The 60045-nt window shown below is 43.5% G+C and overlaps 1 protein-coding gene across 2 annotated transcripts; it reads right to left on the reverse strand.

Moving 5' to 3' along the window:
• Positions 1 to 2330: 2330 nt before the first annotated feature.
• Positions 2331 to 24134, reverse strand: Lman1 (lectin, mannose binding 1). 2 transcript variants are annotated; one of them, XM_021214390.2, is made up of 14 exons: positions 23879 to 24134; positions 19984 to 20138; positions 19792 to 19899; positions 19079 to 19140; positions 18161 to 18260; positions 16158 to 16281; positions 14946 to 15004; positions 14436 to 14568; positions 12865 to 13058; positions 12691 to 12761; positions 8659 to 8809; positions 5706 to 5827; positions 5387 to 5449; positions 2331 to 4287 (listed from the first exon to the last, which is right to left on the reverse strand). In XM_021214390.2, exons 1-13 carry the CDS (start codon positions 24114 to 24116, stop codon positions 5413 to 5415), a joined length of 1554 nt encoding a protein of 517 aa, XP_021070049.1. In that variant the 5' UTR covers positions 24117 to 24134; the 3' UTR covers positions 2331 to 4287; positions 5387 to 5412. The 2 variants fall into 2 exon arrangements, with proteins under 2 accessions (XP_021070049.1, XP_029402938.1); XM_029547078.1 differs by having other exon boundaries at positions 2331 to 5449.
• Positions 24135 to 60045: the final 35911 nt, after the last annotated feature.

The following is a 60045-nucleotide window of genomic DNA, read 5'->3' on the forward strand; positions in this document are numbered from 1 at the left end:
TTGCCTCTGAGGTTCCTGCTCCAGTTCCTAGATTTTCTCATTTCCAGTTTCCCCTGTTTTAGTTTTCTTCACTGATTCTATTTCTACTTCCAGATCTTGAACTTTTTCTTCTTCTCCATCCACCACTTGTATTTTCATAGGTTTTTTTTTTTAAAGGGGTTCATTCATTTCCTCTGTTAAGGACCTCTATTATATTCACATTAGTTACTTTAAGCTCTTGGTCTTATGATCCAACTATGTTGTAATTATCTGAACCTCTTGTAATAGGGTTGCTGTGCTCTCATTGAGACTTACTGTTCCATTATTGTGTCTCTATGCCTGTGTGTAGGAATCTGTGTTTGGAATGAGTGTAACTCTAGGTGCTGATACCTGGTTTTGTTTTTGTTGGGTGGGTGTTTTGTTCGTTAGTCCCTGTTGCCCTCTTTGGTTCTTAGGACATTGTGGTGGCTCTATGTTGCCTGTAGGGGGTGCTTCTGGAGGGCTGGGTAAAATGTGTTTCTAGGTATTGGAAGCTGATATTTAGGTATGGGGATGGGTTAGGAGTGGTGGTGATCTTGAGGAGGGGGGAATGTAAGGAGTTCCATCAGGTTCTGCTTAGTCCCCTAGGAAGAGGGGCAGAACGGGAGGAGAGGCTACAACAGGTAGTCAGTCCACTATGGAGCTGGGTGAGACTGGGGGATTGGTATGGAGGACCGGAGGGAGCGTAAAGATCTGAAGCCTGCTTCCCTGCTCTGCTGGCCTACTTGCTTCTGTGGCAGGCCTAGGGAGAGGTGAAGATCTACAGTTAGCCTACCTGCTTTCCTGGCTGAGTGGTCTCAGGGTTCCAAGGGAATAACCGGTTAAAGTTGGGGACTGGGATGAAGTGATGGGGAGGGGGGAGACTGTGTGAGCCATTGGAGATGGGGCAGGAGGCAGCAGGTGGTCTGCTATAGAGCTGGGGGTGAGAGTGGGAGATTGGATCTAGAGAGTTAGTCTACCTGCTGCCCTGGCTATTGTGTGAGTTGTTTTGTTTTGTTATTGTTGTTTGTTTTTAAATCAAGTCCAATCTTGATTTAATGGCTCACCTTTAGAAATGCCTATTAGTTGTGACTTAATCAGTTTGAAAACAATTTTGGCATGTGACTTGAGGTCTTTACTAGAGTGGCAATCATCCCATTAATGGGACAGTATTTTAGAAAGATATCACATCCAAGTAGCGTAAATCCAGTTGGGTCTTTCACGCTCGAACCTGTGCCTGTGATTGAGGCTCATTTGTGGTGTACTCTCTTCTTTGAGGAAAGTGTGGCTATCAGGTTGTACTGGCTCAATGTTTCCATCCTTTCCCTCCACCTCCTCAACACCAGAATTAGAATAAACTCCCACTGTTGGTGACTAATGAGATTTTTTGGACTACTAATTAGGTTGCTACTAATTAGAAATGAGTGAACATCCCAGCCAAGCATACCAACCCAGACGCCAGCGTTTGACTGTTTATGTACTTTGTGTACAGCTGGGGGACTGACCCAAGCGTCCCACACACGCTGGACCAGGGTTTAACCTGTGCTCTATGGTCCTAGCCTTCAGCATTTGGTAATTAAAGGGCGAAAACACCAATACACGGCTTTAACTAATACGTTCTTTTCATCACTGGCCATGGCAAACGTTTATCCCGTTGCTACTTCTACTGTCCTCTGTGTCCTCTGACCTCCTTAGCTCTCCACGAGTTGAGGCCACAGATGGCGGGCCACCTAGGGGAGGTGTGATGGTCAGTTGTAGCTGAACTTGACAGAATAATAACCTGAAGAGAATGTTTCAATGAGGGTTGTTCAGTTTGACCTTTGAGTATTCTGTAGGAGACTGTTTTCATTGTGTTCACGGAGGTGGGAAAGCCCATCTATTGTGGGTAGCACCATTTCCTGACTTTCTTTTTTAAAAGAAAAAAAAAACAAACCATTTATTTATTTATTATATGTAACTACTCTGTAGCTGTCTTCAGACACCCCAGAAGAGGGCATCAGATCTCATGACGGATGGTTGTGAGCCACCATGTGGTTGCTGGGATTTGAACTCAGGACCTTTGGAAGAGCGGTCAGTGCTCTTAACCGCTGAGCCATCTCTCCAGTCCATGTGCAGGGCAGGTGTGAGCACAAGTGAGCAGTCATACACTCATCTTCTCTTTCCTCTTGACTGGATGTGACTAGCTGCTTGAGTCCCTGCCTTGGCTTCCCCTGTAAGACAGGCTCTGACTGGGAATTACAAGTCGGATGAACAGAGTTCCTCTCTCACAGCTGCTTTGTGAGCAACTGGAAACGGGACAGCAGGATACAGACATCAATGGAGGAAAAAGCCAATCTACTAAAATATTTCTTTTATTTCAATAAAGTCATTGACAGTTCTTGAATTCCAGCTAGCATCAAGTAACAATCAGAAAAGGAAAACAAAACCAAACAAAACCTTGACAAAATGTTATATAATTAAAATTGACAGTGAATAGAAAACCCTTTTAAACTTTAACATCATAAGAGAAATATATTAAAACGGGCAGCATACAGGTTGTAAGAGCTGATCCCACCCTGATCTCCCAAAGTTCCCAATGACTAATGTGTTCACTGCCTTCCTCCAACCAGCATGTGGGTGCTGCAGAGTCAGCATCGGTAACCACAGTGGTCCGTCCTTTACAAGACTGATTCTCCGAGAGCAGCAGGTGAGCAACCCTTATTCAAGTCTTTCCCATTTTCCTCACACTAGCGACGTGTGCGACATCTGAGATAAGCAGTGGTGACCGTCAGGAAGACAAGGGCTCTGGCAGGCGAGCTTCACGATGGGCATGGTTATGCTTTGCCATGAGCCAAAGATGATTCTACAGGTTTCAGAGTCATCGCCCGAGAGCCAAGAGGTCAGCTGACAACCGAGACTTAGTTTGTAGTTGCTAGTGAATGAAGAGTTAGTGAGCAAACACTGAGAGTACCGAAGAACCAGCACAGACGCCAGTCTCAGTGACAGTGAAAATGTGCGTGGCTCGGCTGAGCCTACAATAAACACCCAGCAAACCTTTCCCCTACCCCCATTTTAGTGCTTGTCAACAGTCAGTGTGCCATGTCTGTGGTGTCTGTGGAATGGACACTCTGAAGCCCACCTGAGTTGTGACGTGGATGGACTGGAATGGGGCCTTGGAATCTATATTCTTAATAAGCATTCCATGAACTGAATGGCTGGCCCATGGGCCATACTCTGAAAAACACTGATGTGCCTTCAATACATGCTAAAACTCTGGTTATTGTTTGTGACTTCACGGTGAAGTTTAAATGAAAAAAAAGTAATTAAGTAATTCTAGCATAAGCAGCATATTAAACAAGCCTGTCCGCAATGTCACATAATTGAGATTTCTTTTAAAAGTGGCATCATAAATAAAGACTTAAAAGTTTTAAAATAAATTTTGTCTTAATCCAAGGCACCTGTAAAATACTTGCTGGTGTGAGAAGTTGAGTTATTCCAATCACACAAGACACTACAGACATGAAGGAGTTCTGGCAGTGATTATTTCCCACAGAGCAGGGTTTTGCTCAGAAGTGAGCTATTTAGATTTAATGATTTCGAGAAAAACAAATAAAGACAGATAGACTATGTGAACTACCTTGCTGAGTGATTTTTTTAAAAGAAATTTAGAAGTAAAAGGACTCCTGCTCCTGCTCCAGTAGACTGACTGAAATAACATCAGGAATGACCAGTGTACGTCCCCTTGGACTTGAACCTGAAAATGTACACTGCCCAGATTTGGGATTCCTTTAGCATTAAGGCCCACGTGACTGTGGACTTTGTAACAGTGGCTTTCATAGCCTTTATCTCAGGAAGATTTCCCAAGACTCACAGTCTACAATCTGACACGTGAGTGGAAGGTTTTAAAATCCCAGTGAGCTCTAGAAGATGACACTCCATGAGAGCATGCGTGTCAAATGCTAGCTCCACAGAGGAGGAAACAGGAGCACTGTGTGCTGCAGGGAGTTTTGTGGAGTCACTGTGAGTGCACTGTGGCACTTCTAGGATAAATGCCAGCAGAAAAAGCAAGGAGAGACCGCACACACGGTGCAAGCTAGGTAGTGCCACAGTGAAAGTGTTCTTCATAAAGTCTTCTATAGATTTCAGGTTGTCAGACCAAAATGCAAATGACATTTGAGAGGAAACTTACAAAGGCTTACAACAATTTGGAAGGACATACACTAAACAGTGTTGTTCTGGATCCCATAGCAAACGAGCCCATTACTTTAGTAAGAGGTAAATTGTCTTGAAGCCAGCGAAAGTCTAGCCCAGCTGTGAAAAGAAAAGTGAAATCTGCACTTTAAAATGCCACAGATGGTTTCTCAAATCCCCACGAGTGACTCTGGGCTAACAGCGACTCTTCCCAGCCCAGTGTTTCCTGGTTAAGTCACTAATGGATGTTTCACAACATCATTATTTTTAGTGTTTAAAGGACAAACAGTTAAGTATTTACTTTACAAATTTGCTTTCAAATAGCTCAAAGCTGCTTCCACTACAGTCCCCTCTGTTTAAGAGTTTGCAAGTCATAAACTTGGGTTACACAGATTAAATGTAAACCAGAGTGTACTGGTAAGCCCTGTAAATTAAAATAGCCGCAGAACATGCATGTGTAAGCTAAACTACATGTTCAACAAAATGGGAGAAATTTCACAAATTAAAGTATAAAAATTATTTCTATACTATCATTGACATTATTGGAACATTTTCAGGACAGTGCCCATCAGGAATGAATACACTACCAGGAAAATAGCCACTAAAAGTCATCATCACAGGAATGGTCTCACCGAAATGATGGAGGCAAAAAAGTAGTTATTGGTTTTCTGCCAAAATCTCCTTTACAATACACACTGAGCACAAGGGAAAAGCATTTCACTAACTGCTCTGACTTCTGGCACCTAGGTTAAAGCTCTCAGACAGTCACTGATGCCAGAGGAGCTGTGCTGAGGCCAAACCATTGTTAAATCCACTCTCATATTAGGGAATTCTCACTTCTAAAAATGACTTCGGTTACATGAATAGGGTGCTCTTGTTTAGACCTCATATTCTGGGGGAAAATGACAAGTTTATTTACATAAATAAAGAACCCTCCAATAACAGACACAGAGGGTGTCACCCACAGCCAGTGGCTGCCCCAACTGTCTTTAGGTCTTGACTTGTCATTACTCTGTTCAGAGGCTGCACTCTGCCTACCAGACACACTGACATTTAAAGACATGTAGTACTATGAACAAAATGTGGTTGTCTTTAACATTTATTTTTACTGAAAAGTGAGTGTTTTCAAGAGTTATTTTATACAAAATTTAATAACTTAGACTATGAAGCAATTTAAATACTAAATTCCCTCAAAAAGACAACATTTGCACATACATACATGATGTACACATAGGAAAATGAAGGTCAAAAGAATTTTTTGGCAGCTGCTTCTTGCTGAGTCCTAAAAAAGAAAAAGAAACAAAACCCCCAAACTGACAGATGCTCTATACACTTGGGAAAGAAATGGGATTGTTAAAACTAGCACCCCCGCCCTTCCCCCACCCCCACGGCAAACACACTCTAAACATGCACACCCAACAGACTAGCTTGCCTGGTAGTGAATAGTCTACGTTAGTGAAAGCTACATTAAGGTCCTATTAACCCCACAAAGTGTATCATCTAAAACCACGTTGAGTCAAGTGTTATCAGCGCCTTACCTGTACATGATATAGCCAATGAACAACACTGTCTGCACCACTACAAATATCACAAAATGGATGGTAGACAGACATGACGGGAATGGTGGTAGATCTGGGCATTTTGGTTTTTCATTAGATGGCTGTAAGGCAAAAGACCTGTATTATAATTAGTCAATAATGGTCTGGAAAGATGTAAATGTCAATTTTATAGAAGTCACAGACCGTTAAATAAACAAGTATTCTTTTTTACTCATTCCCCTACATATTTTCTACCTATTTAACTTCTATTATCTTTTAAAAATTCTTCTGCTTTCACAGAGCAGCTGGCATAAGGCTGCTCTTCCTTGTCACCATTAAGTCATCAGCATGGAGGTGCTGCTTCCAACTTCACTACAGTGATGACTTCAGTGCCCTCCATGGCTCTAGAGAGCTGGGCTCTCACAGGCGCCCACTGTCCCAGACGCTTCAGTTCACAATTTCTGTACTGGTATGGACTGCAGCCCAATAATGCTCCAGTTCATACAATATGTTACATGGTACTTACCAACAAACTACTTGTACTGGATAGCTTTGTGTCAACTTGACACAGCTGGAGTTATCACAGAGAAAGGAGCTTTAGTTGAGAAAATGCCTACATGAGATCCAGCTGTAAGTTATTTTCTCAATTAGTGATCAAGGGGGGAGGGCTCCTTATGGGTGATGCCATCTCTGGGCTGAAAGTCTTGGGTTCTATAAGAGAGCAGGCTGAGCAAGCCAGGAGAGGCAAGCCAGTAAAGAACATCCCTCCATGGCTTCTGCATCAGCTCCTGCTTTCTGACCTGCTTGAGTTCCAGTCCTGNATCCTTTGGTGATCAACAGCAGTNTGGAAATGTAAGCNNAATAAACCCTTTCCTCCCCAACTTGCTTCTTGGTCATGATGTTNTNCAGGAATAGAAACCCTGACTAAGACACTACTTAAGACAGAATTTTGTTTCCTAGCACACACTTTGCAATCTCACAACACTAAACCTGACCGACTTTGGAAAACTATCTATCTATCTTCTGAGCTCCGTAAGATAGAATATTTTAAGGAGCTAATTACATATCAGGGACAAAGATGACTTGAGATAGTTGTTCTCAATCTAGCTGCATCTATGAGGCAGAGTTTTGGAGACATGCTCACCCACAGTACCAAGCGGGCCATTGCAACAAAGAGGGAAAAAAATATCTTCAAACAGAACTAAAATATAATGATTTTGATGAAAATCAAGGATCAATAATAAAAGTATTAAGCAAGATTTGCAAAAATGATTCAAGGCATATACACAGTTAAGGCAGTGTCAAAATATAGTAGAAACAAGATTGGAAATTGAAGACTAAGGTGTTTTCCCTTACTAATGACCTTGAGAAAGTTGTGTTAATGCCATTTATTGCTGATATCAATATAAAATATTTTAAGGGGTTGATCTTCTGTTTCTTCTAAGCTTTACTAGGACCAACCATATGTATTTGCACAAGGCCACTGAGGGAGAAGAGTAGCCTTAATTAACAATCTTAATTAACTCTATCTAATCTCATAAAACCTAACAGAAGTGAAACAGTAACAAAACAGCCAGAAAATTCCAGATCAGATTGTTGAGAGAAAATGTACCAAAGAAATACACTTTTTAAAAACAGACTAACAAGAATTAAGGAGATCAAGTCAGGTAAAATCCCAGCACCAGTGGGGTAGGGCTAATGAAATCCTACCCCGGATAAGTGCCTACTGGGAGTGGGAGTCATTTCTCCTTGGGGCTGTGGCCCCTGATAGGCTGCCAATGCTCTGGTGGGTGGCCCTCACGCACACACAGGCAGCAGTACGTGGACTCCGTGGGTTTACTGAGTTCCTGAAATGAGGAGGGCAAAGGTGGGAGCTACAGGAAGGGTGGAATCTGGGAAGAGGTCCAATCCCAAGACCTTCCATTCAGATCTCCTCCTCCTAAGGCCTTCTTTCCTCAGGCCATCAACCAACAACTTAGCTTCTCTCTCCCTGGAAACCCACTAACCACACCCACCATGCTCAGGTGACTGAGAAGGCAATCTTCCAGCTCTTCCTCCAGAGAGCCTCAGCTTTCTTCCCTCGGGCCATCTTCTCAGCCCCAGCTCTTCTAGCCCAACCCATTCTTACAAGTCAACTCAAAACACCCGAGAAACAAGTCTACCCAGGACACCCACAGCTGCCAAGGACCCAGAAGCATGCTTTACCGGACACTCCTCAGAGCCGGAGGGGGGGTGGCGGGGGGCAACAGAAGCCAAGGACCAGTTGGGGCTCCATCTCCCCAGATGTTTGGTGATCCTATTTAGATCACCTTTGTATTGGTGAATATTTTAGGAAGTGTCTACTGTATTGGGTTTCCAAGCAGCTCCTCATGTGGCCTTTAGCTGTAGCTGTCCCTCATTTTTCCTCTCTCAACTCTTTTCCTCTCCCCTCTCCATCTGATTCTACTGTTCCAGTCTCTTCCCTTACCCTTCCATAGCTGTCTATTTCCTTTTCCTAATATGGTCCAGCCCCTTCCCCTTACTTCCTTACTCTATAACCTCTGTGATCCTATGGATCACAGGAACTTAGCAGGCAACATGCACAGTTCTTGTTACCAAATGAGCACCTTGGAGGAGTTTCAGCAGGGAAAACCATAATCAGTATATAGTGCACTGAAAAAAAAATCTATTTTCAATAAAAAGAAAGGAAAAAAACCCACACCTTATATTCACATATAAATTGCCAAGCAAGTTTTAAAAACATGGATTATAGAGGATATTAAAATGAGAATACAAATATTTTCATTTCCTGGTAATGCGAATACTCACGCATACAAGCCCTCACTGCTAGCTTTGGCTCAACAGGCAATGATGAGACAGACAGACTTCTACCTTCTACCTAGAAACCCAGAGCCAAGGCTTGCAGAACCATGAGGCAGGTAGGAATGAGACCATGACACAGGGAACCAGTTACCATGCTACGCTGTGCGAGGCTGTCGATATCTCTCTTCACAACGTGCAGGTGCTCCTTGATGTCCATGAAGTGCTGAGTTGTCTCGTAGACACCGGCAGAGCCCGGGTGCTGGATGCCACTCACCAGCCGCACAGTCTCACTCATGGAGTTCCTATAACACAAAATTCCTTTCGAGTCACAAGGGTTTGGTTTTTTTGTTTCCAGTTACACATTTCAAATGGTTACATTTTTCTAAGTTCAACACATTAGATCATTAAAAAAAAAAGGTTTTGATTGCTGACCCACATGACTGAGTGGTGGACTAGGATTTGATGTTAGGTGCCACCACCTGCCATAGCATGCCCATGACCACACCACAGCCCAGGAAAGATCACATTCAGAATCTGCAGTACAGTTCTTAATACATCCTTATCACGTCAAATCATGGCAAAATAAAAACTTGCGGGAGGCTGCTGGGAAGGATGGAGGGACAAAGGGACAGAGGGAGCTCCTGGGTCCTGCATTCGGCTCATTGGCCAGCTTTCTTTATGACTGCTTCTCTTTGTTGTAACAAACCAAGACCAGGAACACCACAGCTTTCTGAGTTCTCTGACAACCAGATAATCTGTTGGTCTCAGGGACTCCTGACACAAGTGAACTCTGACTCTACTTCCCTGTGCTCCATCAGATGGCCCTTGGGTACAAGCCCAGCATAGAAACAGGAAGCCAACCAACGAAGCAGCACTAATGTCTGAAGGAATGTGTGAGTCTCTGACCAATGCGACACCTTTACACACTGACTTTAGGACACATGCTCTGTATAACGGATGACTCCACTGTTCAGATTTAAAGCAGAGCAGCCATTAAGACTCATCAGTGGATGAGTGACCACATAGCAAGAAGAAACTCCAACCACGGAGGAACTGTAACAAATTTATTTGTAGAAAAGGATGAACACGCCTAAAAATAATCAAGGGGCTTTAGCTAGTGGCACTTCCAAAACTTGCCTGGCAAGTCATCGTGTGATTATCACTGACAACATGAAATGCCTCAAGTCTGGTAATTTCCCAAGGTAGATAAAACACTGAGTCTCTACCATCTTTCTGACTTTATTTCCTCCTTTTCCTTCATCTCTCTTGGTCCTTTCCCTGAAAATATCCTTCAACTGTAAGCCTGTCTGTATAATGCCCTTTCTAGACACGACCCCTGCCACAGATAAGACCCTTCTAGTCCCCCTATCTGTGGACTAGAGTAAAGGCCAAGTCAAATGACACCCCTCCTCAATATCTGACTCTCCTGCAATCCTTTCCTGCCAAAACCACCTCTAACAGCAGACTTGCCCACTCGTATTGACATGTGGGTCAGTGTGGCTTGACTTTCTATCAGCAATAGTGGATCTATTTAGATGAATCCATCAAGATTTTACTCTTACTTCCTCTGTGTGTGTGTGTGTNTGTGTGTGTGTGTGTGTGTGTGTGTATAACAAAAGTGTATGTTAAATATAAAAGTTTCATCTGACTTGAATGCACAACAACACTGACCACAAAATACCTGGGGTTTTCTCAGTCAGAAACCAATTGCAATTTATCTTAATGGCATGGCCATCTAAGTTTTCCCCTTAAAACATCAATTAAGGATTATAATTTAATATATCTAAAACATGTACAACCTTCTCATAAGCGCACATTTACCATTATTACATCTTGGAAGCACAGACCTGCTTATGAAATACATTTTTAGTATACAAGGACTGGTCTCAATAGATTCCTAGGCACTCACTCACTTGCCTACAGTTACAGGGCACATGGTATGAGCTGGGCAGTTTCTAGGAAAACCTGTGAAAGCAGAATCAGCCCTGCCCTGCTGTTCAATGGTCTGGCGGGGCAGCAATGCCCTGGAGGCACAACCAGGCCTACTAAGGAAGAGGCACTGAGCTCAGCAGAGCGGGTACCCAGTGTCTGGGGACGATCCGAAATGGCAGAATTGTCTTTGGTTTAAGGAGCAGATGACAGGAGAGGAGGCTAGATGGAACCCTTGGCAGAAACATCTGTTAAGGGACAATGGGAGGAAAAGCGAAAAAGGACGGAAACAGAAACCAAGGGCGAGAGAGGTGTGTGTGCTCAAGTAATCAAAGTGTTGTGGACCGACAGTGTCAGGAGAGGTGTGAAGTGCTACAGCAGACGGCTGAACTGTATGCTGCTAGAAATCTTCCAGGATTTCCAGAGAATTTGGAAAAACCCATAAAGATAACTGTCATTCCCAGGAACAGCAGGTAATTCCTTGTCATACTGTTCTAAAGTTTAAACCCGGGCTCAGTTTTGATTAACTTGCCACATGCGTAACAGGTATCTGCCACTGCTAGCTGGGAAATGTGCAGGGGTGGCTACTATCTGAGGGAAGTGCCTTCATTCATAATGCAGCCCAAAGCCTGAACTTCCCAGCCACCACCTGAACTTTAGCTTGTGCTAGTACTACTGGGAAGTGAAAGAGGCCAAGGACATACCCAGGATACGGTCCTTCCAAAAGAAAGACAGTGTAAGAAAATACCCTTGCAAAGAAAGAAACAAGCCAACCAACCCAATAAAAACGGAGCAGCAGCCTGCGCCTGCTTTCAATGATAGAAAAGGTCAGAGATAGAGGCAGAGGCTAGGAAGAGCAGGAGCCCCGCCAGATCCCGGCTTTAACGCCCTAACACTGAACAGATTGGGGGGGGGGGAGAATGAGGTAGCAGGTCTAAAAGAGGGTTAATATGTGTCTGCATGTGCACGAGGCGTGCGCGCGTGCGTGCGTGTGCGTGTGTGTGTGTGTGTGTGTGTGTGTGTGTTACAGCTCCCCGGGAGTGGAAGGCCCACCCAGGTCATTTGTTTAGTTGATTATACAGTATGCATGTTAATTTGCTGGTTTTCATAATTCTATTGTGGTTATGCAAAAATACCAACATTAAAAGATGGGTGAAAGACATACAAAAATATTAATATAGCATTTTAATAGCTTCTGAAGTTTAAAATCATATGAAAGTAAGGAGCTTGAGAGACGGCTCAGTGGTTAAGAGCACTAGCCGCTTTTCCAGAGGACCTGAGTTTCATTTTTAGCACCCACATGCTAGGTTACAGCCACCTCTAACTGCAGTTCAATGGGATCTACACCCTCTTCTGGCCTCTGAGGGTATTATATGCATATGATGTAGACATACATATTAGCCCAAACCACACATATACATAAATATATCTTTTAAAACATTGTGTCAAAATAAAAAATACTATAGTATACAATCCAGTCAACTTCTTTAAAAAAAATCTATTCACTTGATTTAAATAGAGCAATTATTCACTTGGGAATTGTGAACTAACAACAGAAAACGTTTCTTACATAACAAGGAGGAGAATACCAATCCCCAGTTGTCAGCTGAGCCCTCTCAGCCTCCTGCTCTGTTTAACCTGGTCCTGTGCAGTTGTTCAGTCCTTATACACTCACCTTGACTTTCTCCTCGGTCCAGGGTTGTGCTGGGTAGGAACGCTAAAGCATTAGCTTATGAAAACACACACGTTGTTCTCTCTGTCACAGACATTGGGAATGGTGGCTGATGTCAGTCAACCTCATTAGAAAGTTACCATTCAACAATCCAAAGACTGGTATTGTCTTCCCATCCCAACTTTCTGGCTGATCTGACTTAGGGCAGGAGATGGAATCTCAGACAGTCTTGAGCAAGCGTGCCTGTTTTCCAGTCCTGCCACAGCAAACATCTTTCTGTCCCCAGGGTTTCTCATGGAGTTAGGACATGTCATTCCACATTCTTTCCATAATTTCCAGAGAGCCACTCCTGGTCTCAATCACTAAAGCAAATCTCTTGGCTAAAGCAATTTTTTTTTTCTTTTTTCAACTTATGATGATTTTTAGAATTTAGATGTTTGCAATTTGCATATATTATCTGTTTACTCCTAACCTGACCCTCAGATGTGCAGCTCACCCTGCTGAGCGGCACCTAACCCGGGAGAGGCACACGTTTCATTAGGACGAGGGTAAAGGACTGAAGCAGGACTGCTGGGTACTTACTTCACCTCAGTCACTTGTCTCAGAATCTCCTGCTGGCTCTTCACGACGGTATCCAGTTCCTGTTGAGAGACCTGGAGGGAAACAGGTGAGCAGGCAGCTTAGCATCTGCTGGCCGCACAGAGCACACCACTGTTCTGACTCTCCTCTGGCTGGAACAACCGTGTCTGCGCTTACCTGCCCAGGCTGTCCTGGGGTCCCTGCTCCTCTCCTGGAAATCTCCTCTGTCAGGGAAGAGACGTATCTCCTCTGTTCATCAAGAATCATATCCAGCTGCCGGTTAAGCTGCTTGATCTCCAGATGAATACGATTCTGTCCTTCAAATACTTGTCTCAGCTCCCGATCACCTATGGTCTCGAAGATGTCATCCGCTAAAAGGTAACCACAAGTTAACTACAATTCTCTACACATCTGTAACTCTGAAATACTATAACATGCCAAGTGTTGACAAACACCCAAACCAGAACATGACCAACACAGGGCTATAAACTTATCTTAACTTTTTCACTTAAAATAATTTTTATACATACTACATAATCTTACTAGAGAGCACTAATGTGAAGCAACAGAAATCAAAACAGGGACAGGCTATGTGGGAAGTATGCTTATGGTGCCAGAGAACTTTCTGAGGTGGAAAAAAAATATTCTGATGTGGAGATGCTTAAGAGAGTACACACAACTGTCCACAAGTGCCAAGTGTGCTCCCTATACACTTTCCACAGGCAGCTGCAAGGTATGGGCACAAATGACGACGTTTATCATACCACCATCCACTGTGAGAACTGCACTTTACAATGTTCAAATGCTAGACACAGGCTTCATCGAGTACAGTCTCTATCATTCGAGCGGATGGGGAATAAACCAGAGATAAAACCAGCAGATACTAAGCACCGACAACTTAACATCAGATAAGGTCTCAATTTCTTGGGCTGAGACTAGCATTTTAATTTTTTCTACCATTAAAGTCCATGATTTTCAGTAGTAGGGGAAGAAGCAGGTACCACTTCACTTTAAGCTCACAATAGTTTTGATAGTCCTAGACCCCAAGGTCCAAGGACATGTAGAGGGGACAAAAGGACTGCAGGAGCAGTAATATGGGAAGGAGTATCATGAACTATTGCCACCCAGACCCAGGACAGCTGCTGCAATCATGACTAATAAGAGCTGTCCAACACTGGGCCTTCAGCATCTCATCATGACAGTCCCACGAGGCCCTACTCATTCCTGAGAAGCCTGGCGTGGTGCTGGGAAAGGGTGCCACTTTCTTCAATGGTGTGGCCGCCATTGGACTAGCAGGAGAGAAGGGGGTCAGAGGGAAAGAAGATAACACAGGGTGATGGGGTAAGATAATTCCAACATAGCCATAAATCTATCAGAACTCTGTAATAAAAGCAGGTATGTAACACTGAAAGGAGGCCACGGTCTGGATGCTTTTATGTAGCACTTACCCACAAGGGCAGCGCTGTCTGTGGCTTTTCACTTGTTTAGTTTAGAGAACACAGCAGTGAATCCAGCAATGCCATTCTCACCAAACTGCAACACGGTGGCTCGTGTGCACCTATGCCGCTGCCTGCCGTGTTCTTCATTCACGCCACACGAGCCACATTAGCAGACCCTGAAGGACCCAAGCTTTGCCTTTCCACTGTTCCCATCCATTACTGAGTGTGCTGGTCTGAGAGCAGAGGTGAGGCAGGCAGTGCAGACCCCGGGGTCCTCCAGAGAGCGAGAGACAACCCCAGCCACCTTACCTGGCTGCCCCTGGAGGTCAGGGTGGCCCTTCTGGAATTCCTCCTTCTTCTTGTCTAATTCTTGCTGGAAGTGCTCAAACTCCTCTTGATACTTTTCCTTTTCTTTTTCTGAAATGTCTTTTTCTGCTGTAGGCTTTTTCAGAGAAAGAACAGGTCAAAAGTGAGGGGATTGGTGAGACAGCTTGTCGCCTGTCCTCACACTCACTAGTTCGACACTAGCTTCAAGATCGTCTCTTTGTTAACTACAGACAGTTCACTCTTAGTTTTAATTCTACCCAAAATCATAGTTACCACTGAATGAGCATTTACTCTAAGCATCTGTCTCACTTAGCACTATACACAAAGAGATGGCCACTAAACAGACATCGGTTTTGCCAAGGACGAAGTAAGACCAAATGGCAGTGAAGTGAAACAAGACCCAGACTGAGGTCGGTCTTCTCAGAATCCACAGCTGGAGTAACACCACTGAGAACTGAAAATTAACTGTTAGGAAAAAAAGTGTATACTCACTGGCTCTTTTCCAGGCTCAGTTAGTTGGAAAGTCAGGAAAGAAAGAACGTCGTGGTCATCTACAAATTTAAAAACAGTTTTAAGAGGTGCTGTGACTTGTTTCACAGTTGGAACTGACTTGTCGGGTATTTATATTTATTACTTATGGAAGACTGACATCAGAACTCCAAACCTTTCACCCTAAGTCAGCGCAGCAGATGTGTTCAGTGGGAGATAACGGTGTCTAAAGGCTCTTTCTACACGTTCCCAGTCTCCTGCATGATAATGTCATGGTCAAATCACTCAAAACCCTGCCCACCTATTTCCAAAACCTCTCCTTCAGTAAGCACCAGCTCTGGCCTCTCACACTTGCTTTTCTCAACTGGACAGCAATAATACTTCTATTTTCCCTAAACCATTTAAGTCAATTCAGTATCAAGTTGTTCCAGCTAATGGCAGGAACTGAGGAGACTGGGCCTCACAGCAGTGAGCAGCTGTGCCAATCCTGGCTGGTCCCATGCACAGTGCAGTGAATTATTTCAAGTGTGAGGCATCGTTCTATGCCTGCCTGTCCTGGGGAGATACGGAGAGGCGTCCAGGTAAGCAGAACACGATGCACTGCAGACTGAGTGAACTCAGGAGAGGCCATGTGCTCAACTGTCAGGAGCACAAATCCAGACCGGGCTTTCTGGGGTTGACTGTGTGACCCTGAGAAACAGCCTTCGTCTGGACTTGGCAAACAGCTGAAAAAAAAAATTGGCTATACATCTTCTTCCTCCTTGCTTGGTTTGTACATAACAATCTACAGTTTTGGAAGAATTTAAAACGGTAATGTGCCATACGAGTACAAAGCAGTATTGGTGTGGAAGAACTTCATTTATCAACATATGTGGAAAATAGTAATTATTTTCATTTAAAGTTTGGCCCCAGATAATACTTCCTTGGGTTTTCAAATTCATTTCTATATGACACAGGAGCTTTCAAGTGTCCTAAAACATTTGGGAATTAACTTCTTATGTTTTCAACTTTAAATATGTCACTACACAATGCACCTAAATGGTGTGATTAGCATTCTTCTATGCAGCTCCAACTGCCAAGACTGTAGAACGGGAAATGGGAAGGCCCCAAAGACATTTTAAGAGTGAAACAGAATTGCTTCTACATTCCCTAAACAATTTACTAACAGTATGTTTCATTCACAAGCTTTCAATACAAAACGATGGCAAGATTTACCTGCAAGTCCTCCTGTTGCAGCAGATATCCCAAAATGCCCTTGTGTGGGGATAACCATATTTTCCACTTTGGCACAGAATTCATAATCATTTTTATCTGGTGTAAAGCCATTATTGATCATGACCTAGGAAGACATACTGAAGTTGCATATTCTTACAACAGACATTTAAAAGTACATTTCAGTGTTCTGTGATTAGTAAATCCACTCTTGCCTCCTTCTGCTGTCATGACTCTCTGTATATAGACTGTGTGTGTGTGTGTGTATATGTGTGAGCGTGCGTGTATGTGAGCTTGCGTGTATGTGTGAGCGTGTGTGTATGTGAGCTTGTGTGTGTGTGAGTGTATGGAGCCCTGAGGTCCACATGGGGTGTCTTCCTCAATCACTTCACATCTTAGTTACTGAGGCAGGGTTGCTCAGTGATTCTCCAGACTAGCCAGCCATCTTGCCCTGTCTTGTGAGTGCTGGAATTCCAGGTGGCCACATTTTCTCAGCTTCTTCATAGGTTCTGGGATTCTGAGCTCTGGCTCTTAAGCCTGCATGGCGAGTTCTTTTTATCTGCTGAGCCACCTCCTCAGCCATCTAATGGGTAATTTAAAATAAACTCACTCACTAGCCATTATTACACAGTAAGATAGTTCACTTTATTTTTTTAAACTCCATTATGTGTTAAAGGCTCAAAAAGAGAAAATGTTGACACTCTTTCTACAGTAAAGTAAGTTCTCATCTTGCAAAGCCTTAGGAGCCATGATGACTCTGAATCGATCACCCAGCAGAAATACAATTGCTCTAGACGATCCAAGGTTAGCAAATGTGACAGTGTAGCTCGTCTCTCCTCTGCCTTTGGCATCAATCACCTCAAGTCAGCAGTAAATGGATCCCTGCAGACATCAGGGTTCAAACCACGGTTTTGTCCAAATTACTTAAACTCTCCCACATTCAATTTCTCCATGTTGCAAATGGAGAGCTGTATCTCTGAGCTGTCTGAAAGCTGCATTTAAAGCACGAAGCCCCAGGTGTGACACTTCCAGGGCCAAAGAGCCTACCTAAATCCTCCCAGCTTTTGTTCCCATCACATTATTGTGAGACTTAACAAGTCACTTGTTCAAACTCTAAATGCTATCATTTCACTTCCGGATAAAAGTGCTAACTCTCTTACAAGTTACTCACAGGACTGGCTCCTGCCGGCCTTTCCACCCCACTTCAGAAATGCCCATCTTCACGCTATAGCCAACTACTTGCTTTCACAAACATTCAGCTTCTTCAAGGCCCTGTTGGCTTTCTGTGCCTGGAGCACATACGCATTTCCTATTCCTGCTTTGAGATGTACCTCAACTAAGAACCCCTTCCAGACCTTCCCCAGGGTCATTTCTCAGGGTCCAGGTTCCAAGCTGATGATGCCTTCCTGCTGTGCCTGCCATACCATGTGTCACATGACATGATGATGCTATGAGTTCCCTCTATGGTCTACAAGCTATTCAGGAACAATAGTCCGTGTCTTACTCATGTTTGTATCCTGAAGACTTGATTGTGCACTTAGCTATCTTCAGACTGGGTGCTTAAGCTTCCTCTAACCAATCAGAAACTAACTGGCAAAGAAGCATACAGATGATCACATATACCAGATACACTTACTTCTGCTCTCTTAGAGAAGCGGTTCTTAACCTGTGGGTCATGACCCCTTTGGGGGGGTCAAATGACCCTTTACCAGGGTCACATGTCAGATATACTGCATATCAGGTATTCACATTAAGATTCATAACAGTAGCAAAATTACTATTATGAAGTAGCAATGAAATAATTTTATGTGTTGGGGTCACCACAACATGAGGAACTGTATTAAAGGGTCGCAACATTAGGAAGGTTGAGAACCACTGCCTTAGGGCAATGCATACAAATGTGTGGAAATCCACATTTAAGTACATTACCTTCTGTCAAGAATTGGAAAAAAAAAAAAAAAAAAAGGTAGTATCAGAACCCTGCTTATTTGATTACTGTCACTTACTGTCAGTGTTTTCTGGTAATAGGTAATCTTTGCCCGAACAGGATAGGGTTTATTACGAAAGTCCCTCTGACAACTCGCTAAAGCTTGAGTGGCACCATCACTGTAGATTCAAAAACACCAAGTTACGATGAGGCTTATGACAGTCCTTGTCAGTTAGAAGACAAAGGCTTTCCTGTCAGAACTCTGGGCAACACTGGAAAGGAAGGCCAACATCACACACGCTGAAGGGAGGGGGAATGTGCTATGGGATATGCTACGTATGGGACCAAGACGGCATCCACATCACTCTGGGGCGGGGGGGGGGGGGAGGCTTTATGTTTTTGTATTTTGTGCTGTTAGGAACTGAATGTACTGTCGCATACACGCTAGGCAAGTGCTCTACTACTCGGCTACATTCCCAGCCCCTTGAGGAGGGTTTAAAGATACAAGTTTATAAACTCCTTCCAAGCCAGCTGAAGTAGACTCTGAAGGACTGGCCTAGGCATTTCTATTTTAAACCACTCCACGGGGTTTATAAAGAACTGCCAGCATGGTAGTCTCCATGGTAGGAAGAGCAAAGCCAGGCGTGGAGAAGCAATGTGCTTACTTACACTCGCCGCCTGGGGACTCTGCAGCTCACTGGCTGCCTTAAAGTGACACTCACATTGAAAAATGGTGGCTCAGACTGGCTACTTGTTAACTTGGTGAAAGCTAAATTTATTTTTCAAATATAACTTTCAATTAACATGGAAAGTGTGGCTCACAGAAAGAACTTCAAAACAAGAGAGAACGTATGCCTTTTTGCCTATTGACAATACAACAGCTAATGAAAAGGAGTAAGCTGATTTCGTCTGAAGAGTGTTGAGATTTGAAGCAATGTATTTCACAAGGATTGCAAAAAGAAGTTGAAATAAGAAACATTGCAGAAATCACACTTACTTTTGATGGTCATAATTGATTTGTCCATTGTTGCCTATAACTACTATAGCAGGATTATTTTTCTAGAAATAAAGAAAAATACTTAATGTTAAGATTCTAGGGCTCTTACATTTTAAAAATATTTTGGCCTAAGCTTTCAAGGAGTTATTAAAAGTTCTTTAAAATGCTAACAGTAAGCTCTGGAAATCAATAAACAACCAAGTGAAGGGAAGATCATCAATCTTAAAGCCTTCGAGCCACGAGTTAGTATTTTCAGTGTGTAAGTCTGTTTGTTTTTAACTATTTTTAAGACATCATCAGGAAAACTGCCCTGATCAGAAAGTTGTTAGCACAGGAACAGATCCAAGCATGAGAGATGCAGCCAAGCCTGTGAGTGCTGCCACGGCTTCCTAAACACAGCTGCTTTTCCTGCCCACATCCAAAGACGCACACTGACTTTTCATAGTTACTAAGCACATGCAGGGCGTAAATCACTGACAGGTTCTCACCAGCTAGGTCTCCACCATGGCTGTAAATCAGTGTGCAAAAGGTCATGCCTACAAAGCTTCTAGTAATTAGTCTCTGCTACCAAGACCAATTACCATGCTCAGATTAGCAGTCAAGTTCTTTACTATTAAATTTAAGGTGTCAAGTTAAGCCACCACCTTACAGCCTAATGGTGTTAGAAATACATTAACATGGAAAATGGCTAACAGTTTTAGCAATAAGTATACCTTTCCATCATTGTCAAAAGAATCAAAGAATATCCCAACGCCATTCCACGTATCAGCTGATCCAAACACAGGGCCGTCCAAGCCTTGATTTTCTGTATACCAAATTGCCTGAGAAAACGTTAAGAGGGACAACAGTTAGGAGCCAGTGGGGCCTGGCAGCTATGCTCGTTTGAGTGACAGAAATGATCATACTAAGCCATCGGCTCCAATTCGACCTCTTCCGGTCACTCGGAACGTCACTTCCACTTCCCAGTTCTCGAAGGCTGCTTTTGCTTTGGTCCACACGGAACCTCTCTGGCTTTTTAATGACGGTGCTATTCGGATCTGATCCGCACTTGGAATAGCATCTGTGGCAGGAATCAGAAAAGAAAAGCTTTAAGCTGTAAGGACGCAGAACTCAACAGGTTACCTTTGAATGGCTACACACAGCTACAGAGATCAAATTTTATCTTCAGATTTTACATCCATTGTGTTAGAAATAACTTCACGCTGACAGCTATGACTCTGAAATTGTATCTTTTGAAAAGAGAAATACATCTGGAAGCCTACATCCACAATTAAATGTCAAGGACAGAGGTTAAGACTTAAAATTTTTATATTGTGGTTTCTTATTCTGTGTTCTTATGGATTTTGTTTCTGTGTGCTATTTTTTTTCTGTGTTTTTAAAAACACTTATTTGTTTGTTTTGCCTGTTTGTTTTCTGAAGGGACAGAAGTTTGTTTTGTAAAGAGAAAAAAAGCATAGAGTTGGATGGATGAGGAGGTGGGAGGACCTGGAAGGAGACGGGGAAGGGAAGTGATAATCAGAATATATTGTATACATCTTCAATAAAAAAGGCAAACTGCATTTGATTTTCATAATCTCTTTTTAATAAAATTACCCCTCAATATTAAAAGTCCAGTAGTAAAAGTCTACAATGCATTTTACCAGTTACAAATGTTAGAGGAAGCATTATGACAAGAACCCATCACTAGGGATCAAGTTCAGCTGCTCCTGGTTCTGCTGTGACTTTGAACAAATCATGTCCTTACTCCACGGGTTCATCAAACGTTCATGTGTGAAATGAAAGGGTCAGGCCTGATGACTTCTTTAAACACTCCAAAATCACATGCAAAATATCCTGTATATAAACATTTTCCCTGAATAAGGCCAACTACATTTTAATTTAATAAGCAGTCCTTTAACTACAGTGGACTCTCAGAGAAAACAAGTGAAACTCAAGAGTAGCTGGCTCGATTCCCAGTTCAGCCACATATGACGACTGTTGGACCTTAGGCAGGCCATTGAGTATAACTGTTTATATAGGCATAGCATGAGGATAATGCTGGTTCAGTTTCTTTTTTTTTTTTTTTTTATATCAGAGAAACTGTTTTCTTTCTTTTTTTTTATTATTATTTTCTTTATTTACATTTCAAATGCTATGCTGGTTCAGTTTCAAACTGTCACAGTAAAGCAAGACACACATTATTTTTTTTCCTGGTTTTCCAGTGTATGTAAAAGTTACATTTATACTATATTACATACTGAGTGTGTAACATTATCATATCTGAAATAACAATGTACAGGCTTTAATTTCAAAATATATTCAGGAATTGGCACATGGATCAACAGTATAACACTTGTCTTATCACTCACAGGCCCTGTGTTCGACTCCCAAACCTCAGAGACAAAACCCAAAACCAACAATACCACTGACTGAAACTGCTAAAGATTGACTGGACAAGCAGTACGGATAGACTTCTGAACAAACTTTCAGTCTGTTAAAAACACCTCAAATATATTCTCTGCAAAATTTGATAAACTGAGACACAATAAAACAAAGTATACTTATAAATCCTCCGATGGTCCCACCATTGACTAATTATTAAGGTAACTAAAAGGCCTAAATTTTAACAATTCGAACATACTCTCAGAGTGCAACCATTCTGACATATATGTTAGGAGAGGAAACACTTTATAGGCAGAAAGGAAAGCTGAGATCCTCTAGTGTGCTCACAGGTTCAAACACTCAAGGGTTGTAGGGAGAGCACTGTGGGAAAAGCCCTGGACACAGAACTGGAAGATCAGAGTCCACTGTCCCAGACCCTTCATCTGTCTGTACGGTCACTTGTTCCATCTATACAGTTTTGTTCTGTTTGTTTGTTTGTTTTTTAACCTTTCTGAAACCAAGGCTATGTGCTGACACTTTAAGAGGACATAAGATTTACAAAAGAGATCTATGTGATCCTAATTAGGGCTGAATGCAATGGACTGTGTTTAAACTAAATCCTAAGTGTCTCCGTTTTTTTGTTTCAAATGATGGGTCGCAAGAATAAATGAAAATGGACAAAAGAGAACAAGAGCATTAATAGAACAGTAAGATTAAAGATTACAGCAACCATGAAAGCAAGGGAGTCCCATGCCATTCATACCAGTGAGTCTAAAGTGAGTCTAACCATACACTCACACTAGAGTACATAGGGTACCCTATGCTCATCTTTAGCCCAGACTGAAGTTAAATTCAGCCAAGGATGACCTTGAACGTCTGATCTTCTTGCCTTCACCTCCCAGTGAAATCAGTACTGTGATTACAAGTGTGAACCATTACACCTGGTGCTAGGGATTGAACCCAGGGCTTGGTTCATGCTGGAGCTGCAACTCTAGCCTTTATTCTGACCTCTGTCATGGTAGTCTAGATTCGTTGCTTGTGGCTCTGTAAATGAGACTGAAGATAACTGATCTCGGTAGCTGATTAATGTTCTGAATTTGCTGATGTGTGAGTGGGAAAGAGAGAAGAGCAGACAGGCGATGGGCAGGTGCACAAGGGAAGAGTTGCCAACACGTTCACCATCGTTTCCAAAAGAAAAACAGAAAGGGAAGGTCTGAAAGCCCGTGTTTGGCATCATGTTCATCATCTTTGTGTAAGCAGAGGAAGGCTTTCTTGATAGCACTCTAAGCCCAGAAGGCTTATAATAAACCAACCACACTAACAGCATAATTGCATTCTGCTTCAACTACATAATGACTCCATCATTAAGTTCAATGAAATTTACACCTGATAATTGCACATTAATTTGAGGAAAATGGCCCTTCCTGGAAGTGTGCTTTAGCCATTACTTTCTAGAAATGAAGCATTTTGTTTCAGTCATGGGGCAATGTCAAATGATAAAGGAAAGCCTTCTAGAAATGCACCCTCAGTTACACACAAAAACAAGAGGTATTTACTATTTGCTTTAATGGATGTATCTGACAGCCCCTGAAGATTATCAAGAGCTACTGATAATCTTTGCTCAGCAGTGACACATCAGCACTTAAAAGTGCAGCTACATCTTCTTCTCACTAGGGCAGGGCTCTGCCATGGTTCTGTCATCTGTGTCAGAGTAAATAAAACTTGAAGCAGAAATGATCTCATTTTTTTTCTCTAAGTCTTAAAAGAAAGGATATGAGTCTATCCTTAGCCCACGTTCATAAACAATCAATACAAAAGACGTATCTCGCGACCTAACTATATAAAGACGCTAATATAAAGTTTACAGTGTAAAGATCAAAGACACTGCCACTGAGAGGCAATTCTATGGGGTAATCCCAACATTTAAAGAACGACATCCAAAGACCTTAAAAATCACTCTTAACATTCTATGCTATCTTGGGGCATTCGGGAAGCTAGGTACAAACCTGACCATTGCTAACTCCCTAAAACAAGCAACCAGGAGGCTGTTGGAACTGGTCTCAAATTGCTATGGCCACGGAAAGCGTACCCATGAGACGTGGCATTAGGGTGTAAGGTAACATGACACGCAGAAGCTGGTTTGAGTGCAAGGACTTGCAGAAAGTAACAAAACACCTCGGAATCAGACAGAAAGTACTGATGAGATTAAAGAAGGGAAGACTGGAAGTGGGTGGACAAGCTGCGTGGGAAGACTCGGGGACACGCGGGGAACCTGCCGATTAGGGGGACCGGGAGTTGGGGCTGCCTGGGGAGTCCTGCCCCAGTGCATGTGGCATGCAGGGCTGGAGCTGACCCTCGGCACTGCAGAGCACTGGGGAGACAGATCGAGGAGACGGAAGGCAAGGAGGGAACCCGCCCCTCGCCCCAGCCCCGGCTTACTCCCCGCGTGGGCCCAAAAGGGCACGGTCCCATCGCTCTGCACCAGATGCGGCCCCTTAAAGCTGTATTTGTACTCGAAACGGCGGTGTGGCAACTCGGCCTGGGTGCCCGCGGCGCCGGGAGCCGTGGCGTCGCCTCCCGTGCCGTCGCTCCCGATGAATTGGCTGAAAGACAGCAGCAGGGCGCAGAAGAACGACCGCGCTCCAGCCTGGGGACCCCTCCGCCTGGACACCGCCATCTTGGATTCTAGGACGCAGAGGCCGGCGGGAGAGGGAGGGGCTCTGGAGTCGCGGATGGCCAACAGGGCGCTCGCTGATTGGTGGAGCCCGAGAGACCCGCGGGCCAGGGATGAGCCCCGCCCCTGGCCTCCTCGATACTGGGGGCCACTAGGACTGTGAGCATCTGTGGGCGGGGCTACAGAAGGGGTGGAGCAAGACTGGGAGGCGGATCTGACCTAAGAGCTCACAACAGCAGCAGCCTGGGGTCGGGGGCAGGGACAGGGGACCGAGGCGGGGACAGGGGCGGGGACGGGGTCAAGGACGCAGACTCGGTATTGCAGAGGTGTGGTGTGTCCAGCTCTGTAGTGCCTTTGGGGGAAGGTGATTCCCACTTTTTCCTACTACCAAGTATTTCAAGTCCCAGAGTGACTTAGAAAATCTTGGAATCCCTAAGACTTGTGGAGCCAGCCCATAATAAACTAATGAATAAAGGCATCTACTATTCAGTGGCTAGCTTTTGTTTTGTGAACTTTCCAGAAATGATCACGAATACTAACAGTCTCAGCCCACCGAGAGCATCTCAAAAGAACCCTAGGACCTTTAGGTGGTCGAATTAAGAGGTTTATGCCAAATCAACTTTACTTCTCAAAAAGGAATTTCGAAGGCTGTCTAGACACTTGAAACCAATGCACTGTGCACACAAATAAAACTCGGTAGTTTTGTTGCAAGCTTATATGCTATGGACAGAGTCGATGAATGAGTTGCATTTTACTTTATTTTTATTATTTTGTGTGTATGTGATGTGTGTGTGTGTGTGTGTGTGTGTATTCATCACTTGCTACAGAACACATGTGGAGGTCAGAGGACAACTTTATGGGATAGGTTCTCTCCTTCCATAATTATGTGTACTCTGTTCTTGTGGTTAAACCCAGGTCCACAAATTTTCATAACACCTGTATTGTTAGCATATTCATGGTCGCCCAGTTTTGTTTAACGATGACTAAAATAAACTTGAAAAAAACCACAAAATTATTTGTTTCATTTTTCACACAATTCTAGTTTGTTTGAGTTGTCAGTCACACACTGTCCATAGGGCTGTGTGATTGCTTTTATTTTTTCCGCCTCCCAGTTTCTCATCTCCAGACTCCCTAGCCATTACTAGTAAATAAATCTCTTTCTAGAGCACAAGTCAAACCTTCACACTGAACGTAGCCACATATAAGGTTTCCTCCTCATTTCGGTTGAAGTACAGTTCTTATCTACTGGAGAAATATGCTCTTTAGTCCTCTCTGAGGCATGACAGTAACAAACATCTACAGCTGTGCATCCTTGGACTGTGGAGGTCATCACCCCGGGTGCTCTGGGATCTTAATTCCACATTTTCTCCCTCTTCTAATCTCTAGAAACCATAGCTCATATTTGCACAGTAGCCTTCAATTATTAAGCAAACAGAAAGGTAATAAAAGCTGACAAAGACTGAGTCCTTACAGTGTGACAGAAGCTCACCAAGCCTTTGATATCTAAAATGCTGTTAGCACTGTCATTTTAGAATGAAGAAATGAAGGTGCAAAGCAATAAAATTATTTGCCCAATGCCACACAGTTAAAACAGTGATGGGTGTTAAGTCCAAGAATTCTGTTACTAAAGTCCTCAGTATGAAGACTCATTCCATCTAAGGCAATAAATACAAAGAATATTTCAAATGTACTGTTAATGGATTCAACCTCCGAGAGACCTGAATTCCAAGTACAAGAAATGCAAGTTAGGCTGAAGAGATGGCTCAGTGGTTTAGAGCACTTGTTGCTTTTGCAGAGCCCCAACCCGCACAAGGCAACTCACAACCATTGGTAACTTCAGTTCAGGGAGATCCTATGATCTCTTCTGGCCTCTGTGGAAGACAGGCACATACATCCTAGATACATGCAGACAAAATGCTCAAAAAAGAATAACCAAATCTAAAAACAAAAAAAGAAATGCAAGTCACAATTCATGCCTTTCAGGAACGGAAGCATACGTTATGTGCTATAAGGCTGTCTTATTTTTAATGTCACTAAATGTAATGCTTACAGAAAGAATCTAGGTCCGAAGAACGCTGCCTGATGACTTGCCCACAGCAAACACATCTTCTGTAATCAGGATTCAGTTTTCGAAGGGGAAAGCAAAGGAACACATTTCTGCTTTGCACATCTGCAGAAGCAGAGTTGCTGAGACATGAAAGCCAGCATTAACTGGTTTTGCAAAACTGGTTTTGTTCATACTTAACTGAAATGTCTACCTAGAGCCTCCTGGAACCCATGCTTCTGGCTCTGTCTGACTCATCGCCACAAGTTCTTTATCTTGGATGCCATTCTTTGGATACATGTTGACTACAGTTCATTTTCTTAACTCTTGTCCCTTTATCGAGTAAACATTTATAATTTAATCTACATGACTTTGGCGCGCACACACACACACACCCTCCTTTAATTAGTCAGGGTTCTCTACGCTCTGTCTGGAAATCTTTGCTTATTCTGAGATCACAGAGATATTTTCTCTTGCGAGTATTACAGTTCTAACCTGTATTCATTCTTTATAAATTGATTTCCCACGAAGATGTGCATTTTTCTACATGCATATTCAGTTGACTCAGGAACATTTATACAAATGTACCTTCCTTTCCTCACTGGTCTTCAGTGTGGTTGCTGTCAACTCCAGGTGACAGGCGCATATGAGTGTATTTTGGACTCTGGTTCCACGGTCAGTTTGCTTATTGCTGCGCCAATGATTATATCTTAAGTGCAGAGTGTTACACAGGATTGTGGTGTCTAGTCATGTAACTCCTCCAGTGGAGTCTTCAGCATTGCATAGGCTATTTTTGGCACTTTTCTTTTATTTAAGCTCCTTTTGAAAAATACATTTTATACATGAATACTGTATTTACATCCTTCCCCTCTCTAACACTATGTTCTTCCCTTAAACCACTGACCACTGTGTGTGTGTGTGTGCCCTGGTGAATCCACCAAGTGTTGCTCATGTGCATACTTATTTAGGGCTGACTGTTTAGGATTGGATAAATAAGCAAACAGGTCAGTGCTGAAGAAGAATGACTCTCCCTTTCTCATAAGGGAGCCATAGCTCTTCATCTAGGGTTGGAGCCATATGAGGTTCCCCCCCTCCACCTGCATTGGAATGTGACCTGGGGGTGTCATTATGCAGGTCTGGTTTAGGCAACCACTTTGTAATCTCACAGCAGACTTCCTAGTCCTCTGTATCTTTGTAAGACCTCTTCTGGCAGTATCTCCTGAGCCTTGGGTGTAATGGTTGCATTGTAGCTGTATCATTTGGGATTGGGTACCCCGCAGTCTGGTTTTATTTACATTTTGACCATTATGGATTGGGTGACATATCCATATGGAGTATTTGACATTATGGATTTCTGTGGTCATAGTCTCCATCTTTGACGAGGGATAAGAGCCACACTTCTCTGTGTGTATATGAATAAGCATTTGGGGAAAAAAGCATAACCATTTAGAATCTAGTTAGGAGGTAAACTGTCTTAGGAAACTGTCATAGATATGTTTTGCTATAGGGCCTATAACCACATGAGCCACACATAGGTTGAAATTACCAGGCATAAGTTCCCTCCTATTGGAGGGAATTTGGTAGGCTATCTTCAGACCTTCACTGTCCTCCTCCAAATCCAGTTCTCCAGTCTCATCTCCAGTTCTGCAGCAGATTCCTTGCTGTGGCCTCCCCTTCCCTTCTGTCCCCATCTCCAGTGAATTACTCGGCTCTTCTCCTATATACTTCCTCACCACACCATCCCTTTGTCTCAGCCACCAATTACAGTGGGCATTCCCCAGAAACCCATTGACCAAGCTTTCCAGTAAAGCAGTTAGGTGATCATCAGGTCTTCGTTGTCTCCTCCAAACCCAGTCTCCCAGTCTCATCCCCAGCTCTGTTGTGGTGGCCCTTTCTCCTTCTCTGCCTCCATTACCAAGGGACTAAGCATAACTTGGTGGCACACCCTGCTTTCCTTGTCCTCTGGACCCCCCAACCCTCCACTTCTAGCCATCTTCATTACTAATTGTCCACATTCAAAACTTGGAAAAACCTTCTACCTCAAACCTCAGTGGCCACACCTGGCAGGATTGCAGAAGCATTCCCTACCTGGCAACTCACAGCCAACAACCTCTCCTAAGAAAGAGAAAAGGTAACAGAAACCAAGAGATGGACTACCCACCCAGCAAAGACAAGATCAGATGTGAGCACCTAAAACTACAGTCATCCCAGACTAGAATGCCTACATGCCAAGAAAACAGCATAAAAACATACTAACGGCAAGGACAATATGTCTCCGTGATAGCCCAGCAACCCTACTACAGGAGGCTTTGAGAAAGGCAACATAGTTGAAGTACCAGATAAGAACGTCAAAATCGTCTTTATGAATATGTTAGAGTTTCTTTAAGAGGAAATGAATAAATCAATAAAAGAAATCTATAAAATCATAAATAAAGAGTGGAATGAAATGAAGAAAATAGCTCAAGACATGAGAGTAGAAATGGAATAAATAGAGAAAACCCAACCTGATATAAAAATTGAAATGAACAATTTATGAACTAGAACAGGAACCTTAGAGGCAAGTCTCACCAACAGAAAACAAGAGATGAAAGAGAGAATCTCAGGCATTGAAATAAAGATCAAAGAAATGGATACCTTGACTGAAGAAAATGCTAAATCTAAAAACATCCAAGCACAAAACATCCAGGAGATCTGGGACATTATGAAAAGACCAAGCGTACAATCAAAGGCACAGAAAACATCTTCAATAAGTAATAAAAGAAAAATTCCCTAATCTCAAGAAGGAAGTGCCTATTGAGGTACAACAAGTGTATGGAACACCAAATAGACTGGACCAGAAAAGAAATTCCTTGTTGGCACATAATAATCAAAACACTAAACATACAGAACAAAGAAAGAATACTAAAAGCTGCAAGGGAAAAAGACCAAGTAACTTATAAAGGCAGATCTATTAGAATAACAATTGACTTTCCAGTGGAAACTCTAAAAGCCAGAAGAGCCTGGGCTATAAACTCTAAGAGACCACAGATGGCAGCCAGACTACTTTACCTAGCAAAACTTTCAATCATAACATATGGAGAAAAGCATTTCATGATAAAAACAAAATTTAAGCATTATCAACCTACAAATCCAGCCCCATAGAAGGTGATAGAAGGAAAACTGAAGAGGTTAACCACACACACACACACACACACACACACACACACACACACACCTAAGGAATAAATAATTCCAGACCAGCAAATCAAAAGAGGCAGGGACCCCTCCCAATAACAACAAAGTAACTAGAAGCTACAAACATTGCTCATTGATAACTCTCAACATCAATGGTCTCAATTCCCCAATAAAATAAGAGGTAGACTAACAGAATAGATGTGAAAATGTAATCTATCCTTCTTCTTTTAAGAAACACACCTCAACATCAAGGATAGACATTATGTGAGGGTAAAAGGATGGCAAAATCTATTCCAAGCAAATGGACCTAAGATGCAAGCCTGTGTGCTCATTATACTATCTGACAAAATAGACATAAAGCAAAAACTAATCAGAAGAGAGAAGGAAGAACATTATATACTCATCAAAGGAAAATCCACCAAGAGGTTATTTCAATTCTAAACATTTATGCACCAAACACAAAGGCACCCAAATTCATAAAAGAAATACTATTACAGTGTAAATCACATATTGACCTTCATGCACTACTGATAGTGGGTAATTTCAATACCTAACTCTCACCAGTAGGTCATTTCAGCAAAAACTAAACAGAGAACTGCTGGAGCTAAAGGATGTCATAAAACAAATGGAACTAACATATTTAAAATATTTTATTCAAATACAAGAGAATATACCATCTTCTCAGTTGCTTATAGAACTTTCTCCAAAATTTACCACATAATGGGATACAAATCAAGTCTCAATAGAAACAAGAAAATTAAAATAACACTCTGCATCCTATCTGACCAACACAGAGTAAAGTTGAACATCAATAACAACAGACAAAAAGACTAGAAATTTAAGAACTCATGGAAACTGAAAAAACTCACAAATAAATGAAAATGATTCAGGACAGAAATTAAGAGAGAAATTAAAAAAAACTTTCTAGAATTGAATAAAAATGAAAACATAACTTGCCCAAACTTTTAAGACACAGTGAAGGTGATTCTAAGGGACAAGTTCTTTCACTAGAAATTAGAGCAATCTCATACTAGTAACTGAACTAGAACAAAAGGAAGATATCATACCCAAAATGAGTAGATGGCCTGAAATCAGGACTGAAATTAATAAAAACAAAACAAAACAAACAAACAAACAAAAAACCCAAACCAATCAAAACAAAAATAAAACCAAACCAAACCACCACCACTACCATCCCCCTCCACCAAAACCTCAAGGCAAACCAAACCAAAACCCACCACCAACAACAAAAAAGAAAGAATAAATAAAACAAAGAGTTAGTTCTTTGAGAAAATCAACAATATGGATAAATTCTTAGCAAAATGAACTAAAAGACAGAAAGAAGAGATTTAAATTAATAAAATTAGAGACAAAGGGGGAAATAGTAACAGACACTAAGGAAATCTAGCGAATCATTACAATATACTTGAAAAAAATCTACTTTATGAAATTGGAGAGTCTAAAAGAAGTGGAATATTTTCTTAACATAAAACAGCTACCAAAGTTAAATCAAAATCAGATAAGCAAATTAAACATGCCTATAACCCCTAGTGAAACGGAAGCAGTAATTAAAAGTCTACCAACCAAAACAAGTCCAGGTCCAGATAAATTCAGTGCAGAATTTAGAATCTCTTATAAGCATCACCTGTCAATAAAATAGCCTTCGGCCAGTGAGCTGAGACAGGAAATAGGAGGTGGGACATTTGGCATGAAGAGAGGGAATTCTGGGAAACAGAAGACAAGGAGAGGAAAACAGCTATGTAGCTGATCTCTGGTTAGAATAAAAGGACTAATAAATAAGAGAGCAAGCTGAAGCTTATGGCCTATGAATTTATTAATAAATAATTAGTTTCAGACTCATGATTGAAGGGAACTAAGTGAACAGGAAGAAAAGCTTAAAGGTACAATTCTCCCAGAATTTCAAAGAAGAATTTATACCAATACTTCTCAAACTATTCCACAAAGTAGAAGGAACATAGCTTAATTCTTTTTACTAGGCCATAATCATGTGATACAACAACCACTTAAAGACTCAATGAAGAAAGAGAATTACAGACCAATTTCTCTAATGAACATAGTTTCAAAAACACACAATAAAAACACTTGCAAACTGAATCCAACAAAATGTCAAAATGATCCTCCACTACTTTTATATTTTGGGCGGATAAACCAAACAGCAGACCAGGCCAAGGTGATTTCACATGGGAGAGGTTTATTATGCAGGAATGGGGAGGGCGGCGAAGTGGGGTAGAATGGCAGAGAAGAAGAGAGAGAAAGAAAGAGGAGAAAGGGAAGAAAAGAGAAGAAGAAGAGGAAGAGGAAGAGAGGAAGAGAGGAAGAGGAAGAGAGCAAGGAGGGGGTGATCCCCTAATTTATTGGGAGGGTCAAGAAAAAGGAGGTGGACAAGAGAGGGAATATGATGAGGGACAGCTGAAAGGGCTTTTTGAGGAATTGTAAGGAAACCGAAAAGAGTTAAGGTTTCCTATACTATATACCTATGTGAAGGGTATTTAAATGAAATCACTTAAAGTGGGTGAGAAAGGGAGGTAGACCCATCAGGACATCTCTGTTCAACAAATGAAGTTTCCAGAAGACCCTACTGCTAAAGATGATATATATCCTACCGTATATGAAGAGGCCAAGCTGGTGTTTACTTAGAGCCTTCAATCCTATAAAGCAGTATTCATGGTACTGCTAGGTATGTTGCATGGCAACTGAGGAGAAAGGTAGACACCAACCCAGCAATAAACCCCATCTACAAGGCTGATCTGCCTGGAGGACACACTGATGCTATAATGGCTTGTTGGAGTAACCAACCAATATCTGATTTAAGACCCATCCAATGAGGTGGAACCCATATCCAATGCTGTGTGAATGACCAAGAACCTGGGAATAGATAAGCCATGGACCTAGGGGAAAATCAAGTACTACTGTTCTGCTAAAGGACTGTAGCAATAAAATGACTCTTAATGACATTCTGCTATATGCATAGATCACTGCCTTGCTCAGCCATCTTAGGGAAGCTTCCTCCTACAGAAGATGGGAACAGGTATGAGATCCACAGCTAGACAACGTGCAAAGAGTAAGAGAACATAGAACACTCGGCTCTAGAAGGGATGTCTCCATCAAAATCATTTCCTTGGGACTCAGAACGAGGTGAAAACATTATAAGAGCCAGAAGGGATGGAGGAAACCAAGAAATCAAGGTCTTCTAGATATAATAGTATCAATGCACATATGACTTCTCAGAGGTGGGGGTAGCATGTGCAGGGATGCAGGGGTCTGCACCAGATGGGTTCCTAGAGATGAAAAAAGAGGTGTTCACATGCCCCCATCCCTAACCCAGAAGCTATCACCAGCTGATGGCCACTTGAAAAGAAAAAATTAGTTTCCTCCAAGAAAGTCTCAATGGGGAAACAAAAGACTTTTAAGGGTATACCCCATGGTATACGCCATGGTATACCCCATGCCCAGAGTAGGTCAACCCCAAACAAACTCAGTGGCATCTTTGGAGGTTCTTTGACTCATGATGTTAAGTCAGGGTGATTATTATTATTATTATTATAATACCTTAGTGGTTCTTTCTGTATATATTATGGCTTCCAGTTCTTTTTTTTTTAAGGGGGGGGGATTCCTGAGTGTATAAAGGGCTGTCTCTCTGCATCTTTTATATAAGTTTCTCATGCTATTCTTTTGGCTCTTTTTCTTGGTTGGTTGCTTTGTCATATTCTGATTTGTTTGTTTTTAATTTATCTTAACTTATTTTATTATTATTCCTTGGATGCCTGCTTGCTTTTTAATGAGAGACAAAAAGAGTATGGCCCTGGATGGAAGGGGAGGAAGTGGAGAACTGGGTGCAGTAAGGGGAGGGGAAACCATAATCAGAATACATTGTGCCACCCCCAAATCTATTTTCAATAAAAGAAAAACAGTTTGAAAAAAATGAAAACAAAAATTAAACAACAACAACAACAAAAGAATGAGTTACAGAGCCAAAGAGAGAGTTTTCAGAAGAGGGAACTTAAATGGCTGGGAAAGAAATGCGCAACATCCTTCTCATCAGGGAACTGCAAATGAAAACGACTGTGTGGTTTCATCTTACAGCAGTCCGAATGGCCAAGACCAATAAAACAAGTGACAGCTCATGCTGGCAGGGATGTGGAGTAAGGGGAAGAGTCATCCATTGCTTGTGGGGGCGCAAACTTGTACAGTCACTCTGGAAATCAGTGTGGCAGTTCCTCAGGAAGATGCAAATAGGTGTACCTCAAGATCCAGCTATACCACTCCTGGGAATATGCTCAAAGGACTCTTCATCTTGCTACAGAGGCACTTACTCAACTATGTCCACTGCTGCTTTATTCATAGTAGCCAGAAACTGGAAATACCCTAGAAGCCCATTAACAGACAAATAGAGATAGAAATGTGGTTATATGCATTGTAGCCTGCATATGAAACACTTAACGGCTAATATTAACATGTAAATGAATATGTACTATATTTGTCTTTTGGAGTCTGAGTTAACTCACTCAGGATGAATTTTCTTTTCTATCTCTACCTGACACCATTGGTGTGTGTGTGTGTGTGTGTGTGTGTGTGTGTGTGTTTCCCCGATGGTGCTTTCCAGTGATTATGATGGTTTGAATCAGAGATGTCCCCATAGGCGCAGACATTTGAATACTTGGATCCCCACTGATGGTGCTGTTTGGGGGAGGTTGTGAGGAGATGATATCTTGCTGGAGGAATTTGGTTGTATCTGCTAATTAAAGGAAGGTAAAGGGAGTATAACTATGTTTCCCAATTAGACCAGTTAAAGCTCACTGGTTGCAGCTGGGCGGTGGTGGTGCACGCCTTTAATCCCAGCACTTGGGAAGCAGAGGCAGGTGGATTTCTGAGTTCAAGATCAGCCCGGTCTACAAAGTGAGTTCCAGGACAGCCAGGGCTACACAGAGAAACCCTGTCTCGAAAAACAAAAAAATAAAAAATAAAAAATAAAAAAATTAAAAGCTCACTGGTTGCAAATGGTGCAGATACTGGGAGAAAAGACTTCCTTTAAACAAATAATTTTAGGAGATGTGGATCTTCATAGTGTGTGCTTAAGTGTTAAATATATGCGGAAGCTCATTAATACTGAATTCCAGTTAAAATGTCTACAGATCCACTTCAGTTTGGTACTGAGGAGACTACATTGAGAAAGCGCTTGCCGTGTCAGCATGACGACTGGAACTCAGGTCCCCAGCATCCATGAAAAGGTCAGACACATGCCTAGAATCCCAACACTAAGGAAGTGGAGACAGAGAATCCTTGGGGTTTCCCAGCCAATTAAAAAGCTCCAGCCAATGAAAGACACATTATAAATAAATAAGGTGGAGAGTGATTGAGGATGACACCAAAATTTGACTGGACACACACACACACTCCTCTCTGCAGGTGTATATACAAATACACATGCTCGCAGTTTTTTTTTAAAATGCCCTTAACACAATATTTCCTAAGATTATTTGATCAAAAAACCATCTTCATAACACTTAATATAATTGCCTGCCTTGAACACAGAAGGCCCTAGGTTTGATTCCCCAGTACCGAGGCTAACTGGTGAGAAAGAACACTGCCAAAGACCATTTCCCTTTTCCTGGCTAACCATTCTGCCACTTACTAACTGGCCCTCTAAAACTCAATGTGATGGCTGACCTCAGTAGACCTCAGTCAAAGCCAGTTTCCCAATGTTTAACACACATGCTCAAGATGTGAGCTCGTGTGACCAGGTGAGTTATCTGCCAATGCCTCTGCAGATTATTATGACAGCTCAACCAAATGAGGTCTCAGGATGCTCCCCACCCACTAGATCCATAAATACTTTCAAAATGATGCTTAGCTGAGAAACACAATCACAACAGCGCAGAACTTGGTGTGGAATCCATCAAGCAGAAATCTGCATGGTCAAATCACCAAAGATATTTACTTGAATATGACTCAGTTGGGATTCTTAAATGCCTTTTAGATGGGTGACTATGAGATTTCAGGCACTATGCTATCCCAGGTTTGAGATTCTAGCCGAGTAAACCACTCATTTAAAGTTTTAAGATAGTGTTTTATTCTGCTTCCTTCTAGAAAGTCTTGTAGCTTCAGTTCACTTATGGTTTCAATGGATAAACATCTAAGAATGTTACACATATGCTCATGATGGTTCTCCTTCTATATTTGCATTCACTGGATGTGGAACTTACTTCCAAAGAAGAGAAGAGGTGCCTCATTAGGCGTGTTCTAGAAGTACACTCCCTTTCACTAGAAAATCTTAGGGAGGACATGGTAGTGTCCAAACATTTTTTGCCTAACATGTTCTCCTTCTATTTTTTTTTTCTATTACTTTCCTGCTTGTCCTAAATTGGTACATTAATTACAAGTGTGTGAATGCAGAGGAAAAATGGCAGTTACCAGAGAGGTGCGTACTGAAGTGTAAAGCGGTTATCAAAGACAAATAGATGCAGACTCTTGTTGCAGAGTGAGTCTACTCAATATTGACATAGGGAATTGTCATGAGATTAAACCACAACCCGAAAAGCAGGCGGAGGTTGTGTGAGTGACAGGGTCTTTATGGGGCGCAGTGCTTCCTAGTGGGAGAGTTCATCTTCTTACTCAAAGAGACGCCTTCAGGGATCATGTGACTTGAATTCCCTCTGAATTCAGTGTCATCTTAGCTTGACCAGTTCTGGAAGAACATATTAACCTCCGCCTGTGATTTCCAGAAAACCATTCTAATTTAACAAGTAATTATGGGTCACATGCAGGACAAAGAGCTGGATAATCTTGGATTACCCACAGGAAGCTTTGTCTCCAAGGCAACCCCCCAATGGTGGGGCTGCTAATGCAAAGGCCAGTCTGCTAATGAACTGGGAAGGATAACTGGCTTTCCCACCCATCAGAGCCAAGGAAATGGACACAACAATTATAAGGCTATTGAGTAATTCAGTGTTGGAGAATAAATGCTTCCAAAAGCCAGCAGAGAAAAAACGTTTAAGGAATGGAGATAATTATCGCTGCCAGGCCTACATAGCTCCACTTAGTCCACACAGAGCTCAAGCCAGGGCAAGCTTTACGAATTTTGCCTAGTGTCTTGTTAAATCTGTTTTGTTTGTTTGTTTGTTTTTGTTGTTTGTTTGTTTGTTTTCTTTAGGCACATTCTCTGACCTACTCACCCACAATCTGGTTTCCTCAGAGGAACACCTTGTTTACCACCTGAGAAGAGGTGGCCCAAAGGACTTGGGAGGAGACAGGAGTATTGTCCATCTAAGTATCCATTAGCCCAAGCTGACCTGATGTTTAAGATAAAGTGGTATGAGACTTTTAGGCTAGGTTGGTTAAAAAAAAAAGGGGGGGGGGAAGAGAAGAGTTCAGGTGAATGAGCCAAGGAGATACCACCACAGTAAAGAGAAAAACCCAAAAGCTATGTATGCAAAGGGATCCCTGAGACTCTAAGTAGAAAACTTGTCCTATGTCCTCAGAGTGCTCTCTACCCCACCCCACCCCCAAAACCCTCCGGCCCCACCTCTGACAGAGTTAATTCCCGACTTCTCTTCTGCACCCTAACCCCTCACTCGGCATCTCTATCAGAGCTCACCCACACCCCTTATAGGGACACTTCTAAACCGTGCTACACACCTACTCATATGTTCTCTTTCTGTGTTCATTAATCTGTGTTCAGGTCTTGTGGCTTCTAAGCCAGATGTTTCATGTGGGAGACTATGTTAATGATACAGGGATCGCTGTGCTTTGTGTCCCTAGGCGCCAGGTGTCAAATGCTTAGTTCTGCCCTTGGGAGGTGTTGGAAACTTTGGAGGGAGGGGCCTAGTGGGTGGTCTTTTAGTGCTTGAAGGAGGAGCACTCCACTCTCTCTTCCTCTTACAAAAAAGATTTATTTATTTGTATTTATCTGCATGTATTTGGGTATTTGTACCTGCTGAAGCCAGAAGAAGACATTAGATCCCCTGGAGCTCCAGTTACAGGTAGTTGTGAGACTCCTGACTTGGGTGCTAAGAACAAACAAGGCTCCAGTTCTCTGCTGGCCTGAAGAGAACCTTAAGCACTCTCAACTGCTAAGCCATCTCGCCAGTCTTTCTCTCCCCCATTATAGCATCCTTTGCCGCATACTTCTACCATGATGCGCCTCCGCAAACCCAAAGCTAGGGGTACAACTGTTAGCATCCCGAAACGCCTACAGCTATAAGAGAAAGCGTGCCTTTTCTTTCGATAAGTTAACTACCTCATGTATTTGTTATGGCGACAGAAAGCTGGCTAAGGCAGGAATGAGGATTACGGAATGGCTAGGAGGAAAGGAGAAAGGGAACATGCCTAGTAGAGCAAAGCTCAAAGCATTCTGGGAAGTCGAAGCCCAATAGGATTTCTGAACGAGGAGCAGAGGTTCAAGGAAAGTCCAGACATACGTGCAGTCGTTGGCCTAAAGGTAAAAAGTTAAAATGAGAGGGCTGCCCAGATGGCTCAGCAGTGAAAGCGCTTACTGCCAAACCTGAGTTTGATTTCTGGGACTCATACGAAGGAGAGAAAGACTGTCTTCTGACCTCCACAGGCACAGTGCGGTATGCATGGGCACACACACGGTAAGAAAATAAACGTAAAATAAAATAACGCGAAAGAAAAACGAGATGCCAGTTTCAGAGTGAAAAATGGGAAAGACTTTCTTGATTATCGAAAACACCAGAGTGAGAAGACACATAATCCTCAGGGACAGAGTGAAGGGAAGCCACTGAAGGGCTTTGAAGGGCTCTGCATGTTTACACAAGGAACCTGAACTGGCAGAGGGGAGGCAGGTCAATCTTGTTCTTTCTCTAAGTGTTTTAAAACACTAGGACAGAAGGTAAACTCTGGGACACAGACAACAAACAGATCTGATCGGGAGGCTGGGCTCTTCTGATGACTGTGTGAACTGTCCAGGAGTCTGAAGGTGCTCCATCTAGGAAATGCTGATAATACCTTGTAGCTCCTGGATTAAATCTCAGATACTCATGGCTATACTTGAAACACTGGGATTCCCAGAAGGGAACCTGCCACTGTAATTACTTCATTCATTCATTCATTCAGCATTCATTGTGCCCTTTATGAACAACTCCTAGTTCTGTTCTGGGCCTTGGGGATACAGCCATGAATAATGTGGACAAGAACTCTCTCTCCTTTACCTGGTAGCTAGGAGAGACATGATTGGAGAGGAGTTCTGGAGTGGGGGGATGCTCTCTTTCCTGTCCATCATAAAGAATCACGAGTAGACAAGTCAACAGGAGGAAAACACTACAGATGTATTTGATCATTGCTTTACATATCACAGGAGTCTTGAGATTGAAGATCCAAAGGCCAGGGTGAACTAGCCACTTCTATGCTTAGATTTGATAAATCAGGGACAGTCCTGTAAAATAGGACTGGATGACAAGGACCGGAGCTAATGGCAATGAACCATGGCCAAACAGCAGGCCCTTCTTGGGGTCTTGGTTGTAGCATCATTTCCTCCCATTGGGGGGACAAAAGAATTCTGATAGGAGTGTCTTCAGCTCCCAGGCAAAGGTAGGGATGTTATAACATGAACCCCAACACAATAAAGATGTTAACAACTTTAGGGAAATTCCTGTTTATGAAATTGATAAGTGCCAGAGAAGCAAGCAAACAAAACCTGAGAAATGGGTCATAACTTGGCCAGAGCAGTGGGACATTGGTGCCGGAGGGCATCTGGCCCTTCAGTAGACAGCTCTGAGGACTACTTCCTGTGGATGCTGCTTGATTTGAGGGATAGATGGACAAGTGAGGAGATAAATGGACAAGTGTCTCAGAGAAGGGACAGTAAAGGCCCTGAAGTGGGAACACAAGACGCTGAGGAAGACTGGCGTCTGGGAGCAAGTGCAAGGAGCGAGGGTCTGGAGGACCGATGGCAGCCTTCAAAACTGCATCGGAGGGACGCTAGGTCCAGTCGATTCCAGTGGGCAGTCCTAGTAACATATGTGCTCTTTTCTAACAGCTGAGTCAAGTGCTTCAGCAGCTCCTGGGAGCTTCCCATTCATTCATGAACTTGGCTCCCACACAGACTGGCTGAGTTGGGGTCTATATCATAAGCTTTCCAAAGGACACGGGAGAGTTGTAGTGTCTTCTAATAAGGAGATGGCAGGGACGAAGCTCACTGGGAGAGGGCTTATCTAACACATACAAGGTCCCGGATTTGATCCCCAGTATCACACAAAATAAAAACAATATTTGAAAAGGAAAGTAGGGGTGAGAAGAAGGTTCAGTTGGTAACTCCAGGGTCGGAGTTTGGGTCACTAATACCCAAGAAACACTAGGTGTGGTAGTAAGAGCATCTCCAACCCCAGAGACTGTGATGCCGACGGGTAGAATGATCCCAGGAGCTCAGTAGCCAGCCAGCCAACCTGAATTGACAGGCCCCAGGTTCAGCGAGAGACCCTGTCTCCAAAATTAGGTGGAGTGCAAAGTGAACCGCTAGACTCCACAAACATGCATACACACATGCATGTGCACTGCTGTGCACCTATATATACCTGCACATAAGAACACACACAAATATAACACACACACACACACACACACACACACACACACACACACATACCACAGACACACACACACCAAATAAAACAGAAAAATTACAAATGTTGGTGAGGTTCTGGAGAAATTGGAAGCCTCCTACCTTGCTCGTAGGACTCTCTATTAAACTGAGATTCTTTGCCTCCTTCTCAAGCTATAATAGCGAGTGATTCAGTTCTGGCTCTCCTAGGCCCCTGACCTCATATGAAGATTTTTTTCTAACTACGCCAATTGAACAGTTGTATAATTAAGTTCAATTTAATGTCTGTGTAGGTTATTTTATCAAATTAATTTACAAAAAAAAAGTCCCCCATTGATAGATGATTATGTGCCCCAGGTTTTATTATGACTATCATTGAAAATATGGTCACTGAACTGATGGAGGCCACAGGGGCTGACCCTTCTGCCTCTCTTTCAGAGGCTGCAACCAACTGGCAAATAGCTTCCCCAGCCTCCTGCTGGAGCATCTGCTGATGTGTGGAGATTACCAGCCGCCCCCTTCACCTCCTGCTGCTCCTGGCTCTCTGCTCTCAGGCTGTTCATTAACTCATTAGAAACTGCCTCGCTGCTGGTAGAGGAGGGGGCTCTGCTACCTGTGACTATAGGGCTTGGGTTTTGGTGCCACTTGAAGTCTTCAGTGCAGTGACCATCCACTCTGACATTTTACACAGACACTGTGCACGGCATCGGGAATCAGTGTGTCTCTGGGTAAAGGTCTTACTTGTGCACAGGACACTAGGGTTCATGAGGGTAGGCTGGGCGAGGTTGTGTTTGCCTCCGTATTGTGAACATCCCAGTTTCTGCTGAATACTAAATGCAGGAGTACAGGAGTGACCAAGTAAATCAAGCTGAACATTCACATTTCTCTTAGATATACATTTGTTTTTGTCAAGAAAAGATCCTTCCACACCACTGATTTGGGGCTGATATGTAGGTCTAGGTATCAGTACATTGTACAAATGTATGTAGGTACATACACACACACACACACACACACACACACACACACACATATATATATATATATATATATATATATATATATATATATATACAACTTGTGCCCCTGTGCTATTAAAAAAACCAGCATTTTGAGGCTAGAGAGATGGTTCAGCAAAGCGCTAAGAGCACTTTCTGCTCTAACAATGGACTTGGATTTGATTCTCAGGACCATTATGGTGATTTATAGTTATTCATAACTCAAGTTACTGGGGGAATCCAGCATCCTGTTCTGGTCTGTGAGAGCACCAGGCATGCATGAAGTATGCGTACATATGTCGAGGCAAAACACCCATACACAAACAACAAGAATATGTCTTTTAGAAAAGAAAAACAGTGCCAACCTTGTTGAGTGAAGAAGATCTAGAATTTAATGCAGACTTCGCCACTTTCTGTGACCTGGAAGACTTTGAACCTATCACTTAGTCTGGGATCTGAGCACCTGACGGGCGTGTTCTTATACTAAGTCTCTAAAGGTCACGTATGAACAGAGTCGACTCTGAGTATCTCCTCCCTAGTTCTCCTCTTCAGATCTACAGTTTCCACATCCACTTCATCTTTTGTTTTGCCCCAGTTATTTTTGCCTATCGGGACTCTCTCTGTTCTTTAGCTTTTATCTCTTCCTCTCAGTCAGCTCTGAATTGCTGGTTCCTAACTGCAGCTCAGGCCTGGATTTGAGCTCCTCACAGTTCCTCACACACTTCCCAAGGATAAAATTCAATCTGGTGAGCTTCTGCCCATATCCAACACAGAGCTCCTCTCTGACCTGTGTCGCACCGGTTTTGTGTTTGTTTGACTGATGAACTGGACATGAGTTTTACATTAAGGTCTCGTGTGTGTGTGTGTGTGTGGGGGGGAAACGTGACTGAAACATTTAGGTGAGGGTAGAAGGCACGTGGCAGGCTCAGTGGCCTCAAGTGGGCCACCGTGTGTCAGGAAATTAACCCTTAAGAAGGGTTTAACCACAAGTGTGAAACACTCCCAAGTGTTAACTCCAAGGCGTGCTTTGTGAAGCCTATAAAATCCTCTCAGTGGTCAGGAAACAGACGGTAGGAAGGAGCCTGGGTAAAGCTTGCACGTCAAGGCTAACCCTGATGGTGTCTGACTTTCCATTAACAGAGTAGGCCAGGCTCAGTGCCCTTTGTGGGAGGAGCCAGTGAGCAGGATGTGAAGTGAATAAGTAAATAAAATAAAATAAAATAAAATAAAATAAAAAGATGTTTCTGGAAGCCTACTTAGGCACTAGACAAGGCTTCCCATCTGCTTGCCACTCCATTGTGATTTCTGTGGTTCAGACAAAACAAAACAAACAACAATTAAAGTTACCTTGAGTGCAAATATATGTTTTTATTATTTATTTATTTACTTATTTATTTTTCTTCTACAAGTTATACAGGGTATTTTTTTTTTGAGACTTGAAAAGCATTTTTAAAAAACGTAAAGAGGATCAATAGTAACAATAGCACCCACCCCATCAAACAAACAAACAAATAAACAAAGATCCCTCAAATCAGAATAGACCCAACTCAGGGTCATGTAGATAAGCCTGGGTTCTTGTCCTTACCGTGTTGAACTTCATGCTTTCCAATCTGGGGGAAATTTGGTGAAGAACCTATCCCACAGCTGATGGCGAGCCATTTCCAAAGGGCTCCAAGCAAACTTTCTCTCTGAGAAGCAAGACACTGGTCAGCAGGGGGCTTGCCTCATGCCTCCATCCCATCCTAGTTTTGGAAGGGACCAGGGAATTGGGACATGATGGTTCTGCTTGAGGTCAGGCCCAAGATGGGAATTAAAAGGCAGAAAGTGGGGGAGAACTAGCAAGATGCATCCTCTTCTGCTTTGTGAAGATGTTCTGGGAAAGTTTTTTTTAAATGTCCAGTCTCCTTTCCTGTTTCCATCAAACCTCCCCCTGCACGCATGCAAGACCAGTTTTATTTTTGTTGAGCTACACATTCGGGGTTCTCTCTTCTCTCTGGTCTCATTAACTCCACTCCGTCAGATTCCCTCGATTTTCTAATGATTAAAGTCGTGGGCTTTTTAAAAAGGCCTCCAATTAGCACCTCATCAGCTCCAATTAGAGCAGACAAAGGCCGTGTAAAGATAACTCAGTGAGAGGGGCGGGCGAAACATCATGTAATCACTTAAGACAGGCATTGAGAATTCTCCCAGCGACCCACACTGGGCCTATTCACCTTTCTTTCTTCCTTTTGGATGCATTTAAGACTGTTTGGCTGGGAAGACAGGCCCCCCAGGAGTCTCATAATTCCTCATTCAGAGGCTACCTGTTTACTTCTCGGAGAGTCCAAGGACCTAAACAATCCCATATTGTACGCCTGCTTCCTTAAATTCCAGATCCCTAAGAGTGTGTTTTTGGTGGCCCTCAGAACAAGTTAAAGGCCAGCTTTATGCTCCCAGAGGGTTCTCCTTGTACTGTCTTCTAATTACAGGAGAGAGTAACAATGTATTTTTTTTTTCAATGAGAGTTCTTTGGAGCAGTTAATTTGGTGCCTGTACTAAATGCCCCCAAACATTAATTAGGGTGGAAGAAACCCTAATTCCCTCAGCAGCGTTGCCCCTCCATTTAGTTCCCTCGTTTTTCACATAGGCCTGGACGAGTCTCCATAATGAAATTACCTCATTAATGCCTTTATTCTTCACAGTAACTCATTCAAAACCGACCATTTAGCTTTAATTGAATGCTGTCAAAAGGAAAGAGGTGCATTCATGGCTTTGATTAGCAAAAAATTTTCCCCCCTGAGGGGCAGACAGATTTAAATTATGAAGATGGTGAGTAGTGAGTTATAATTGGGTACAAGCAGCACTTCAGGAGAGCTGAAATGCTTTCAAAGCCGGGGCTGGCTAGTCTGCGACTATTAACTATGTCCAGGGCCTTGTTCTCTGTTTGAATTGATGGCAACTTAACTATCCAAAAGAAAATGGGGTTTACTTTTTGTTTAATACACAGTGGGGTTCTATTTACCCACAGAGCGATCGTTTCTCCATGAGCTCTATCTTTGTTCCCCTAATAATTTATTATTTGTGCTTTCTAACACGGGTGCTGGAGGGCGCCGCGCACGGCGCAGTTTCCGGGGAGAGGCAGAATAGAGTGCACATTTTAGCAACTGGGCCGCTGGCCCAGCGCCTCCCTGGGGCAGACACAGGGAGGTAAAGTCCAGAGTCAAGAGCAAGTGGATGCAGTGGAACCTTGGGAACTCACCCTTCAGAAAGTCTGTTCTGACTTGATGATACAGTGCTCGGGAGATGGCAGGTGTCAAGCGTCAAGGAGAAGGCAGAGTTTGGCGGGCTGCAGCTGACTCAGAGAGCCATCCAGATTCATGAGGAGGGCGAGCACAGGTCCTGCATCTGCTGGGGCAGAAGCTTGGGCTGAAACCCTCTACTTTCAGTTCTGAAGGCATGGCTGCTTTCTGGTAACATCTAGAAAGATCGAGGGCATTGATGCTGGCTCAGATTTAATCCGCGATTTGAAGAATGCAGAGAGAATCGCCAGCAAAGTCACTCTAGTGCCAATGATATTTATCGATATTATTTATAAAGTCATGTACCACACCTATCATGATGCATCCAAGATCCAAAAGTATATGCCATAGGCTGTTCTGGGCCCAAAGTGCCAGTCAATTATAATGTAAGTAGACGGAGAAGAGTGGGGGTGGGGCAAGAGGGATGAGGGAGGGAGAGAGGGAAAGAGGAAGGACAGAAGTACCTAAAAGAAAGGAGGAAGAGAGAGGAAGAGAAGGAGGTGGAGAGAAGGATAGATAGAAAAAGAAAACAGAAATGTACATGCCACAGAATGGATCAGCCATGAGAAAGCTCCAGTGATGAAGAACCAAAGAGAAAAACCCAGCCGAAACACTGCTGCTTATTCTAGAGGGCAGACATACTCAACTGAGTGGCGTGGCGATGCCCTGGAAGGATAGATTTTGTACGGGTCCCACTTCTGCTTGATCTGGGCTCTTCACTTTTTCCTCAGCCGTCACCTTCTTCATTCGTTCCATGGAGCCGGGATTTTTACTCTGTAGTTCTTGCTGGCTGAGGACTCATTCACTCTGTAGGCCAGGTTAACCTCAGACTCCCAGATCTGTCTGCCTCTGCCTCCTCAGTGCTGAGGTTAAAGGTGTGCACCACCACAGCCAGCTGGAATTTTGCTGTTCGAACATCCTTATTTGGAACCCCTCTCTATAAAAGTAAGAGTCGATTTGTGTGGGCATCCTTCGCAGCAAATGTAATGGTACTGTGAGTCTTGACTCCTGGCTGCTGAGAGACTAGGGACCTGGGGCAGACTGCAGGAGGCGGCCCTGCTATCTCAGGTCTCCATAGTTTTCTCTGTCTTTCTGTCAGCCTCAGGGGGAGTTGGAGGGATACAGGGAGAGGGAGGTCATGCACTGAACAGAGACTCTGAGAACTAAGGAGATTGACAGTGCTACACAGCCTTGAAAGCAGAGCTGGGCTATAATGGACTTTTAAATGAATTACAGATTCCAAGAGCAAGGACTGTCACAGATCCATTCCTTCTGAGGGAGTGGCTCCCATACGCCTTGATTTGTTGTGGCTCCTAGTCTCCAGATTGGGAGGTAAAAGTTTTCTGTCTTGGAATCATCCAGTTTATGGTAACTGTCTTTGATGGCCCTGGATAATGAACACACATTCTATACAAGTACTTCCAGAATCATTTCACATTGTTTCTGTTAGTGATCTGGCTTCCTCTTATGTCATCGTGAACAGAGTAGTTTGTTTTATACATCAAGTAGTAGACTTTTAGTTATCAGTTGCTTTTCTTCCAGCGATCTTCATGTGATTTTTCAAAATCACTAATGGATATTTATTATGAAAAATAAACTGTCCAAGCTGTCCAGTAAGACTCTTTCCTTCTCTCCCCAGTCCAACTATTCACCAGTCAAATGGTCTATCTATAGGAAGCTTCGCTTGGGCTGACCTACACCACAGAGAAAGCCCTGGATGTCAGTGTGACCTTGTCATGGCTAATAGGAAGTGGCTTTAATCTCTCATTGATAAAATAAAGACAACATGTGCCTTCTCAAAAATTTTAAGAAAATTAAATGGAGCATTTGATGAAACGGGGCAGGGGTAGAAGCTGATTGGTAAGGCAGGGACCCCAAAGCAACAGCTCTAAGAATGTCCTTGCTGGGGGGCCAGGGACCAAGAAGAGACTTCTGCTTCCTGGTTACCTCTTCTAAATGACCACCTCTGCCACAGGAGCCACTTGGACACCGCATGGTTAGGCCATCAGGACGACCAGCTCAATCCCCTCCCAGAACTCACTGTGCTTCTGCTGTTAAGTCCTTTAAAAAGCCCTAGACTAGAAGCTCAATGGTATTCTATTTCCCAGGATCCCCTCTTGGAATACAAGTGTCTCTTTTTCCTCTCCCCTCTCCCCTCTCCCCTCTCCCCCCTTCTCCTCTCCCCTCCTCTCCCTTTCTCTTTTCTTCCCTTCCTTTCTTTTTTCCTTCCCTCCCCCCTCTTAGGTGCCCTATTATCTATAATAAACATCTCTCTAAAGTTCACCCTCTATGGTCCATGAATTTCATTCTTCGAATTTGAGAGACAAGAACTCAAAAGCCACTGATTTGGGTAGCTTTGGTGGCTGTCAAGTTTTGGGACGTCTGTCCCCCCAAGCTAACCTCCCCAAGAACCAAGAAAAGTTCTGTTGTACTCAAACACCCCTATATTCCCATCTCACCCACTGTGACTGGGCACCAAATTAAGGACTCAGATATGTTTCCTCGATTTGCCAACATTTATAAAGTTCATCATTTTATTATATTTATTTGTTTGTTTGGCATGGGGGTTTGAATTTAGGGCCCTGTGCACGCTAGGCAAATGTTCTGCTACACTTATCTTTTTACTTTTTATTTTGAGACAGGATTTCAGTAACTTGCCCAGGTTAGCCTTGAACTCAGCCTGTAGCCCTAGGCAGGCCTTGAACTTTCATACTCTTCCCTTGCCACAGGCTCCTCTGCATTTAGGGATTATATATAGGTCTGCATTTTGGAGATGAGGACATAAGGTACCAAGTTACAGTTCTGGGTCACAGAATACCAGCAGGTGGCACAGGGGCCTAGAGATTGCAGAAGCACAGGGTCCTTTCTGTTTCTTGCTCAGATAAACCAGCATCGAGAGCAACCCCTGCCCTGCCCTGCAATGCCCTGCCCTGCCCTGCAATGCCCTGCAATACATCAGCATGTTCATACCTTGATGCTAGAACATTGGCTGTGCCCAACACTGGGGGACATTCATGGACCCTTGTCACTGTTCATCTTTGGCAGCTTATATATAAATATATACAAGAGGAGCACAGGTATATCTATTTTTACATGTGCTGAGAGCAAGACTTCCCATGGCTGCACATCCTGTGACTGGCAGAACCAGGTTTTAATGTAGCTCTATCTGAAGCGAATTCCCTTTGCAGGGATTTATTGGAGAGAGGAGAAAGGCCAAGGATGCTTCCCAATGACACAAGAGCAATGACTGTGAAGTTTGTCCCTGGGGAGCACAATGTGTAGAACAGGCTGTGACGGCTTTGCTTAGAGGATGTGGAAAGGCAGGGAGAGGATTCATAAAGGACATGCGCTCGGAGAAAAGTCCAAACAGGATTTGCACTGTCTGATCTTAGAAATAATCCTAGTCGCCAAGTCACAAAGAGCATTTAGTGGTTTTCTTTTTGCTATAACAAAATATGTAGCAAAATCCACTGGAGGAAGGAAGGTCTTGAGAGTATAGCTGGTCCAAGTGGGGAAGACAAAGTATCAGGAGTGAGAGGCAGCCAGCCACATTGTGTCTGAAGTCGGTAGATTCAAGTGCTCGCTGACTTTCTCCTTTCTTCTTCAGCCCAGGACTCTATGTCTTGGAGTGTTGCAACCCTCATCCACAGTGGATCCTTCCCCTTCGGTGAAGTCTTTGTGTAAATAAACCTTACAGGCACATCCTGAAGTGCATCTCCTAGGGAATTCTAAATTCCGACAAGGGGACAATCACAGTTACTCATCACAGCCAATTTAAGAAAACCAGTGACTGTCCCAATTTGAGACCCACCCCACAAGAGAGAGAGAGATAACCCCTGACACTATTAATGATACTCTGCTAGGCTTGCAGACAGGAACCTAGCAGAATTGTCTTCTGAGAGGCTTCATCCAGCATCTGATGGAAACAGATGCAGAGAGCCACAACAAACCAGAAGCACAGGCTAGACCAAGTGCTCCCTAGATCGGGCACACATCTCCTGGGATGTTGAATGCAGAAGGCTGGAAAGAGGGATTTGAAAACCGAGACACCGAGTCTCTTGAACAAAGTGGAGCCATTGAACAAGTGAAAACCATCGAAAATGAATAAGAAACAAGTTTGGAAGTGTCTAGTGCAGTGGCTGGGATGTAGTATGTGCTTAAATGCCCACTTGCCCGCCCTGTCTCAGGCACTGCTCTCAGTTTACTGGGAGTAGGGAGACAAAACAATAGGGCTGGCTATATCACAGGACCACACAAAAGATGCCTAAAGGCTTGCTGAGCTTTGGGCAGATAGGAAACACCGGTGGTCTGAGAGTGAAACAGCACCACGTGGTAAAGTATCAGGCAAGGCTGTAAAAGGCACAGGGAGAAATACCCGGCACTTGTACACGACTTCTTCCAGCTTCAGATAACAGCATCACCTCCTTGTGCCTTTAAGTAGTCTCTGCCTCTGATGTCGTCCATTTGTATCCACAGATCATCTCTAATAGACTATCAGCTTCCAGAGGGCCAGGAAGTTTCTGTACCTTGTTGGTTTTGATTGGGCCATAATTGCAGTACTTGGGTGTTTCCCTATACATTTGTATTCTTATCTTATACATATTCCTGTAATGTTTATGTATGTTAAGATTTGCTGATAAGATTTGGAGACTTCAAGGGCAAGCGCAAACACAGAGGCAGTGTGCCTCTTCCTGATCTGGAAGACTGGGCCAATTAGCCTGCATTTTGCAGTTGCTCTGACTTCTGGCTGTTGGATAGCTGTCTCCTCTAAGATAAAAACCTTCCGTCTCAGAGGGAAGCTTATTAAGACACAGGATGGGATGAAGCATTCCAGTCTGCAGGAACTCCCCGTAAGACTCCAAAAAGAAGCAACTCAAAGTTTCTAAACCAATGGTTCTCCACCTTCCTAATGCTGCAGCTCTTTAATATAGTTCCTCATGTTGTGGTGACCCTCAACCACGAAATTGTCTTATTTCTTCTTCATAACTGTAATTTTGCTACTGTTGTAAATATCTGATATTCAGGATATGATATATGACCCCCCCCCCATGATGGGTTGAGACCCACAGGTTGAGAACTATTTTAGAGTCTAAACCAACCCGGTGCATCAGGTCCCCCTTTCTCCCAAGCTTATATAAGCAGTAAGAACTTCTGAGTGAGTTTCAGACTGAGCTGTCTGCATGTTGTACAGTTTCCAGTTCTCATGAGCTGTCACCCATGCCGGGGTGGGCTTTGGTGATGCTGCTGTCTCTAAGTCATTTCTGCTCCTGTTGTTCTAGTTTGCTTTTCTTTTACTGCGATAAAACATTGAATAAAATCAACTTGGAAAGGTAAGAGTTTATTTCATCTTACACTTTACAATCGTTCATCAAGAGAAACCAGACAAGAACTGAAAGCAGGAAGCTGGAAGCAGGAACTGAAGCAGAGACTACAGAGGAATGCTGCTTACTGCCTTGCTCCCTCTGGCTGGCTCAGCTACTTTTCTTGTACAGCCCAAGCCCATTTGCCTAGGGATGGCAACACCCACAGTGGGCTGGGCCCTCCTATATCAACTAGCAATTAATAAAATGCCCCACAGGCATGCTCACAGGGCAATATGATGGAGGCGACCTCTCAGTTGAGGTTCCTTCTTCCTATATGATGTATGTGTATATATGATATGTGTATATGTATATGTATATGATGTATATGTATGAGATATGTGTATATGTATATGATGTATATGTATGAGATATGTGTATATGTATATGATGTATATGTATATGAGATATGCATATGAGGTATATGTATATGAGGCATGTGTATATGTATATGATGTATATGTATATGAGGTATATGTATATGCTATATATGTATATGAGGTATATGTGAATGAGGTATATGTATATGATGTATGTGTATATGACATATATGTATATGCATATGAATGTATAGCTAACATGAAGCTACAGCTATGTTTTGTGGCTTGACTGAAAGCATGGTAGGTGTTTTCCATACCCAGGTATACTGTTTCTCTCTCTGTCAGGCAGGCTACCCCTCATTCAGCCTTTCCCTTCAGGCAGCATAGGATTCCTGGGAACGTTTTCATTCAGTGGGGAACAGAAGTGTGACCCTTAGACTATCTCCTCTCTGGGCAGGGTGGTTTCAAGTATGACACCCCAAAAGCAAGTCATCATGGAATCTGGATGGTCTTGGGTTTGAGGCAACAAGCTTTCTGCCTGCTTCCTTTCTGTCTAGAAACAGGGCAGAGATTCCCTTTGTGAGGCAATGTCCATTAGAAAAATCATCCTTTATAACAGGACAAAACTACCCTGAGCTCATGCATACACACACACACACACACACACGCACGCACACACACACACACACACACACACACACACACAGAGCAAAGCTTGTTAAATGGCCTCTATTTATCCTACATTTCTTAGCCACGTCTGATCGAAACAAAGAAGAGATAAGAATGGGCTACCGTAAAAAAAAAATACCATATTAATTTTACAAGGGATAATTTTCCAGGGAAGACATGAGATTGTGAGTCTTAAAAAACTATCCATCCTTAACTCACAGGTCGTTTTGACATGGATTATTTGACTCTTAGTGGAGTACAGGTCCATTCTGAAGAGCCTGGGTAGAGTTTGGACATATGCTGTGGTAAGTGTAGTTCATTTCCTTCACCCTGATTTCACTGGAAGGAAATATCAGCCCTAGACCCCTGTCCTTTCTTGTTGCATATGGTCATCTCTCACAAACTCTACTAATGACCAGGTTATATCGGCATTACATAGTCAAGTAGCCCATTCAGTTTGCTCAAAAGAGCACAAACATAATCAAGCATGTGGCTGAATGGGGAATTCGCACTGAATAGGGCAAATATTTGGATCCAAGGGTAGGTCAGCAACAACCAATTGAAATATTGATAAAAGCGGCCTGTGGGAACCAGCTGCACATAAAGGAGAGAAAGAAAAGAAAGAAAGAAAGAGGAGGTTCTTCAGGGGCAAGGTAGGGCACAAGACCACAGGGGGTGATTTGTCTGCTCCACAAGGAAGGAGGTGGCTTAGCTGGGGCTGTAGCAAAGCTGGTGAATGGCTGGCCATTGTAGCCACAGAAAACTGTGTGTTCAAACTGTATTGTGTGGCTCCAAAGTGGAGTTCATCATTTATCAGGAGAGTGCCATGAAACTTTCTAACAGGAACCCTCTTGTCTGATTTACCACGCCATTACTTAAAAGGAGAATTAGGCTCAAGTCTGTGTGTGGTTTCTTCAGCCTCCCTATTCAGACACCAGATCTCATCAAGCTTAGAATTTTAGGCTCAAAACCATGCCTCTAAACCCCAATACTGACAGTTTTAGGTAATAGCTCCCTCCCCACCCCCCGCCCCCAGGTCCCTGACATCCACTCACCCATGACTATGATGTTTAGCCAGTCCGGACCTCTGTCACTCAGAGTAAATGTCTACCATGCTAACAGCCTGTTTATAATCCCTGGCCCCAGGGGTGAACTCTTTTAGCAAACATCCACTTGGCACGTACATATGCAGTACGTATTAGCCTCGGAGGCCTCGCTCAGCCACACTCAGCCACATTCTCCTGCTCCTCAAAGGACCAAACATTCTAAGCTACCTTAGCTTGAATAGTCAGGGTCTCAGTTAAGGTTTTAATGCTGTGAACAGACACCATGACCAGAGCAACTCTTATAAGGACAACATTCAATTGGTGCTGGCTCACAGGTTCAGTGGCTCAGACCATTATCATCAAGGTGGGAGCATGGCAGCGCCAAGGCAGGAGTAGCACCGGAGGAGCTGAGAGATCTACATCTTCATCTGAAGGCTGCTAGAAGACTGGCTTTCAAGCAGCAGGGATGAGGGTCTTAAAGCCCACAGCCACAGTGACACACCTACTCCAACAAGGCCACACCTCCTAATAGTGCCACTCTCTGGGCCCAACATATTCAAACCACCATACTCAGCTTTCTGGGAATTTCCTCCTCTTTGTGCTCCCCAAACCCTTCCACAGGTCTAGCCTGTGCCACTGAGTTTTCCTTTGACAACCTCCAGTGAGCAGTGATGGGCAAAGCACTCCCTGTTCTTCCCACACCTTACTGGGCTTTGGAGTGGTATTCAAAGCTTGGATAATTGTGGAGCTATGGTACCCAGGCTTCTCTGATTGGACAAGAGGGCTCCATCCTGGTCTTTGACCCTGAGAACTGTAATGCTCTTCAGAGAAGGAGGGAGAAGTAGCTTTCTGAGCTTGTTTAGCTTGTGGTGGAATAGCTTAAGAGAAATTAGCTTTGGGTTTGAGTTACTTTGAGAGTTTGTATTGAGTGTGAAAACAACACAAACCTCGTGGGATACACATGCAACCTTGTTTCCAAAGCCAGTGAAAGATTTTTTTCCTTCCTCTGGAAATCCATTAGTCATGAATGTTTATCAAACCTGGAGTTTCGACCCTGCTGGTGAAGACAACTGACATCTAGAACAAGGAGCTGCTGGAGGGGGGAAGGGATTTGTTTTTTAAAAAGCACCTTAAAGGGCAGTTAACATGCAATTGAGTCTTTGAAGTGATGATCATGTGAACTGCAGTGAGCAATGGGGGTGGGGGGTGGGGGAGTTTTGTAGGTGAGTTCCACAAGGCAAGACTGCCAACTGGTCAATGGTGTTTATAAGTCACCTGTAGTTCGTAGGATACAAAGTGTAAGCTAATTTGTATGTTATTAAATTGTTGATTAAATACGGTGCCAGCACACTTGGTGGTGAGAGTAGAGATTATGAAGGGCACAGGGGTTTTTCAGGGTGTACCTGGCTAAGAAAGTGGGCCCATGAGCTGTGCCCACTGAAGCCCAGGTGCCATAGTGACCTAATGCCCTGGTTAGTTTTTTCTGTCAATCTGACATAAGCTAGAGTCACCTGGGAAGAGGGGACCTCAATTGAGAAAATGTCCCCTATAGGCAAGTCTCTGGGGACATTGTATTTTCTTGATGAATGACTGATGTGGGAGCCTTCAATCCACTGGGGGGGTGGAGCCACCCTGGGCAGGTCCTAGGTAGTATAAGAAAGCAAGCTGAACAAACCAAGAGAAGCAAGTCAGTAAGCAGCCCTCTTTCCCAGAGTCCTCTCTCTTGGCTCCTGCCCGGAATTCCTGCCCTGATTTCCCTTCATGATGAACTACAAGTTGCAGGTGAAATAAACTCTTCTCAGTTGCTTTTGGCCACAGCAATAGAAGCCTAACCTGTACACCTGATCCTCGGGAACTTTGTGAAGCAGGATTTACACATAGCTAAGGAATAGCCGTTGCAGAAAAGTAAAGATGCTGATTTTTACAATTGTTAGGTGACAGCAAGACACTGGGGAAGAAGGAGGTGTGTCTTTTTCCCCACAGTACCCTCAGGGATACATGGTATCCAGGGGGACAGAAAAGATGTGTCCCTGGGGAAGAACAAGCAGAAAGTTGCTGTTGTGTGACGTGGGGCCTGACATCCATGTCAGAGGGATGCATAGTCTGTCTGCTATGAAAGGTGCTGTAGAGAAGGGCGTGTCTTGAAGATGCAGATCTGAGATATGTGAGAGAGCAAACCAGATATGGGTGGCATGGAGGACACAGGCTGAGAAATGATCTAGGAGCAGAGAAATGGGCAGAAGTTAAAAAACAAAACAAAACAACACAAAACCAACCAACCAACCACCACCACCAACAAAACAAACAAATAAATAACAACAACAAAAAAACCCCAAACGTCCCATCAGTCAGAACTGAGTATCCGTTCCATCCAGCACTCTTTAGGAATTTACCCCAAATATCCTAACCTCCCACACCAAGGAAGTGGATTTAAAAGGAGCATGCAGCTGTTAGAAATGACTGCCATATATTTACGGATTAAATGATCCAGATCTGAGGCAGGCTTTAAAAATGTGTCAGAGAGAAAAAAGTTACCAGGGAAATGGATGAAACCCAGTCTGCAAAAGGACAGTTTCTAGAGCTGGGTGGTGTAGGCTACAGAGTTTCTTTGCCTATGGAGTCAGACTTGTTCTTGCTCACCATCTGAGAAAACCAAGTTACAAAGAGGAAAAACACATTTTGGCTGGAAGTTGCATGGTCATTTGGTCTCAAGGCTTTTGGACTGTGGCAAGGCAGTAGTACTTCGTGGTGGAAGCTCCTGGTAGAGGAGAATGCTTAGCTAATGGTGGCTGTGGAGTGGGGGAGGGAGGGAGGGGGGAGGAAGAGGAGAGATGGGCTTTAAGGTCATACCTCAGTGACTGCCTTTATCTGCCAATAGTGTGACTGGCTGGCAATGCATACTTTAGTATCTGGACCTTTCAGGGATATGTAAGATCTAAATTGTAATACTTTGAGTTTCTATTTTTGTGTATGCTTCACAGCGGTGCTAATGATAAAAACGCAAAGACTCCACACATGGAGCTAGAAAGACGGCCCTGTTGTTAAGAGAATTCACAGTTCTTTCAGAGAACCAGAGCTTTGTTCCTGATACCTGTATCTGTCAGCTCACAACTGCCCGTGACTCTAGCTGCAGAGGGTACAATACCCTCCTCTAGTTTCCATGTGCCCCTGCACACATATGACATACACATAAACCTACATGTAAATGAAATAAATTGTAAACACTAAAAAGAAAAAACTAACGTGTTTGCATCCATCACTTGTTTAACAACCTAAAAGAACAACTTTGTTTTCAGCTGTTGCCATCTCAGGAGAGTATTGTTCAAAACAGGTTTCCTTAACCATTAAGGGGAAGAGTTCATTGAAATGCAGTTTCCCAGCCCCCCTTCCCCCCAACACATTTCCCCTGGGATCTCTAGGGAAGTGTAAAGAATTTGCTTCACCAAGGCTGCGGGCAGTTCCGATCCTGGGTATGGTTGAAGAACTGTGCACAAGGGAGGTGTGGTAGTACACAGTGTTATTACAGCACCCTGGAGACCCAGACAGAAGAATGGAAACTTCAAAAACCCACAACCACCACAGCAAAGCAAACCCACTGTCTGCCTCCAGGCCCTGTGCTGGCTGAATTTAATTCTTTAGCTTGCGCTGATGTTTCTTTCTGAAGTTCTCAGAGGGGCTGCCTAGCCTGGAGGATGGTGGTGTCACTGTTGGAACCACACTTTTTTTCTGTCTCTCTTTCCTGGGGCTTTCTCTTCCAATTAGGGACGTCCTAGTGTTACTGTCGGCAGCATGCCTGTCAGGACATTTTCAGCCCCAGTAAAAGGTACGAGTTGCTATCACCTATGTATTAGTTGAGCCTGTCCACTTGACGGAGTTTAGGAAACAGATCTTGGCATGCCAGTGAGTGTTTCTAAAGACTTTTCATTGAGGATGGAAGGACCACCCGAAATCTAAATATATGCTGGGCTTCCAGACTGATCAAAAGGGCAAAAGCAGAAGGAAAAAAACCCAGTGGGTACCAGCATTCTAGGGTCTGTTTGTGATTCTAGAGTCCTCAGGCTACTACGTGAATATGCCACCTGCCTCATAAATATTCATAACCCCCTAGAAAACTCCACAGCCTAGAACCCACCATGCTGATAACCATACCTTTCAAGGCAGCTCTCAGGAGCTCCTTCTTCGCTTCACTAAATAAACATCTGCTGGATCTGTCTCTTGACTGAATACTTTCCTCTGGGAAGGCAAGATCTGAGAAGCCCTTACGACAGGCTTATCTGAAAAAACAAAACAAAAGAAAACAAAACACCAAAACAAATCAAAAATAGCTTCGATGTAAAGAAGATCACAGCAGAACATTCCCTAGCACCACGGAGACAGAAGAAACCTCGTTAGCCGAGCCAGTCGCTACTTCTGGCAGCCTACACGGTTTTAAAGAAATGTGTGCGCATCTATACAGACTTGTCAAACATAGATGTCAATCTAAGGAGGCTCTCTATGATTTGATGAGGTTGTAAAACCATTCTTTAGCTAGTTTGTTGAACCAAAGCACCACGCCCTAACCCCACACTGGCTCCCATCCCATAAGGCCTGCCTCTATTATTATTCCACACGTCCCTGGGGTGAAGCTGCTGAACAAGCATTAAGGTCATTGCAGGAGAGCAGTTGGTTGAGTGACTGAAAATGTATCAAGCCATAGACTTTTAGAACCTAAGCATTCTCACCTCGCTATGCATGTGGATTCACACCCACTTCATGTGGATTCACACCCATGTCCAGATACGGGTCTCTCTATTGTTTTTGTACATGATCCGTCCATCTCAGAGCTCCTCACTGTCTTACTCTTTCGTGTATGGCGCGTTTCATATTTATAAACCATTGGCAATTGTTTACAGTTGTTTTCTTTAAACATCAGAGACACCATAATACAGCAAAAGGGCAGATCGATTAAATACTTCTTTTCTTCCTTCCAAATATTTATAATAACCTTGGCCACCTCTGACTTGATTTGTTTGTGTTTTTGTGGCTACTTGGTTTATACCACACCTCTTCAAAGTATTTACCTTAGAGAGCATGGACAGAAAAGAATTATGTTAGTTGAACTCACCTTTATGGCCCTGTTCAATGTTGACCCCTGTAACTACACCAACTATGACGACTTGGGTCTTTGCCAGCATTGCCTGGCGTGTTGACTGTCTGGGCTCCTTCCCACACTTCCAAGGTAGTGTCTGTGCCATTGGATTTAACTTCCATCTGCTTCAAGGAAGAGCCCCAGCTAACATAGTGCACAGTACAGTTGTTAGAAAAAAAAAATCCACTAAGCTCATCTCATCCTGAGGTGAGAATACACATTCCACAAAACCTGTGATACCCATGGTTTCCTTCTTTGTAGCTAGAACTAGTAACAGAGAGGACCCGGAACCTTTCCATAGATGACTTGTGTTTGTTTGAGATGACAGTCTCCCAGTGTTGTTGTTCAGGCTGGTCTTGAACTTTTGGCCTCAAATGATCTTACCTCAGCCTCCCAATGGCACTGTCCAGCATTTTTGAGCATAATAGTTCAGTGATTCCTTCTCCTCCCCCTCCTCTCCCTACTCCCCTTCCTTCTCCTCCCCCTCCTCTCCCTAATCCCCTTCCTTCTCCCTCTCCTCCTCCCCTTCCCCTCCCCCTCCTTCCTCTCCTCCTCTTCCTCCTCCCCATCCTCCTCCTCCTCCTCTTCCTCCTCCTCCTCCTCTTCCTCACCACCACCACCACCACCACAATCTTCCTCTTCCTCTTCTATATGGTTGTTGGTGTATATGCCATGGAAGGTACATGGTGGTCAGTGGATAACTTTTTGGAGCCAGTTCCCTTCCACCTTTATCCACTTGCCCTGAGGACTGAACTCAGGCTGCAAGGGTCATACTGCAAATGCCTTTACCTGCTCATCATCTCTCCATCCCTCCATTATTTATATGTACTACTAAACTAAGTCAGTAAACTGGACCCGTGTATTTACTAAATTAACTTCTATTGTTATAAAATATGACAATCCCACTATAGAAAACTCAAAACAGAAGGAATAAATAGGAATCCTGCCAATTAAATCATCGTTGTTTTGATGACAGGTGAATTTGTGAGTTAAAACCAAACTTTTCTGACCGGCAGGGCAGAGTGGGAGGAGTCAGCTGTCAAGTCACCCGGACAACTTTATGGCCCACAGAGACCCCGGCTGGTAAATAACTCTCCTAAACAGGGCTGGGATAACTGTCGAACAGAGCTCTCTGCCTTGCGCCTGGCTTCCAGACCTTTCTGGCAGCCCGTCCATCTGGACTGCAGCAGAGGAACCAGGTGTCCCTTTGCGCTTGCGTTTCGTAGGCTGATTCTTGTGAGCGGCGGTGTTGTTCAGCGTTACAACAGCGAAATCGGCACCCAGGAATCTAGGGCAAGCCACCATCCAGTCCGGTGCCGGGTAGGCAGAGGTTTTGGAACTTGGCGGGGTTTTCGGCAATCAGATGACCTGATTCGTTCCAAGAGTTCTGGAAAGCAACTAACAGAGTAGGGGGTCTCCAACCCCATCCCTGCCGCAAGCCCCGCCCTCTGTCTCACGCTGCCAGTGGGGTTTTCCATAGTAGCAGTATTTACTGCCTCCTGGTGGTTGTTCGAAGAAGACAGCCTGAAGGAGAAGGTCTGGGCAGGAGAGCCTTTTCACAATCTGGAGCATCATAGAACGTAACTGTTTTGCGTATAAACGCAACTAAAACCAAAAACCCCCTTAACCTACAGTAGTATTTAAAGCTAGACAATGATGGTTGTGCTTACGTTCATAGGAACACTATTAAGAAATAGTCACCTATACAATGTAGCTCGAGGGATCTGTGTCACCAATAGTCAGTTACTGTTTATGACCAGCATATTCAGGTTGGGGCCATGAGCTGGCAGCCAGACTACTTACATCTTCTAGAGTAGTTGTGTGAGTATTTACATATTGAAGTACATATGAATTTATTGTAATGGAGTTTCTTTCCTTTATTCTTTAGATTAGGATGTTAGAGTAAATGTGGGTGTGTTGAGTCTTGTAATCTGCATACCATGTTGTAGGATATTATAGGAAAGAGTTACACGGATCTATTTCAAGAGGGGGATTAAGTGTAGCACAGTAGAGTATTGTGGCCCACGCTGGTTGAGAACTGTGGAAACTGGCTGTGTGCTGGACCGCCACGTCCCTGGGCTCTGGTTTGTCACACTGCTGAGCCTTCCCGTGTATTTCACGTGGAGCTACTGTCTTGGGGTGCCCATTGCCCGCCTGCACCTGCTCATTACGTAGGTGAGGTGTCGGCAGAGTGCAGAGTAGGTGGGTGATTTGGTTGGACCCTGAGAAACTGGGTGCTGGATCTAAGTCTGAGGATCGCTGTAGAAAAAGGCTCTTTCTGTAAAAAGCTGTGTATGACTGTCCTGTGTCACCCAGTCTTGCATTCGACCTAGAATATCAGCTTGCCTTTGCCCATCAGATAAAACAATACAGGGCCAGTACTTTATGTATTCTGAAAGCTGAACTATCTTCATTAAACCTAGGACCTAGGTCATTATTAGCACCATCTTGCACAGACAAAATGTATTACTTTGTCAAGAACCTGGGGTCTGAAGATGTGAGGGCTAGAGTGTCCAAGAGCCTGCTTGGAAGCACGGGGTGAACAGCCTGCCAGCTGGACTGCACAGATGGCATCCCCAGGCCCCTCCAGCTGTACCTGAAGCTTTTGTTTTGACCACTCTTAGGTGGCTGCCCTTCACGAAGAAGGCTGCCATCCAAGGCTAACCAACCGGGACAAACAGGTTTGTCTGAACCTACATTGTCTGGGAACAGCCTCCTGCAGGAGCGGCTGAGGAAGCTCCGCGTGCGACTCACCTGCTCCATCTGCTGGGTTTTCTAGGAAGTGCAAGAGACCCTTGAGAGAATAATAGAAGGCAATCAATGGAGGTCAGTGGATGGCGCTTCTTGTGATTCAGAGTGATGTGACTCAGGGGGATGTGGGTTAGGAAAAGATTATCCTTTTTTCAGATGAGGAATCTTGGCCTCCGAGGTGGCATTTCTTGGCTCAAGTTCATATCGACATTAAGAGGAGGCACACTTGCTTCTGTGACACAGCACAGTAGTAGGAAATACTAGTGTTGAGTACTTCATATATTAAGCAACCTCACTTTTAGTCTGCTATCCTGAGTTTCAGAAAGGTGAGACCTAAAACTCAGAGGCTGTGGGTACCTTTTCTGTGGTCTGAAGTTGCTCATTGGTGGAGTTCTATCTAGTTCTTAAGCCTGGCTGAAGATAAACACACAGAGGCAAAGCAGTATCACCCCATAGACAGACTAAAGCAAGTCTAGATGAACTGCCAACTCAGTATTAACAGTAAGCAGATATATGGTACTTACCTAGCACATCTGGATGGGAAAGTGTGTGTGTGTGTGTGTGTGTGTGTGGAGAGAGAGAGAGAGA

Source organism: Mus pahari, chromosome 15 (genome assembly GCF_900095145.1).
Source record: "Mus pahari chromosome 15, PAHARI_EIJ_v1.1, whole genome shotgun sequence".
NCBI classification, from domain to species: domain Eukaryota; kingdom Metazoa; phylum Chordata; class Mammalia; order Rodentia; family Muridae; genus Mus; species Mus pahari.

Bases quoted from the DNA above. Each gene is read 5' to 3' on its own strand.
- Lman1 (XM_021214390.2), bottom strand. From the start codon at position 24,116: ATGGCGGTGTCCAGGCGGAGGGGTCCCCAGGCTGGAGCGCGGTCGTTC. The intron at 19,141-19,791 runs GTATACTTATTG...CTTTATTTCTAG, and splicing joins CTTTTGACAATGATGGAAAG to AAAAATAATCCTGCTATAGT. The intron at 18,261-19,078 runs GTAAGTGTGATT...TTGAATCTACAG, and splicing joins ATCAATTATGACCATCAAAA to TGATGGTGCCACTCAAGCTT.